Raw genomic sequence first — 53,108 nt, forward strand, 5'->3', positions numbered from 1 at the left:
ATTTTATGTATGTACTAATTTAAATTTTATTGAATTTAAAGGAAATGTCAATGAAATTTGTAATTATGCATTTTATTGCTGTCATCTTTCATGTGTTTATTATTATGGGGATTCAAGTCCTATTGTTTATGCGAAATCATTTGATCCTTTTACATATGTTATCACAACAAATGAATATAACGATGATACATTTGGTGAATATTTCAGTATTTTAAATGATCCAACAGAAATAGGATGTCCTCCATGGCCTACACAAACATTTACATTATCAAATACATTTAGTGAATCAAATTCATTTTCACAATCAAATTCATTCTCTAATACATTTACAATGTCAAATATTTTCACACAATCAAATTCATTTACATTCTCAAATACATTTACTGATTCAAATTCATTTACATTATCAAATACATTCTCGAATTCGAATACATATTCACAATCAAATTCATTCTCTAACTCAAATACATTTTCTAGTTCGAATACATTTACTCGTTCAAATTCATTTTCACAATCAAATACATTTTTTAATCATATAAATATTACAAAAACATTTTCATTAACATTTTCTATATTATTATCGCAAACTGTTACAATATTTTCATCAATTACGAATTCATTTTTATATTCATTCAAAGGTACAGATATTATTTACATTCCAACATTAATTATTTATTATGATTATGAAGTTATTACATATTCAATTTACATTCGTTATTATTCCAATTTTTATACCATTTTATATTCGTCAGAATCAAATTCGAATAAAAATAATATAACAATTATCACATCTATTTGTATTGCAGTTGTAATAATTATAATTATTTTGATACTTATAATTGTTATCATTAAAATAAAGAACAAAAATAAAAATTTTTCATATGAAACTACGAAAAGTTCTGATGAGCAAAATGGAAAAGATAGTACATATTCCGCAGTAATGAACATTGCGGATATTGAAGAAGATCCATTTGCAACTGATTTTCAAGAAGATAACAAATTTGCCATCTGATTCATGAATAAAAATGAAATGGCAATAATTTTTTAAATACAAATTTTTAATGTGCTTTGATATTTTTGTGTTATTTGTGTATCTCTTTTTCTTAAAGAGAAATGTCTTGAACTGAAATATTAATATTAAATTTTTTATTTGTTATTTATTGGGGCACCTCATTAAAAAACGTTATTTCATGAATGAAATCAGAATCGAACCAACATCAATATATTTTCCAAAAACATATGTATCAACCACAACATCATATACAGTGAAAATTATTAATGACACAAAACAAATCCTTCATTTTGAATGGCGAAAATTTCCAAACGAAAATGAAGAAAATAAAATTATTGAAGAAACAGATGTTTTGAGTGCAAATCAAAGAGATTCATATTCACATCTTCTTTTATTCAATTCAGAAATATTTTTTTTCGAAACAACGAATTTTGAAGTTTGGCCAAAACGAATCCTTGAAATCACCATTAATTTTCGACCGAATATTGCAGGACCACATAAAGATATTTCTTATTTATATGTTAAAGAAACGGGAGGAAGGATTATTTTACCGTTAATTGGTTATGGTTTACCACCAGAAGCGATTCTTAATCTTCAATCTATTAATATTGGACATGTTTTCCTTGATAGTATTTTAGAATATACAGTTAAACTTGAAAATGTTGGGAAAATTGATGTTGATTTTAACATTGAAACACAAACATTGAACAATGGATTAATTTTTGAATTCACGCCATCGCGTGGTATCATTGCGCCAGGTAATTCAAATGATATTCGAATCAAATTTATTGCTAATGCAGTAGTTCAATTTAATGAAATATTTCGAATATTTATCAAAGGAGTTATCGATAATGAACCGAAAATTACATTTTTTGGGAAAGTTATTGGACCAACATTTAATATTCAACCGAAAGAAATTATTTTTGGAACATTTAGTTATGGCTTTTTATATACATTTGAAGTTGAAGTTGAGAACAAATCTGAAATATCATTTGATTATTTATTTCATTTGAAACAAAACGAAACGTTTTCACAACGCGAATTTAAAATTAACAATAGTAAAGGATTTATTAACAAATATTCCAAACAAATTGTTACAATTGAATTTATTCCAAATATGATTCAAAGATATAATTTAATGTTAAGTTTTGATATTTTTAAATATGGGAAAAATTTGACTGAAATTCCAATTATGGCGAATTGTATTTGTCCGAATATTACAATTAGAAATTCCACTATTGATTTAGGGAATATTTTTATAAATTATCCGTATGAAACAACATTTCAACTTGTTAATGATACAGAATTTCCAGCTAAATATGAAATTATTTCACCAAATGAAATCACAACACAAAGTCAAATTATCAATGAAACACCGAATGGTATTATAAAAGCAAATTCTATATCAAACATTAAAATTCGAATTATTAATTTAAAACTTGGAACATTTCTGATATCACAACACATTAAAATCATTGGAAATGAAAAAGAATTTCTTCCATTTTTCATTAAAGGGATCTGTATTGGACCAGAAATCATAATTTCACAAAATGAAATTAATTTTGGAACAGTTAAAGTATTAACGAAACAAATAATTGAAATTACTATTACAAATAATTCTAAAATATCAGCAAATTTTACAGCGGAAATCCAACAAACGAAACATAATTGTTTTTCATTACCTATTAATAATGGAACAATTAAAGAAAATGAAACAATAACATTTCAAATCGAAGCATTTCTAAATGATTCATCAAAATTTAAAGGAAATTTATTATTACAATTTCAATATTTACGATTAATAACGATACCAATTATTGCAATTGGAATTGGATCACCAATAATATCATCGATTGATTTAACAGAAATTGATTTTGGTTATATTTTAAATGAAACATTAGTAACCAAAAAAGTCACATTTAATAACAAAGGAAATAAAAAACAAATTTTAAGATGGATACAATCCAAACCTAAAATTGATGATGGCGTTAATACGAATTTAATATTTAATGTTATCCCTGAACAACAAGTTATAATGCCACAAAGTTCAGTCGAATTTACATTTTCCATTAAATGTAATTTACCAACAAATTTCTCAATTAAATCTCAATGTTATACAACAAATCATAATAAAAGAATTACATTATTCGAACCATTATTTAAAGGTAAAATCATTAAACCGAATTTTATATTCTCAGAGCAACAAATAGAATTTAAACATTTACATAACATTGAGTTAGAAGAAGAAAATTCTTCAAATTCAATATCTCCAACGAAATCATTATTAAAACAAATCGAAAAAACAATTTCTATTACAAATAAAACACCGATTTCAATGTCAATTAAAATCGATTGTAATTTACCATTTATAATATCACAAACGAATCTTTCATTTGAATCTAATGAAAAGAAATCTTTAACAATCAAATTTGATCCATCATTTAAAACAGATTTTATCTCAGAAACAATAAATCAAAAATTATTAATTTCATTTCCGAATCATAGTCAAAAATATTTTCTCAATTTAAAAGGAATTATAATATTTCCGAATTTATTATTTAATCCTTCAGGTGACATAAACTTTGGTAATATGTTAATCAACACAGAACAAACAAAAGGAATTGAAATCAAAAACATTAGTGAATTAAAAGCTGATTTTTATTGGGAATTATTACCATCACATAAAAATTATGACATAACCAAAATATTTAATATTTATCCAATTAGAACGACATTAGAACCTAATCAAAATGAAGTTATACATTTTAGTTTCTTTGCATTAAGTGATTTAAATGGTAAAAGTGCGGAATTTAATGCTACAGCAATATGTCATGTTAAAGGCGGACCTGAATATGTTATACATTTAAATGGAGGATCTGCTTCTATTAAATATAAAATAGATCCATTACATATCGAATTTGGCTCAAGGAATTTCATTGATAATTTAAACCAAAAAGTTACAATACAAAATTTAAGTGATATATCAATTTCATTTAAAATTAAAATACCGAAAAATAACAAATTCCAAAAATTAACTATAGAACCTATGGAAGGTATAATACAAATACAAGAAACATTTATATTAAATGTTAATGTTTTATGTGGTTTACCTAATAAATTTAATGGTTCATTCATTATACAAATTGGTCATTATGATGACGTACGAATAGATATTAATGTAAATTGTTTTATACCACAATTATATATTAATCTTCCACGATCAACAAATGATCCATTATTAAAAATATATAATGAAAATAATGAAAATAATAATAATATTAATGAAGAAATATTAAATTCAATTGAAAACAAATTAGTAACAAAATTTATTAATGATAAAAGTCTCGGATTTAAAAAACGAATTTTAGGTAAAACTATTAATGAATTACCATATATTATAACAAATAGATATGAAATTAATATGGGAAAAATTATTTTTGGACAAAATGAATCGAAAACTTTTATTATGAAATCAAAATCAAATTTTCCAATTTCATTTGAAATTAATACAAATAATTTAATTGGTACTGGTTTTATTATCGAGCCAACATCATTTGAAAATGTACCATTTGATACTGAATTACAAATCACAATAATGTTTGATACATTAAAACATAATAAAGAAATTATAGGTGAAGTCGAATTAGAAATTCCAATTATATTTAATAATGATTTATATACAATTATTAACTTAAAATCTGTTTTAGAAATGCCAATTTTACATTTTTCGAATTTACATTTCGATTTTGGTAATGTAATTATTGGACAATCGAAATTAATTACATTACAAATCAAAAATTTAAATCCAATAAATTGTGAATTCTCATTTTCTGATGCACAATATACTAATTTAATACAACGAAATATTAACACAACAAAATCACAACAAATTTTTATTGCAAATCCTTCTACAGGAATATTATTACCATTTTCTACTGAAGTAATTGAAATAATTTTTGCACCAAAAACAGAAAAATTATATTCAATGCAATTTCCTATAAATATAAAATATAATAATCAACCAATATATTTAACATTACAAGGTACAGGTATACAATTACGTATAACTTTCGAACCAAATGAAATTATTATTCCTCCAATAAATGCTTATTCTGAATCATATACAACTAATTTCAAAATTATTAATCCAACAAATTATCCAATTGAAGTTATGGCATTACAATATGATATGCAACGTTTAATCGATTATATTGAATCCAAAAAATTAATTAATAACAAAAATGAAAATGAAAATGAAAAATTAATTACAAATAATAATTTAATTTCGAATGTTTCTATTTGTATTATAATTAATGGTCCACCTATAAGTGGTAAAAGTACAATTGCAAAAATTATTTCGGAATATTTAAATATTCCAATTATTAACTTAAAAGAAATATTTAAAGATTTAATTGATAAAAATGAAATTAATTCAGATGAATATATAAAAATATTTTCAGATTTAATTAATCAAAAAGATTATGTTAATGGTTTTATAATTGATGGATTATCGAATATATTACAAGAACAAAATACTACACAACAATTTATTACTCATTGTCAAAAACAAAAAAAATATTGAAATCGAATTACAAAAAAAATCCATTTTATATAATACAACATCAAAACTTAACATCTTTAGAAATCATTTTTAAATTATATAATAAATTCTCTTGATGGACATTATATATTTCAAATCACGTTAAATATTAATGAAGATGTATTAATAGAACGTGAAGAAAAAACAAAAAATCGTTAATAAGAAAACAAAAAAAGAATTGAACAACATCAAGAAAAAAGAAAATCTTTTTAATATGACTGAATCACAATATGAAAACCTTAATGAAGAAGAAAAGAATATTGTTGATGAGAAACGACAAAATGTACGAAATAAATTACTTCAACAAGCATTTGAACATGATAATAATATTAACAAGAAATCGAGTCGTTCAACTCAACGTCATAATCAAAAATCGAATAAAAATATTAATAATAATAAAAAGAAATTAGACAAAACTAATAATAACAAAAAGAAAAATCAATCGCAATATTATAATAATATTTTATTATTTAATTATACATTAGGAACAATTACAAATATAATTCAAGAAGAAAATGAACATTTCAAAGTTATTGATCCGAATGAAATTATTACTCAAAAAGAAGAAAATGAATTAAATGAATTTATAAAACAAAATAAAAATACAATTTTAATTGACGTATCAACATTAACATTAGAACAAATCAAAAATATTATTATAAATTATATCCCAAAACAATCACAAATTAAAGAGAAATCATTTGATGATTTTATTTCCACATCGAAAATATTTGTTAATGAAAAACCTAAAAAAATTAATACATTAATTACAATGCCAATATTTCACAATTATTAGTGATGAAATATTCGAATTCCCTCAACAAAATAATAAATCATTAAGACCTGATTCACATACAGTTGGTAGAAGATCATCAGAAGTCAACAAGAAGAAATAGTCTTATTAAAGAATTAAATATTAATGATTATGAAATAAATCGAAGAACTCCGCGTTGGAAAATTGATTCTAATTCATCGAAACAATTACAAATTAAATTCTTTGGTCAAAACATTGGAAGTTATAAAGATACAATTTTATTTTCGATAATTAATGCAAAATCGGAAATATTTAAATTAAATGTTTTTGCTAAATGTTCATATCCTGAAATAGATCGAAATATACAAAACATATTTCCAAATAAAATACGTAAATTTGATCCTAAATCGAAATTTACTTATGTAATTAAAACAAATGAATTTTATTTCGGCTCATTATTAATATGTAAAGAAAAACCAAAAAATTTACAATATAAAACTTCAATATATTTAACAAATGTTTCGACATTTCCAATTGATATTACATCGACATTTTTAATACCTAAAACTTCATTTCTCATTGAAACTCCACAATTAACAATAAATCCAAATGAAAAAGGTGAAATTATATTTGGTATTAATCCTTTAAACGCTGAAATATATAAAAATCAAATGATAATATTGATAAAAGATAATCCGGAGCCATTAATATTTAATGTTTTGGCGGAAGGTTGTGTTCCAATTATTGAAACTTCGATAAATGAATTCGATTTCGGTAAACTTTTAATAAAACAATTTCGAGTATTAAAACTCGAATTATATAATAATGGAAAAATTATCAGCGTATTGGCATTTAAAGAACACTCAAAGTTTAGCCGATTATTTTAATATTAATGCAATCGAAGGTATCATTGAACCAAATGAAAGTTTTATTGTCGAAATTAAATATTGTTCAATGAAAACTATTACTATCAAAAAAAATATTCAACTCGAAGTTTTCGATATAACAAAATCAAAAGTTTTTTTCTACAAAAAGTTTTCCGATTTTTGCGGAATCTTTTGATGTTTCATTTGATTTCCAATTCCCGCGTGGAAATGATCATTTACAATTTGGACAATTAAAAGTTAATCAAGAAAAAACAATACAATGTAACTTATTAAACAAAGGAAAATATCCATCGAACTTTAAAATCGAAATAAAACCTAAAAGTAAAAGATCATTCTTTAAAATTAATCCAATCGAAGGAATTATTAATGGTGGTAAATCAACACAAATTTTGTTTAATATTTGTCCAAATAAATTAATGAAATACAAATTACAAAAAGCTATAACATTATATATATTCGATGAATTAACTAAAACTAAAATTGGCGAACTTTCAATTCCTTTTTCAGTCGAAACATTTTATAGTTCGTTCATTTTAAACCCTGCTGAACAATTAGACTTTGGTCCTTTAGCTGTAAACTCAACAAAAAATAAACAAATCACATTAAAAAATAATGGAATATTCCCATTTAACTATGAAATTACAGTACCGAAAGAAGATGATGAATTAAGTGTGACAAATAATAGTATTAAAGGTAAAAAATCTCAACAAAATAAACAAATGACAAAACTTAAAACAAGGAAATTCACCGACAAAACCGTCGCAGTTGGGAACTTTATTTTGGCACCTTGTTCAGGTACTGTTGAACGGAATCAAACAGTAACTATTGACTTCGAATTTAGTTCCTTTACTCCTGGGAAATATAATTCTTGTATCTATTTTTCTTTCACTGATTGTAACCCAAAATTAATTCAACAAAATGGTATTCCATTTCAATTAACTGCGGAATCTTTCATCCCTGGAATTAAAAATAATGACTTCGAAAATATTTTTAAAGGTACACATTTATGTTTACGTTATGATTTACAAAAGTCTGATCATACTGCATTCCTTGAAGACGAATTTACTCTTCACTTTCAACCTTTGACTTTACAACATCAAAAATCTATTGATATTTATTTGATTAATCCTTTCCCTATAAATTGTATTGTCGACATTAACATGAATGCTAAACCTAAATATTTAAAAGGTCTTCAACAATTAGAACTTAGTTCGAAAACAATAGAAATTCCTGCAAATTCATCAAAAAGTGTGAAATTAACTTTCACTCCAATATTTTGTGATAAGTTTATTGTTTCTTTTGAAGCTATAGTTAGAGGTGGTACTAATCCTTCTACTAAAAACTTAAAGTTCCTAATAGAAGGCACTGGTACATTACCTCAATTAACTTGTATTTCATTAGACTCAAAGCAATTGAAGACTTCACCGGTGATTTTTAATATGGGGAGAACGTTAATTGGGTTCACAAAAGAGAAAACGATAGCATTGAAAAATAACGGTTTGATTCCAACTGTTGTTGAAATTACTGAAAAAAGTGCTCCTGATTTCCAACTAGAAGAAATTTCTTCACCTGAAAAAGAAATTACAATTGATCCAGGTCGTATTTTAAACCTTTCTGTTATATTTTCACCAACAAAACCTAGGAAAGGACAATATGATTTAATGATATCAGTTGCAGAAAATCCTAAAGCAAACTTAAGTTTTTCGTTTATTGGCGAAGGATTTAGTGAGGACTTTATTCTTGAAGGCTTATCAGAAGATGAAGGTTCATTAGATTTTAAAGATAATGTAATTGGACGTCAACAACAACAAACATTCATAATGAAGAACGTCAGTCAAAATACGATTCGTTTTTCATGGCAAAGCCAACACGAGTTTACATTTTCTCCACAAGTTGGACATATTCATCCACAAGAATCAAAAGAGATCAAAGTGAATTTCATCACGGATAAACCAGTCAAATACAATGGCCTTAAGATTCCATGTCAATGGGCGCCAATTGAGTATGAATATCCGAATTCTCCTGATTGGGATGATTCGATGAAGATTGTCAAATTTGTCACCAAGACTTCAATGCTTCAACAGATGCTTCCTCCACAAGAAGACAATATGATACATACTACAAAACCTTCGAACAAAAGACTTCAACGCGGCGCAAGTAAAGTTGTCAAAAACAGCACAACGCATTTGAACGTTTCTCCAATTCCAACATCACAAACCAATGGAAATGAAACCATTAAAATCGTTGATGTTAAACCAGAGCCACCATATCATCTCATTGATGGTCTTAAACCACGAGAATTAATTCTTAAAGTTAATGCCATTTCCGATTTAATTCGATATTCAATTGACACCACCGAAATATCATTTGCGCCAACTATGATGTACCAGACGCGATTTGTCGAGGTTAAAATCACCAACACGTCAATGATACGATTTGATTATTCATGGGTCATCAAAGACTTCATTAGTTTACGAACGAATTATTCACAACAAATTAATGAAATCCCATTTTCAGTATTACCGACAACAGGTTATATTAACCCACAACAAACTTGTGTATTCAAAATTAGTTTTTCGCCATTAGAAGTCGACGACTTTAAAGCGAAAGTTATCATGCAAATTCCATTTCTACAAGTTATGGACCCGCCAACGATTAATGTCATTGCATTCTCACGAAGACCTTTGTGTCATTTCAATCTGCAGATGTCCGATTACTTAAAGAGAAGACATCCCGATTATAACTATCAATTACCAGAGAATATTAAAGTTATCGAAATGTTTTCAGGTGCAATTGGTATAAAAACTTTTAAAAAATTCGAAATTATTAATCCGACTGCTTCCCCTTATCAAATCGTTTGGATAATGAAATCAAACCCAAAAAATAGTCCAATCGAATGCCTGACGCCAAACGTGCTCATGTCAAGCGGAAAAAGATATAAAATGTCGTTCTCATATTTGCCGACGTCAGTGAAAACAGTGGAAGTGCTATGGGAGTTCAGAGTCGTCGAGTATAACATATCAATACCGGTTTTGACTGTGGGAAGAATTATGCCAAATAAATAAATAGAAATTGTGTTTTGTTAAATTTATGTTTTACGTGTAAAATTTTTCAAAAGTACAGTTTCGTTGTAGCATCTTTTGTGTTTAATTTGAAGATGTAATTGGAGCAGAATCAATAATCGTTTGGGGATTTCGATATAAAATAATGTTTCCATTATTTGTTATTAGATCCATATGGTATGAACTTATTGATTATCACATCCTCCAATAAGACATAGAGAATTTAAATCGGATAATCACTTTTATAGAAATTATATCAAAAGATAGTAAAATATTATTGAAACAATTGTTACAGTTTATACTAACCGGTAAAAAATTTAGAACATGCGCCTGATGATTTGTGGATTTTAACGAATTAACAAGGTGTAGACGAGACTTCCATTTATATTTAAGTACCGATTTTAAGGATGTTCACCAGAAGAAATTAATTTTAGAAACAATTTTTTAATATAAAAATATTGATATATTCGATTTAATATTTTTTATATATAATAGCCATAATACGAGCTTTATATTTCATGGAATAAAAAAACAAAAACATATTATCCTAAAAAGATATTTTTATTTTATAAGCCTATAGTGTCTTTAGTGATATGAAATAATGTAAAGTATATAATTTGTTTGTACGTTACTTCAAATGGAAGAGCTTCTGGATGAATACGTTCAGAAATGCAAAGAAGCAAATATTGAACCAAGAAAAGAATTTTTAAATGAAATTGAAAAATGTATTACCCGTGGGCGTTCAACATTAGATGTCGTAATTGATGGAGGGATTATGTATGATAAACTTACAGACAATGATTTTATGATAATTCTTGATACGCTAAAGAAAGTTTGTGTTAACATTATTCGAGTTCCACGAAATAATCTTACAGATGCGATTCTTCCAGGAGTTTCTCAACTCTTGCTTCAATCCGATTCCATTAAGCAAATTGATTTTTCAGCCAATTTAATTACGTCTAATGGAATTAAATCTCTTCAAGATGCGTTGGTTCAAAGTCGGTCATTAATCCAAATCTCATTTGCGCAAAATGACATAGGTGATGAAGGGTGTATGGATATTATTTCTTCTCTACGTGTCAACCGTAATATAACATATCTTGATTTATCAGATACAGGAATATCACAAAATTCATTAACATATTTAGGGGCTTTAATCGGCGAAATTCATCGACTAAAGTGTATACATGTCGATAATCCTCATAATCGTATTGATGGAGATAGTGCTGCCAAACGATTATTTTTGTCATTGTGTACAAATGATTCATTAACAGAACTAAGTATCGCGCGAGCGAAACTTAGCGATGATTCTGCGTTATTAATTTCTAATTTTTTACAAGTTAATTCAATCTTGACAAATCTTCGACTTCGCGGAAATAGAATTTCAAGTGTTGGTGCAGAACAATTAGCAAATTCATTAAAATTCAATAATTCTTTAGAAGTTTTAGATATTTCTAATAATAAAATTGGTGATAAAGGAGCAAAAGCATTTGCTGAAATGTTAAAAACAAATAAAACTTTACGAAAAATTGATGTTTCAAGTAACGGAATTAACGGAGTCGGAATTATCGAATTTGCAAATAATTTACCATCAAATTCTTCTGTAACTGATTTATGTTTATGGGGTAATAAATTCGTGGACCAAATTGTAATGAAGAAATGGGACGAATTGTTGAAATCACCAAGAGGAGGCACATTGTGCGTCGATTTCGAAATACATTATACAGATGATGTTGCTTACGTAGCAAAAACTCCAAACGATGTCTCACCAAAAGTATGGCATTCTGTGTTTTAAGTAAATAAAAATTTAAAATAATTTTTATGTAAAAATTAAAATTATTTAAGATAACATTTAAATGTAGCTGAAAATGAGTTAATAATTATTGATTATAATCACTATTTATTTTGAGCTTTTGAAAATTTGAATTTTGATACTATATTTTTATTTGAAAAATACCAATAAATATATTTATAATTTCTTTAAACTTTTTCGTAATTCATGTTAATACCAATATTGTTGTTAGTGGAGAAAAGATAGCATTACATCCAAAACATTAAACTTTCCGAAGATTTCATGAATATAAAATGTGTAAATATAATGTTTATTATCAAATAACTAATAATACAATCATTTAAATCTGTTGTTGAAATGCTTTGGACTGAGATTTCTAATAAATTCACATGAAAATAAAAGTTAACTCACTGTGAGTTAAGCGAAATAACAGGGATTGATGTTATTTGGATGTTCTTTAAATTTTAGATAAAAATTTCAAATGTGAAAATTCTTTTGTTGAACAGCATTAATAATCTATTAGATGAAAAGTTATTTCAAAATATGTAAACAAGAATTTTCTACATGTTGAATAATGCGTTGTATAAACTTTTATGAAAAAAATTTAATTTTCACTTTTTATTTATTGAATGAGATCGATTAATTCTTTTAGTGCAGCTTTCAGTTGTTCATTAATTTGTCTTCCCATTAAATTATCTATCAAATCAGGCCTTAGTCTTAACACGTTCAGTGCCTCATTTGAGAACACGCAGCAATTTCCGGCGGCATAAATCAGTCTATAGATTGCGTCGTTATCCAACTTCATTTCCAGTGCAGAAATTACCATATTCATCAAATCCTTTGCGTCATTTTGTGCGTTACTTAAAAACTCCGAATAATTTAACATAGCCATTGCATAAGCGATTTGAGTTCTTTTTGTAAATTGCTCCAAATATATCAAATATTTATTAATCACATTTTTGATATTAATTAAATTCAACGCTTCTTGTGAATAACTTTTGAACATATTTGCGATGATTCTCATTAACATCAAAACGCAATTTTCTGTTAAATCGGGTAAAGAAGAGAAATAATTAATTAAATCGACAAGTTCAATTGGAAATATTATATCTTTACATCCATCGATTGTAATTCGTGCTCTTAATATATCCAAAATCGGCCATGAATCATTTGGTGGCCATGACTTAACAACGTTATATATAACTTTAAACATTTCAGTCGTAACTACGTTTTGTTCCAACAAATTAAATTCTTCTTCTTTAACGATATATTGGCTATGATTATTTAATGATTTTAATTTACGAATAATTGGCGCAATCGAAATTTCACTATAAATGTTTAAAATAGTCATTGGAAATATCGAATTCTTTTCATTCGTTGTCGTCGTTGTTTCGATAACAGTCGATTTACGTTGATCTTCAATGAATTGTACAATTTGATTTAAATAAGTTCGATCTAAATCATGACGCGCCATAAATTCATATGCTGCAGTATAAGGATTTGTATCATAATTTAAATATAATGGGAAAACACGGCCATCTTCCATTTGTACATCGAAACAATAGTCCCATTGTTTACCATTCTCATCAAAGACTTTGTTACGTGATGTACCTTCTTGTTTAACAGCGGTGCCTATTTTAAGCCATCGCTGATAGCCTGTGCTCCATGTATATATGACCATTTTATCCCCATCACGTGCTAATATCGCTTGTCCTGGAACACATGATTCAGTTGTTAAACTATTAACATCTGGTAAATCTAAAATATTAATACGTTCAAATTCGGGATTAGAAAATGTTAATCCTTCAAGTTGTGTAATATATGTTTCTTCTGTTGATAAGTTACAACGACGTTCTTGTGACGTTGTAAATGTACGAACAAAACCATCAGCACATGCAATAATTATGTCGTTATTAGATAATACAGTGGCAGACCAAACGGAGTCTGGTAATGGAATTGCTTCAACAACTTTCTTAAGATCACCTGATACAATATATGCACAACGATCTTCACTAGTCGTTAAATATGTCTCATCATCAATAAGTGTAAGTGAATATAAAAATTTGTCCGTAACTGTGATGGTATAATCCATGGTTAAATTGGTTCCATCTAATTGCCATTCTTTAATTGTGCCATCATTTGCTGCTGTCACTAGTATGTTACGTGATGGAATATAAAGACATGCACGTGGGACATCAGAATGGACATTATTTAGACGATTAATCAGGCGGCCGTTAAGATCCCAAACACGTATCGTTCTATCGGCGCCTAATGTGATGTAACCGTTAGGAATTGATGTTGCACTCCAAATCGCATATTGTTCATGTGTTAACGTAATACATGTATATGGAGAGGACCAAACATGACATGTAGAATCCCAACTACATGAAATAATTAGGTGATTTGGTGTTGTGGAAACAAAACATACTTGTGCATCATGTGAAAGTGTGCAAATTGGTTGAATTAATGATGTTGTTGGTGTAACAAGAGTTTTAAGATCCCATACTTTAACTTTATTATCATGTCCACCTGTGATTAATGCACCATCTGAAAACCATTGACATGGTTCAATTTGTGCTATGGATGAAATCCAACCATTGTGAGCACGAAATGAATTTAAACATTCAAAATCATTTCCTGTGTCCGATTTTTGGAAGATATGAAGATAATTGCTTCGATCTCCACATGCCCAATATTCTTTCCCATCATATGTTACTTTCGTTACTGCTCTAAGTTCAGAGTCAGCTACAGGTGTAATTGAAGATAGAATATACGCAAATTTTTCCATTTTTAATTATGCCTATTTTCAGGGCACCCCAAACAGCATTTCAAAAATAAATCATGTTTACATAAATTCAGTCCCATGTAGTTGGATAAGAAAAATATGGAGCTGCATTAATCTCTATTGGTGGATTATGTAGATATTCTTCTTGAATGATCTCACATATATTTTTTTCATCTATTAAAGGACTCCTTCTTGTTGTCGAATCCATTGAAATTCGTTCACGAGAACTCGAACGCTCCATATGACTTCTCTCTCGTGAGCTTGGTTGTTCAAATGTTCTTTCTCTTTGGTTATAATTATACTGGCTATCTGAATATCGGTTATTTAATGGCCTTGAAGGATAATTTTGACTTGTGTGTCCTGAGTATCTTTCGTTACTTCTTCGATCATCATATGAATCATAACGAGAATGTCCATGAAAATGATCTTGACTCTCTGCTCTTTCAACAAGCCTTTGATTATCTTGTTTAAAATCATATCTTGAATCATAGTAATAATCTCTCTGTGAGTTTGAACGCATGTTCTAATTATACACTTTTTATGTAAAAAGCGGTTAATTGAATATTTTGGGGAAATGTATTCCCAAAACATGCAAGTTGCTTGTGTCGCAATTATTGGACCTGATGGAAACCCTCTCTTAATTGAAAAGAAATGTGAGGAAAAGCAAGAACATGAAATTGATTCATTATTGTTTTGTTCTCTTGATTTTTTTGATCAACCAACTCAAAGAAAGATACCAAAGCTTTCAGATAGATACCTTGGAAATATTCAAACTTCTGAAAGATTTCAAATTTGGGGATACAAAGCAGGATTAGGATATAAAATCATTGTTCTTACTTTTCATGTTGTCAATCTTCAAGATAACTTCATGAAGTCAGTTTGTGAAAAAATCAAGGATGTGCTCTTTGATGCAATTCTTGACCCTTTCTACACACCATTTTCAATGATTGAATCACCTTCTGCTTTATCTCGGATCAATGAAATTGCTGCAACTGTCCAAGCTCCTCAACAATAATTGACAATAAAGTATGTTAAAAATAAATTTACTTTTGAATTTTCATCAAGTTATTGTATTCTCCAATAAAAATTAAAAAGTTTTTGATTTCCCGAAAGAAGTTCCCTTCTTATTATTAACTTTTTTATTTTCATAAAACTATTTCAAGATATTTTCGAAAAACAAAACGCAAAAAATCCAATTTAAAAATGCATAAATTTTACAAAAATTGAATACATTCAAAATTTAATGTCTTTAAAATGAAGCAAAACCCAAAATTAGAGAAAGAATGGGAAGAATCTTCATTTATCCATAGAATAATAGAAATCAAAAACTTAGATTGGGAGCATGAACCAAGTTCAGTTCATTTATATGTTCAAGATCGTCTTGAAAATTTAGAATCAGACCAAATTGATTCTCTTATCAAATACCTTGAAAGCAATGGCCTTCGTGTAGAAGTAGGTGAATATAAGTCAGCAGATTTTCTTATTTTAGTAGGAACTGATGGTCTCAATCTTAAAATATCCACTTTGTTCCAAGACAAAAAGACTCCTCCCATTCTTCCTCTTACGACACGTCGTCAAGGATTTATTTCTGACATCCAATTTTCAGCATATCGAGATGTTATTCCACAAGTAATTCGAGGCAATTGTTATGTTTTACCACGTTGTCGTTTACTTATTGAATATCACAGTCTTAAGGGTGTTGAAACTTACCATGTTCTTAATGATTTAGCACTTTATCGTGATTCGTTATCCGGATCTTTAACAATTAAATGCTCATCATGCGGCTTTTGTTTTTCAGAAATCATTGGAGATGGTGTTATCATTGCTACTGCTACTGGTTCTACAGCATATAACAAAAGTGCCGGTGGCGCATTAGTTCATCCTCTCCTTCCCGTTTTTATGCTGACTCCAGTTTGTGCGCAATCGCTTTCTGCGCGTCCAATATTATTCCCGCGACATGCCGAATTAACGATATCGCTCGCATCAAAAAAGGCGGGACATCAAACAAGCCAACGTGCGTGGGTAACATTTGATGGACTTGGGCATAGGCCATTTCAAATTGGAGAGAAACTTGTTGTGTCGATTTCTCCATATCCATATAATACAATAATGATGGAAAAGTCAGTTGGAAGCTGGGCTACAAAATTGGCCGCATTAATGGGATGGAATGAGAGAAAACATCAAAAGCCTCTTCCAAAAATTGAGAAAAAATGAATTTTTTTTTATATGAAGAATAGAAAAAAAATTATCTTGGTATAATATCAGCTACAAAATCATATCGAAATAGTTAGATACTTTAATGAATTAATGTTATTAAAAATGTATATTTTTCCTTTTCAACTAAAAAGCGGAGGATCTCAGGATAATTCTTAAAGATACGTTTATATTTTTTGAAGCATAAAAAAATTATTTTCAAATTTAATTTAATGGGGGAGCAGAGTCTATTGGTTTGGTTAATTTCGAAAGATCTTGATAAAATTTTGATGATAATTGGCAGAGACTCACAGGAGAAAAAAACAAAAAGTAATCGTTTTTGCTTTGGATGGGGCTCTTTATTTATTTATTTATATGATCCTTCGAGGTTATTATGTTTTCTTCTATTCGTTAGCAACTCTTCCTTCCGCAGGAACGAGATTACTATGTTTTCTTCGACTTCTTTTCCTTCTTCGTTTTCTGGGACTTTTCGGTTGGCTTATTTCTTGATGTACCTCTTCTGATTTCTCTTCTTCTTCCACGTCTGTTTGGTTATTCGGGATTTCTCCTTGAAAGCTTTCTTCTTCGATACTGTCTTCAATTTCTGTTGATGTTAATGATTCTTCGCCTTCACTTTCATCGGTCTGGACGCCTCTACCTTCATTCACGTTACGATTCCTTGGTTGTGGGTTGATAGCATTCCAGAAAAATTTTCATAGAATGAATTAATGTACATTCACTGCATCTTTTACATGTTTCTGAAGTAATGATTTCATTATTATTACATAATTTTAAGATATCCGAATAAGTTTCGAATGGTATTGCTCCAAGAGATGAAATAACAATGATATAGTATTTAACTTTAATTTGATAAGTGTCAGTAATATCTTGAATCAAAGTTTCATATTTCTTATTTTTAATGTAACGACTATAATTTAATGAGTTGGAAATCTCTTCGTCTGGTAATGTGTTAATGTTCGAGATTTCACCATAAGGTATAGTTATTTCGATTATATTAAGATTACCTTTTTTGTCATCCAAATACCATATGTCTGGTTTAAGTCTTTTAGATCTATCAGGTAAATGAAAGTCATTAATTTTAACTTCTTGTGATCTATGGAAAATAAATTTAGATTTATTTGATTTTTTCGATAGATGCAATAATAATTTCACCAACATCATTGTGTCTTCGAGTATATTTGGAGTATTGAGGAACACAATGATTTAGAATATGTTTCAGTGATTCAATCTCGTTTTGGTTTCTACAATTTGGGCAAATTTTTGGACGTATTTGGATTCTTTTTACTTAAAATTTCCTTAGTAGGTAAGTTATTACATCTTGCATTGATACAAAAACGTTGAATACTATCTGAAGTTTTTCTTGTATAGGTACCGAAAAAAGAGTTAGAGTATTTAGAGTTTTCAAGAGTAAAAAAGAGTGACCATGAAGTTTAAATTCTTGAAGTTTATTAAGATGACGTTTTTGAAGTAACGTAATTAACGATCTGTTAAAATTATTGATCGAGTTACATTCAATAATTTCATCATTATCAAGATTCTTCATGGAAAGAGAGTTATTATTAAAGTTGATACCTATATTTAATTTACGTGATGCATCGATTGCTCGAATGAATAAATTATTAGTTTTATTCTCTGATTCTTGTGCTATTTGGTTTTCATATTCAGTGATATTGTTAAATCTTTGAGGAACTTCTGAGATAATTATTCTTCTAAAATTAATTTCATCTTCTGCCATTTGTTGTATGAAGTGTTTAACTGTTTCATTTTTCGAGTAAAAATAAAGATAAATAAGTTTTAATTTGTAAATAGAGATATCTTTCTTTAAGAGAAGGAATTCCAAGTCCTCCATCTTTCCAATTACAATAAAAGAAATGTTTAGGTGTACTATTGCTTTTGATATGATTATTAATTAAGTTTCGAATTATTTGATCTAAGTGTTTAAGTTTTTGTAAGACTAATTTGTCCATTTATCATAATAAAATCTAATTGTGGAATTATAAATCGTTTAAGAGCATCTAATTTTTGATTTAATCTTAGTTTTGATTCACCAATTAATTCGATTTTCCTTATAACTTCATTAATAGTTCGATCTGCGAATTTCATACGTTGTCTTTTAGTAACTGAAATTGCTGAACCTAGATATTGAATATTAGCTAAAACATCATTATTTTGGATTGGGACATTATTTATAATCAAAGGTTCTTGTAAAGGAATTCTACGATTACCATCTAAAATGTATGAAAATGATTGGCATTTTTGTGGTGCTAATTGAATTTTAGCATAATTACAATATTTTGTTGTAGTATTAATTAATTCTTCCATTTTTTCTCGTTCATCTGAAATTAACATTACATCATCTGCATATACTTGGATTCCCATGTTAATATTATCATTTAATTCTTGAATATAGATATCTGTTCCTTTTCGTTCTTCATTAATCTTTCTAATTAGAGGTTCGAGACAAAGATTAAATAAAAGGGGTGATAGAGGGCATCCTTGTCTAACTCCTCTTCTTATTCTAATATCATTTGATTTGATTCCATTGATAACAATGTTTGTGGAAATATTTTGATACATAGAATGAATAATTTCGATTATATTATTGTTAAAGCCTAATTGTTTCATATTATTAAAGATAAATTTATGTGGAATTGAACCGAATGCATTAGCAAAGTCTAGAGTTGTAATAATAATATTCCTATTTTTCCTATAAGCATCAGATATTAATTCATTGGCTGTGACTGTATGTTCAGTGCAACCATTACAACCTTTAATGAATCCTTTTTGTTGTGGTGAGAAAATATGTTTTGATTTGTTTACTATTTGAATACTATCTGCTAATAATGTAGTAAAAATTCTGTAAATTGTATCTGAAATACTTATTGGTCTCCAATTCTTTGGTATTGATGGGTCATCTTTTTTTGAATATTAAAATAGTTTTGGATTGTTTCCATTGTTCTGGTATTTTTTGAAATTTAATAATGTTTTTAATAATTAGAGATAATAAAATTGCTGTATTTTTTGGATTACTTTTCCAAACAGAATTAGGAATTCCATCTGGACCACATGCAGATAAATTGTCTTTAATTTTAATTGTATTAATGATATTCTTTTCATCTGTAATATAATCAATAATAAATTTGTTGTCTTCATTAGATAAAAGTTTAGGTAGATACCATGTATCATCTTCTATAATATGTTCTTTATTAGCCCATTCATTATTAAAATGTTTTTCAAGTTGTTCGATTGGTATATTACATGAAGGTGTTGTATTGGCTAAAAGTTTCCATCGGATACATCTTTTAGGATCTTCATCATAAAATTTACGTAGTTTTTCACTTCCTTTTATATCATTTGGGTTTAATTTATCAATATAATTTCTAAGTATTGTTCTAATCCATTTAAATCTTTCTTCACGATGTTCTTCGTCTTCATTAATTAAATTATCTATATCTTCAACTGATCGAATATTAAATATGTTTTTTTAAATCATCTTCACTAAATTTACTTAATGATTTGATTAAACCTTCTTTAATATTAGCAATAGCATTTAATGCGTTTTGGTTATTGTTTAAATCTTCTTGATGTGCATTAATAATATCTATAATTTTATAAATGTAATCAATAATTTTATCGATTTCAATAATTTTATTTTGATATAAGTATAGTTTTTTCTTTTCTTATGATTTGTTTCTCATCGAATTTAATATTTATTTGATTGAGATTGGGGGAATGTATTTGTTAATAGCTTTTTGAATTCTATGTGTTGTTTTAATTAAAAATCCATCCATAATGTTCCATGTACTTTTATCTTTGCCTAATAAGAATTTAGCTTCTTTGATAATAATATTTTTTAAATAATTCATTGATTTTCGGCTGAATAGATTTTCGCTGTGCTTTGTTTAATCTTTTGAAACTAACGTTTTGATTTCGATATTTATTTCTCCATTTGTTACATTTGTCATTATAAAATTGAAGTTGGTTATTGTTTAACATTTTAACTGTGTTTTTTGGCATTATGATTTAGTTGTTTTTCTTCTTCAATTACTGATGAATTAGATTCTTCCCTGTTTTGAGTTTCGATGTTTAATGGATGCAATTCTTCGACTTCTTGAGTTTCTGATTCTTGTTGACTAGTTTCTGTTATGTCTTTAGTCTCTTCTTGATTTATAGTTATATGCTCATTATCTGAAGAAGATTCACTTTGTTGTTTTTCAATAGAGCTATCTTCTGAATCTTTATAATTTTGGCTATTTGCGATTTCAATTTCTTTTAGTAGTGAACCATTGATTATTTGAATTTCTTGGATATTATTTGGTCTAGAACCTCTTATTGTTTGTCTTGAATTGATATGAGTTTGGGAATTATGAAGTCTCATAGCTTGGACTGAACTAACTATTGTTCCACATATTGTACATTTAAAACAATCTCTAGGTCTTAATAATTCATAAATTGTAGGTAATGTAGTATTTTCTTTAACATAACTCATAATTAACCCCCAAAAAGGGCCTGCATCTTTCCGCCATTTGAGGTAGATTTTATGTTGCTTTTTATAGTGATCATATGCAGATCCTGTTTTGGTTGTAACATAATTACAGTTATTTATTAAACAAATATTTATTTGTCCTAATTTGTTATAAGTATTATTTGTATGATCATATTCATACCACTCAGTATCTTTTTCTAATAAATATCCAATGATTTCTGATGATAGACAATTGTGTTTTTGATATTGTTCTTGATGAGTATTGAATAAATGTGAATCAATTTGTTGGTGATGGTTGGTTCCATAATTGCAGTTATGATATTTACAACAATAAATATAAGGTTGTGGGAACCAGTTCCTCAGAATCATAAGCTGAATTAAATTAAGTTCCATTATATCAAAATCTGAATAGTTGTCAAAAACTGATTGGTTGAGCGTATCAATGTATTCTTTAAGTTGTTTGGTATCTGTGATTGTTTTGAGCTTGTTAATAACTTTATTTGAAATATCTTCTTGTTCATTGACTTTATCGACTGTCTGAATGTTAACATTAAATTGAATCGGGTTTTCATCGTCGTCGTCTTCTGGATTTCTAAGAAATTTATCTGTAGATTCTGAAAATTGATCGTTTTGTGGCTGAATCTCGCTGCTATCCGTCTCCTCAAAAGAAAATTCAGAGGAATCATCGGAATCTTCAGAATTTATAAGATCAGGGTCAGAAATTTCCGGTTTTCTAAGAAAAAGTCCTTTGAATAGTCTCACATTTGGAAGGTTTTTTGAGATGGTCAAAAGCGGTTTTATCAGCGGCGTAGATGATGTCTTCTTCCAAAGCTTCGGGGCTAAGTTTTGGAGATATCGAAGCTCCTAAGGGTGTAGAATGTGCGGGAGAAGGAGTAGAGTCAACTGGGGTAGGTAAAGTCAAAAGATCTTCTGAATCATTAGATGATAATCGATCTCGTGGATTTAAAATTCGTATCCCTCCTGGCTGAGGACTTCTGTTTCCTTCCTGCGAGCACGTAGCTGCATTTTCAGGGGAAAAAAACAAAAAATGATCCATTTTGCTTTGGATGGGGCTCGAACCCACGACCTCAGGATTATGAGACCTGCGCTCTGCCGATTGAGCTACCAAAGCAGACATTAATGAAAAAATGATATAGTTAATGAATAATGAATAATATACATCATAATTAACGTTCTAAAAAAGAAAATAATTTTGACCAAAACAGGTAGAAACAAAGAAAAAGACGAAATAACAGATGAGCAAAGAGTTGAAATTGAAGAAACATTTAAACAATTGGATTTTGATAAAGATGGAGTAATTTCTATTGAAGATATTAGAATTGCGTTAAGATCTCTTGGCTTTGAACCAACCAAAAAAGAAATTTTGCATATGATACAAGATTTAGGTGAAGAAGATTTAGAAGCAATAAATTTTCAGACTTTTCTGAAAATGCTTACAAAAAAGAATGAAAACGATCCCGAGGAAGAAATTCAACATGCATTTCATCTTTTTTGTGGAGATAATGCTAATGGGATTTGTTTTGAAGATCTAAAAAGAATAAGTAACGAATTAGGAGAACAATTAACCGACGAAGAACTTAAAGACATTTTAATGGAAGCTGATAAAAACAATGATGGCTTAATTTCTTACGATGAATTTGTGGCTGCAATGCACAAAACATCAATGTTCTAAATATTTCTTTTTTTACTAAATAAAATATTTTCATGTTTTATCTCATATCACAAAAATACTTCTAATGTATCAGTGTTTTGAGTACATATAAATAAAATACATTTTAATAAAAATTATTTGTTTAAATGTGAGAAATGTTTATTTTGACAATATTTTTCATAACAACTAATTTTCTAGTTTATGAAGGATTTCATTGGTTATAATGTATTTCCAAAGGAAGAAACCAAGAATTATAATCAAGATAATTATGTATAAAATCGTATCTTGTTTTTTCATCCTATGTAGTTTACTTTCCAGTTCGTTTCTTTTTGATATGCATTCTTCGAGTGAAAGAATTTTTTCTGATTTTTCTGATTTATTTGTGTCAGCTGCTTCCTTCTGGCTTTTCTTTCCTTCTTTTGGGATTTCCTTATATTTGGCAGAAGACTTTAGCTTTGTATCTGATTTTTTTGGTGGCATTTATGAAATAAAAATCGTTTAAATACCCTCATAAAAGGGGTGCCCGCGTATTTTTAACGGACATTAACGGTTACACATATCTATTTTCATCATGAAATCCCTTATTTGAAAAAATAAACCCATATTTTTTTTTTACTTAATTACCATCAATACTAATAAGCTAATAAAAAGCACCTAACAAAATTTTATTCTCAGGTTAACAATTTTTCCTTGTTAAAATTTTATCTTTAAAATACAAATTAATATTATAGTAGATTAATAAAGTAACTTAAGAATTGTGATGCATTATGTTTATTGAAGTTGGTATTTGACAAGGTTAGCATAAAAACCATTTCTTGCCATTAGTTCTTGATGTGTTCCTTCTTCAATTACTTGTCCATCTTTAAAGAGTAAAATTTTGTCTGCATTCATAACTGTTGCTAATCTATGAGCTACCAAAATCACTGTTCTATCCTTTCTAAACTTTTCAAGAGAATCATGTATTAATCTTTCACTTTCAGTATCAAGTGCAGATGTAGCTTCATCCAACAATAATATTGGCGAATTAGCTAAAATTGCTCTTGATATACAAATTCTTTGTTTTTGTCCACCACTTAAACTCGTTTGGTGAACAATTGATTGATAACCATCTGGTAATTGTGTTATGAAATCATGTGCATTACCAATTTGAGCTGCTTTAATAACCTCGTCCATATTTGCATATTCTTTTGAATATTGGATGTTATCTAAAATTGAAGTTGAAAAAAGTACAGGTGTTTGAGGAACAGCTGAAATATAAGATCGAAGATTAACAGCTGATATTTTAGATATATCTTGATCATCAATCAATATTTGTCCACTTTCAATTTCGTAAAATCGTTGAAGTAATTGAAGTGTTGTCGATTTACCACATCCACTTTCACCAAATGCAACTGTTTGCCCTGGATTAATTACAAAACTAAGATTTTGAACAGCATATTTTTCTGAGTTTTGATATTTGAAATAAACATTTCGAAATTCAATTTTTCCTTTAACATTTTTAAGTTCTCCACCTTCTTTACGATCAACTTCAGGTTTCATCTCAATAAGTTCAATGATTTTTTGAGCTGATACTGCTGATTTGTTCATATCATTAGAAATTGATATTGCTTGTGTTAAACCATCAACAGCCATAATCATTGAAAAGAAAACAATAAAAACATCACCGCTATGGTACCCATAATATGGCTTGTGAATTGCTAAATCTCCACCATAATAACAAATAGCTGCAACCATTAAATTTGAAAGTATGTATATAATTCCATCTTTTGTTCCTTGAGTAAGACTTGTTTTCAAACATACATTATCAACAGTATCTAATTGCTTTTTATAATTTGCTGCTTCGTAAAGCTCATTATCGAATGATTTTATGTTCTAAATGATGTAATTGCTTCTTCTGCTTTATTATTTGCTGCTGATAAACATTCATTATACTTAAACCAAATGTTTTCAATTATTTTATCACCTATAATATAAATTATAAGACATAACAAAATAACTATTCCACCAGGAAGAGCAAGCCTCCAACATTTTATAAAAGCAACAATTATTCCTGCAATGGATTCACCAGTTTTTTGAACAGAATTAAGTAATTTTTGATAATAAGTTTCCTGCATCATTGTAATTTCTTGAGATAATCTTCCAATGAGAACACCTGTAGGAGTTCGATCAAAGAAATCAATTCCTTGTTCAACCAAATTACAATAAATTCTTTCTCTTAAATCTCTCGGAAATGTTGAGTTGCACCAAATTCTAATTGCATATGAAATAACTGATGCTAAAAACATTCCAATAACATAATATATCATATTTAAAACTACAGGAATGAAATCATCAAAAAAATTTTCACTAGAAAAAACATTAACCATATCTCCGAGTAAAATTGTCATAATAACTGGTAATGCTCCAACAATAAAATGAAGAATAATTGTCAATACAACTGCCCATTTGTTTTTAACATAGCTCATAATTTTGAAGTATTCTCCTCCTTTTCTACTGTTCTGATTTCCTTCCAATGGTTTTTCCATATAATAGTGATGTGTAAATTCCAAAAATTTTCACACAATTTCTCACACAATTTTTCATGAAGAAAGTTATAAGCTTATATTTTCAATACTTAATAGAGTTTTTGATTGAAATTTGACGACCAATCAAAAATTTACATTGAAATATTCAATAGTCGTTCCACAGAAATGTTGGGCCTTGTTCAGATCACATCACATTTTAATGGACTTTGAAGATTCTCAACATCAAAGGCCCACAGAAGAGTCAAACATAGATGCAAATCAACAAGGCGGACCAAGTGATTTTGATGTGAAACAACTTTTTGGGACAAGAGTTAGATTATATAAAATGTTATTTAAATATCCCAGCATTACTTGGAATAATTCCTTCACTTGTTGTTGGTGCGATCCCTATTATAACATTTTTATTTGTTGGAAGGATAATTAAAGTTATTAGTGATTTTGAATCATCTCAAATTTATGATTATAATGAAATCAAAAACAATGCGCTTTATTTAACAATCATTGCAATAATTACAGGGATTTGTAAATTTCTTGATGAATTTTTATGGCCGAAAGTTGGTTCAGAATTTACGAATAATTTGAAATCAAATGTATTTGAAAAAATTATGAAGAGTGATATTTCGTTCTTTGATCAAAGTTCTATTGGTGATATGTTAACATTGCTTGGTCAAGAAACCGAATTTGTTCAAGCTACATTTGGACAAACAAAAGGAAAAGAACTTCAATATATAGGGCAATTTTTGTTGGGAATTATTCTTTCATACTTTTATTGTTGGAAAATTGCATTAATTGCAACATGTACATTACCATATTTTATAATTTTAAAAGTCTAATCATTGTTTTTGGTATGTTAATGGGTCAGCATTATAATCTTCTTTATATGTCCACTGGAATATCAAATACTATTGCAGATGAGACATTATCATCAATTCGAACAGTTCGTGGATTTAATCATGAAGAATCAGAATGCAAAAGATTCATGGATGCAACAAAAATGGCTGTTAAAGAAGATCAAAAATCAGGATTTTTCCTGTTTTGTTTGAATACTTTGATTGATTTAAGTGTTTGGGTCGTTGTTATTGGTAATATGTATTATGGTGCTCAATTAGTTGACAAAGGAGAAATTATATCAAGTGATTTAATATCACTTTTCGGTTTCATATTTTTTGGTTTTATGGGAATTATAATGTTTCAAATGCTTTTCCAAGAAGAAGACCGTGCATTAATTTCAGGAATGCTTCTTTTTGCTATTTTAGATCAAGAACCATCTATTCCGTTTGATGGAGGTGATATAATTGAAAACTTTAAAGGACACATTGAATTCAAGGATGTTTCATTTAAATATCCATCTCGTGATGTTTATGTATTAAAAAATGTTTCATTTGAAATTAAACCTGGAGAAATGGGAGCTCTTGTAGGTCATTCAGGATCAGGAAAATCGACTTGTATTCAACTCTTAGAAAGATTTTATGATGCTACAGATGGTAAAATTTTACTTGATGGAAAAGATATTAAAACACTTGATCCACATTGGCTTCATCAAAAAATTAGTCTTGTATCACAAGAGCCAATACTATTTCAATTATCTGTTGAAGATAATATTAAATATGGCAAAAGAGATGCAACAAAAGAAATGGTTATAAAAGCAGCTAAAAAATCAAATGCTTTAAACTTTATTGAAAAATTAGAAGGTAAATTTAATTATTTTGTTGGAGAAAAAGGTGATTCTGTTAGTGGTGGTCAAAGACAAAGAATTGCAATTGCACGCGCGTTGATTAGAGATCCTGTTATTTTATTAACTGATGAAGCAACATCTGCTCTTGATGCAGAAAGCGAAAAAAAGGTTCAATTAGCTCTAAATAAAGTCATGAAAAATCGAACATCTGTTGTTGTCGCTCATCGATTAAGCACAATTCAGAATGCAAATATTATTTATGTATTTGATTCAGGAGAAATCAGAGAAAAAGGTACACATTCTTCTTTGATCAAGAAAAAAGGATATTACTATGAACTAGTTAAAATGCAAATGAAAGAAGAACATCGGAAAATGAACAAATAAATTTATGTGCTCTCTTGGAATCAATAAACAACAGAATTACATAAATAATTTATTTTAATATATGTTCAATTCACACTTTTTGAATGCTCAGAAATCCATGCCTTCCTCATGGCTGATAACATTTTCCACACTTCTTCGTGACTCACCGATGAAAATGTGGGTAAATGTGATTCTTCTTTATCAATATATTTCGTAGCTTCATCTTTTAAATTTGTTTTTTAGTATTTAAATTATCATTAAGATAATTATTAATTTCACTTTTAAGGGATTTGTCTGTGAAATCTATAAAATTAATTCTGTTTTCACATTTTTGCTTAATTCGATGAAATACATCATCTGCTAATTTAGGATTATTTTTAACTTTTGATTTTTGTTGTTCAACTTCTTTTTCAATGAAAGCGTCAATAATTTTTTTCAAAATTTTCCTTTGTGAATGAGTATCTTCTTTTGATGCAGCTAAGGTCAATCGAATGAAATCCTTTAAAGCAGTGATTTCTTGATATTTTGCAATGATTTGAACTCTTAAACTTTCATTATTTTCTTCGATTTTACTGCTTATTAATAGGATGCATTCATTATGAATTGTTTTTGCTTTATTTGAAACAATTTGATAAATTTTATTAAAACTTTGAACATTATCATTGTTATAAATATCTTTTTCTATTTCCTGAATATCATTGTTAATTTTGTCTTGAAGTAAATTAATAATATTTTCAATTGCAATGCTTTTTACTTTATATAATGTACTTCTGATATTATCATAATATTTATTTATAACTTCGGAGAAAATTTCATTTTCAAATTGATTTAAAACAGAACTATAATTAGTGCCTTGTTCTTGTATTTGCTGCCAAAGCTTTGGCTTACACGTTTCTATAATAAGTTTACTTACTTCTCCTATAGTGTATTCATATATTTGTGAAATTGATTTATTCATAATATTAGTTTCAAGATTTCTTATTTCTGATTTTATGATTTCTTTAGCTTTAGATTTTAAATTATTTCGAATGTTTTTCTCTTTAACTATTCGAGCAGAATTTTTTATATTTTCTGATAATTTTTGAAATTGTTTTGTTTTAAAATCATTGATTTGGGGTTTTATATCTGAGTAAATTGAACTACTTAGGTTAACATTATCAACAATTCTGGAACATAATTTTTCTAATTTCTTATATTCATCAAAATTAAGGATTTCAGATATTTTAATTTGTTTGCTTTTACCAAGTTTTTCCATAATCTTAGGTTCACACTTATTGATAACAGTAATAATTTTTCCTTTGTAATATTGAAGTTGCCTAAATTTTATTTTATCTATAATTTCTGTAAATTCCTCACATTTGGCTGTTATCACACTCTCAATTTTTTCTCTAATTTGTTCGTAAGCTTCTGTGGTTTGGAATTCAGTTGAAAATTTCATCTCAAGTTCTTGAATTAATTGGTTACAAATTTTGTCAGGTTCGATCGTTATTGCTTCAATGCATTCATCTAGTTGAAGTTTCGCCAGTGTTTCCTGTTTAATTTCTTCAAGTGAATCAATTTTCTTTTGTATTGAATCATCAGAAAATGATAAGTTGTCATCTCTTGCTTCATATCTCCTTATTCCAGTTAGAAGATTATAGTTGTTTGTATTGTCTTCGTCTGGATAATTTGTTGAACTCATGATAAATGAATTAAACACTTAAAGCGGCATATTTTAATGGTCAGAAATTTTGAATATACGGTTTTACCGAATTGTTCTGATAAATATTTATTAATACTCCCTGATTCAAAAGTGACAATCTGCATTCAAAATTATTTTGAATGGTCATTCTGAACGATAGTATTCAAAATTTATAAAAAAAAATGAAAATATTTTGTGAAAATCAATATATATTTATGATGAGTCGATTGTACTTATATATGTATTAGTAATTATTAATCAAAATGGTTATATTTTATTTTTCATTATAATGTTATATCGATGAAATTAATTTACAGCTAAAAACGTAATTAATTCCAATAATTGCAACGACCAAACATTTATTAAAATGCTTTCAGGAAAAAGTGGTTCACATGTGATTACATATCTAGTGCCTTCGCTGATGAGAATCAAGATCGAATACTCCTCAAAAAGTGATATCGAACGATGATTTATGATGTTTATTAGATATAATTCTTGAATAGCTTGACTTTTTCGCATGCCTGAACTTTTTTCGCTTGATGCAAAAATATGCATGTCTTATATGATAAAATCAAATACAATTATCATCTCCCATACAAGGCGGAACAAATTTATATGACTTTTTGAAGTCGAATAAAATTTCATTAAAATTAATTATCTGATTTACATCCTTTCACTAGAACCATTGATTATTTCTAAACTTTACATTTCCCCAATAATTGAATGTTTTACATTTCTATCGTTTTGAGTTGAACTTTAACAAAGAAGAAATCCAGTTTATTTCAATATTTTCTATGAGGTTTTCAATATCAAAATTTGAATTAAACCTCTTAGGAAAACGTTTGCTGATTTAAGGTAATTTCTAATGAAAGTACCAAGAAACCTTGTCATTTCATTTGCAGTTATCTTACTTGCAGTTTTTGTATATTTGATAATTACTATGAAGAGGACATTTGTGCGTTATAATGGAAGACTTCCATATGTTTGGAATTATGATTTAAATCAAACACTTTCAAAGTATTTACAGACATACCCAACACGTGGCGTTCTTCTTCTTACTGGCCCATATCAATGTGGAAAATCCAGAGCAATGAATATTGCAGCTGATTTTATGATCAAAAACAAGCAATTTGTCATTAATGTTGATGCCACAACAGCTCGTACCCCATACGATGTTGTTGAGTTATTTAAATCTGCTATATACAATGGTTTAACCTCAGCTTATTCTTTTGTATCATATTCAAGAATTCGATCTGCATCTGAACTATTTCCACCAAATAGTCAACTTGAAATAGAGGCCCTTGATCCAGCACTTAGTACCATCTATGCTGCTTTAGCCAAAGATCTTGATAATTCTCTCATCAATCCATATTCAATTGTTAGCTTCTTTGATACTCTAGAGTTACTCTATGGCAAACTCAACGCTGTTATCTTCATTCACGGCCTTGAAACACTCAAATCCATTGCTCCAATTTTATATCAAACGGCACTCTCTCGGATTGGGCGCCGTCTTCTCTACAACGATAATGTCCCCATTGTCTGCGAAGTTCGAGACTCTTCATTTCGCCTTACTCAGCCAACTCTTCCTTCATATGTCATATTGTATGAGATGCGCGAACTTCGCGATCCAACTCACGATTGGATTGTTTCAACACGCGCATTCAGCTCCATCGAAATGCGCAAAGTTCTCGAGCGCTTTGGTGGTCATGGCGGAACAATCGAACGCGTTTTTGAAGATCTCAAAGTTGGCATCGGCATTGATGAATCTGTTGAGGCACAACAGAGCGCAGTCAAGACGCACCTGCGGAAGATGCTTACAGGCGATGTTCCGAGTGTTCTTGCGAAACTTTGTTACATGAATGGAACAATGAGAGTCCAAGAAAAAGGCGATTTGATGCCAATTGTGAATTTGCTAAAGTCCGGACACTTGTACTTGTCTGATAATGGAACATTGAAAGTTGCACACAAAGGTGTTCGAGAAGCACTTTGTGGGAAACGTGTATAAATAAAGCATGTGCTATGTAAATGAAAAGTGCGCGTTTTGAATACAGAAACCGATTTTTGCTATTGAAAAAATGCTATCGCTCATTTTAATATATTGGCGAAAAATGAAATTATAAATCAAAAAAAAAAAATGTGTTTTGCTCATTTTTAATAATTATTTTTCAGTTTCAATAAGACTATGAGTCAGTACCAGAAATATTAAAAATAAATATGAAATCTTTTTGAAAATTAAATACCCAAAAAAGTAAATGAAGCAAGAAGATTATAGGTTAACACAAATTTATTGAGGAGAATATTAACAACTGAAATTATCCGATGAGACCATCAAGCCAAGAATCAAGGTCTTGGTTTGTTTTGGCTTTACCTTGACTTTCTGTCATGTGTGATGCTTCAGTTGTTGGAGATTCTTTTTCTAGATTTTTGCTAATGATTAAATCAACTTTATTTTCTGAAGATGAAAGAAACTGGCCATTTAATTGCTTTTCGATTGGTATCTGTTCCAATAACCCTGAAATTTTGTCAATTTGCTCTTTTGTTAGTTTGTGAAAGTTGTTGTGTTTCATGATAAGTGTTGGGGTGCCCCAAACCATTTTCGAACGATTCCAATGATAAATCTATAAGAAGGTTCCACTGGATGCATTCACTTGATAATCTGCCATGAAATACATTTTCGATCAAACCCATTTGTACTATTGGATTGTCTTTAAACCATTTACATAAATATGTCTTTTACCTCTTATCACATCGTTCTAAAATTTTTCCCAACCTGAAAACTTAATAGCACATTTGCGTACGTCTGAAAAGACAAACTTTTAGCTTTATAAAACTATCATCGACTTCTAAAAGTTAGCATGCTTTTTTGGAATCGAGTTTCAGATTCTCCTTTATAAAGGAGTCCAAATTTGGACTATTTCAATTGAAAAAACATTTCTGACAGTCTGAAATCATAATGTTTTGACAAAACGATTTTCCTCAGAATTAGCTAATTGAAAAAGTTACACATAACCTTATCGGAGAGAACGCCCAGAAAATACGTATTTCGGTTGATTTAATGTTGTATCGATAGTTATTTTTCTATCTATTCTTATATAAAGAAGTGGGAACAGGAAATGGTCAATAATTCTCCTGAACAATAGTTTTTTTTTTATCTAAAACTAAAAGTATGACTATAAGGCTATAAAAATATTTCCGAAAAAAAGTGTTTTTTCTTGATTAGATCTAATTGATACTTAAAAATATATTCATTTTTCTAATCTTTTTGAAATCTCAAGTCACATTAAACAGCAAAAACAAAAATAGCAGTAAATGTACACTAACATATGTTTCAAGAACATTTTTGTGCTATTGCGTTACTACTCTAAGAACAGTTTTGTGTTTAAACATGAGATAAAATTTATTGAGTCATATACGACACTTTTGCTATCGGCTCACAAAAGTCGGCCCAACCACAGGCCCACTTTTAAGATGCCTCCAAAAGCAAGGAAAGAAGCAGAAATCGATCCAATCGAAATGTTCAAGCTCAAGAAAACGATCAACTTCCTTCGTGATGCACGCGGTGATGGAACTTCAATGGTTACAATCCTTATCCCACCTCATGACCAAGTCTATAGAATGCGTCAAAAATTAACCGATGAACTTGGCACAGCCTCCAACATCAAGAACCGTGTAAATCGTCAATCCGTTGAAGCTGCCATTACTTCATCCATTCAAAAACTTGGACAGTATCAAACCACACCTCCAAATGGCCTTTGTTTATTCTGTGGTACCATAATTGATGACGAAGGCAAAGAGAAGAAGCTCATGATGGATTTCGAGCCAGTTCGTCCATTACATCAATCACTTTACATTTGTGACCGTCGTTTCCATGTTGAACCATTATACGAACTTTTAGAGACCAACGAAAAGTTCGGCTTTATCATTATGGATGGTCAAGGATGCCTTTATGGTATGGTTGCAGGAGATTCCCGTACCATCTTACATAGATTCAGTGTTGATCTTCCCAAGAAACACTCCAAAGGTGGTCAGTCATCTATCCGTTTCGCACGTCTCCGAGTCGAAGCACGTCATAACTATGTGCGTAAAGTAGCCGAAACCGCCACGACGGTTTTCATCGACCCCCAAACGGCCGAACCTATCGTCACCGGTTTGATCCTATCGGGCGCTGCAGATTTTAAGAACCAGCTTAGTCAATCCGATATCTTAGATCCTCGTTTACGTAACATCATTTTGGGTATTTATGATATTTGTTATGGTGGTGAAGATGGCTTTAATCAAACCATTAAAATGGCCGCTGACTTAATGAAAGATGTCCGTTTAGTTCGTGAACAAGAATTACTTAATAAGTTATTCGAAAGTATTTCTACAGGTGGAGCATGTGCATTTGGTGTACGTGAAACAATGTTAGCATTCGAAGCAGGCGCAATTGAAACAATCATTCTTTGGGATGAATTAAAGGAATATCGTTGCACATTACATGACGCTGAAGGTAATGAAATCATTCAGTATTTCTCCGAATATCAGCTCGAGAAGAACGAGCACTTGAAAGATGAAGCTCATCAGCAACTTGTCGACAAAGTGTTACTTACGGATTGGATGGCCGAAAACCATAAGTCGAAGGGCGTGAAGTTGGAATTCGTAACCAACAAATCTTCAGAAGGCGCACAGTTCGTGAAGGGACTCGGCGGCATAGGCGCGTTGCTAAGGTACCAAATGGGATTCGAAGAATATAAGGATAACGACGACTTCGATAACGGCTTTGACTCCGATTTCGATGATTTTGAAACTATAGTATAGTATTAGATTAAAGGCAGCAAAAATTACTTATGTTTTTAGAACAAAGTTTTTGATAGGTATCGTTTTCTTTGTGGAAATTAACGAATTTGCATTTAACAAAAACGTAAAATACCAAAGAATTGGTGATTTGGTGCAATATGGATATCAAAATAACAAAATTTATTAAATATTTCTCTAATTGATGCAAATCACCAATTTTTTCAATAAAATTTTAATGCATTAGATGTATTAAATTGTTTTGTCATTTGGAAAAATTGATATTTTACAAATAACATAAAAAATTCAATATTTCTTCATTTTCTTTAATTTTGATGAAAATTATTTAAATTTATAATGAGGAATTTATGTAAAAATTATTTTGTTAATATGATTTATAATAATGAATATTTTCCACGATATATTTGTTTAAATTATTTTAAGATGAATCACTTTATTTCTTAAAGCACTATGAAACAAAAAGAGAATTTGCTAACAGTTATTTATTATTTTCGGCTTGTTCAACTGCACTTAGAGTTTCTACAACTTTATCGGCGGGGGGACGTTTATCGTCGGTTATTTCTGTCATAACCAAAATCAATTGCGAAATTTCGTTTGGAACTACTCCGAATGATTCATGCAATGTCCGTTGGCACCTCAGCTTTTCAATGGCTTCTTTTTCCTCTTCTTTAGACTTAAATTTTCCAAAAAGTTGGAACAATATCACTCCAAGTGCATAAACGTCTGCTTTTTTATCGATTTTATGCAATTCTGGTGGAGCGTACACACAATTATGTTGTCTAAATACATTTTTGTGCTTCTTGAAGCCCGTAATTTTGGGTTGGCCGTCAACGCCGATAAGAATGCTCGACGGTTTTAAGTTATTGTGCACAATTCCAGTGCTGTGGAGGTATGCAAGGCCCTCAGCAACACGGCAAGCAAGCGAAAGCTTTTCAGAGAAGCTGATTCCAACCTTTCTGCAATGTTCAAGTATGTTTTCTTTTTGACATAATTCCATTTGGATATAAAATATGAAATCTATGTTGGGTGTAGGCTTTTTGTTTTTGGTACCAAACTCAATGGTGTTATGATTGTTAGCAATACTGAATTCGATCCATGATGTGTAATATCGAATGATGTTCGGATGAACAAGGTTTATGATCAGTTGCGCCTCGCTCATTAAAGACTCAGGATCAAGAGACTGAACTGGGCGACGGTATTGCTTGATAGCATAAAGACATTGATCAATTTTATGAAGAGCTGAAACAACTTTCACTGATGGTTTTACACTAAGTGTTTCCACTTCAGTAAACTCTGTACAATAACGTGATATGTAGCTGGAATTTGAATTGGGCTTAATATGATCAAGTGAATTCATATATTTTGCATGTAAAATTTGTTGTATAATTTCCTTCATTAGCGCATCTCTTCCATTTGGATCTATTGCCGCACAAAATTTTTGAAGTTGGTTTATAGCTTCTGAAATATGTTTTGAATTATTCGGAAGGGGAGGAATTACGGACACTGAATTTTTTTGTTTCTCTGATTTGTCTTCTTCTTCAGCACGCTTCGCAGCATGAGAATGCATTACAAATTAGAAACTAATTTGAATACGAAGGATACATTGCAATGTGTCCGAACAAATATAATGGGGTGCCCCAGATTTTGATGATAAGAAAACAAAATTTTTGTAAATAACAAATTCGTTTTTATTAGTGTTTTACATAATGTGCATATCTATTTTTATTCTTATAATGATATTGCCAATGAAACCAATGAGTACCAGATTCAATTTTTTAAACACCTCAAATGATTCTAACACTTAATACTTCGTTTTTATTAGTGTTTTACATGGTATGCAAATCTATTTTTATTCTGATAATGATATTGTCAATGAAACTAATGAGCAATGATTCAATTTCTTCCACACCTCTAATGATTCTAACACTTATTACTTCGTTTTTAAAGCAGTCTTGTCAACGATTAACATCATTATCATCTTACAAAAATTTGGAAACTTTTTTAACACAAAACAAAAAACAAATTTAATTAAAATATTATTTATGAAGCATAGCCAAAACGCATTTCCCATTGTTATTTCCTTCCTTTTCTCAATGTTGTTGTTTACTATGTAATTTCTTTATCAGTTGCTCAGTATTTTTGAGCAGCAAATTGAGTGACACTTTTGTCTTTAATGTGTGGAATCTTTTCACAAACTCGTCGCCGTTCAAAGGGTTAATTTCGACGAAATTCGGCGCAAGTGAAAATAACAATGACACAACAAAACATTGGAAGAATTGGAAAGAAGAAGAAAATGACAAAATCGAAACCCACAATCGACGAATATCGCTATCTCTAAAACAAGTTGTGAACCATTTCGAGATATCGTTTCGTAAAAAGTCCAAAGAAAACGCGTGTTTTTGATTAAGCAATTGTAACAAATCGGGAAAGTTTTCGGCTAATATATATCCAATGGCTATTAGAAGTGGTTTCATCATAGGCTGTGAAGATCGAACTAAGTCGTTCAGGTTATTATGTTCATAGAACTTAGTGAAGCACCAGAAAATTTCAGATTCGACATCAATGATTGGCACAACTTCGCCGTTATGCTTGGTAACATGATCACAGTCGGCATCTTTGATGAATGAGTCCAAAAATGGTGAAAGAAAAGTGATGAGACCTTCAGTATAATATGCATTGTCCCAATTGTAGATGGATAAGGTCAAAAGGATATTAAACGCAATCTTTTGGACACACATCGGATGGTTAAAATGTGAAAAAAGATTTTGGTTCTTGACAAGATCATCTTCGAGAAGTTCGACAAGAGAACGAAGGTTCTCAGTCTTTTGTTGGGATTTGGGATAATTCCGCCACTGTCGAATTGTCGTTGTTTCCCATTGTTCTTTCACCGCTTGATATTTCTTCTTATTATCTTCATCTTGTTTCCTTCTTTCTTCATATGTCTTTTCTGCATCTGAAAGATGTGCGCATTTGTCGTCTGATACATTAGAGCATTCTGAATCTTGACTTCCTCTATTTAATAATAATTTCCATAAATCGCCTGCGACCTCTAAATCTATGTCCTTATTGTAAAATATCGCTGGGAATTGCTCTTTGTCAATGATTCTACCATCTTGATCGAATAATGCTCGATATTCTTCTGCGCTCATTTTAGTTATGTTCTCATCAGTTGTAAATTCGAGTCCGTCACATTTGATTTTCTGAAGAGAAACACGACTTGGAGCTTTGCTGGCATGCGGCGATGACTGCGGTAAAGAAGTAGAATTGAATGGCGTCACTTTTGTGTTTTGGGTTGAGTCCAATGGTTCCAACAAGTACACGCAGGGGTTGCAATCAGAGTTTTTAAGGCGTACTTTCCCTGAAATATACTTGAGGAAATGATATATATCATTGTCGCGGGTGAAATATAAAACACAATGTGATCTTGATCCAGAAAGTGTTACTATTAAACGATCTTTGCTGTCCATTTCAATCATTGTAAAATCACTGAGTTGATGAACATAATCAGGAATCTGAGCAATACGTTTTTGAGCTTTGGGACGTGAAGGATCGGGTGAATACTCGGGATAAAAACTAAGTGAAACATTCCCATTGTTGTGTTGCATTTTAAGAAGACCTTTTTTGGTTACGCCTTCGTCTGTAATAAGACAGAGATTGATGTTAGTGTCTTGAGCGATCATTTTTTTGTATCAACCTGACCGATTTATAGAAACATAAACCATTCAATAATTTCATGGTTTCGGTTGAGAACGATAGAAAACAGAAACATGAAAAAAAAATGATTTTTTCATCAAAATCAGTTCTAGTTTCGAGTTTTATTTGTTTAGGCTTTGGTGAAACTTTGCAAAAATAATTCATTTATAGCTATGACCAAAAGATATATTATTGAGAAAAAAAATCTATAACAAGATTTTTATTTCAGTATCTTTTTTTGGAGCAACTCTAGAATCTCCTCCAGTTCATGGCTTTTATTCTGATTGGTTGGTTCAACTTTAATATGATTATCGGAATAAGGTACAAGAAATTCTCTTCTGAAAAATGCCAAACATTTCCCTGCTTTGGTGTTAGAAACATATTTTTGGTTTATAGGTGAAATGTAAGTGCCGAGACATAATTCAGGATAATTATCATAAAATTTTTCAAACCCCCCTTCCAAAACAGCACAACCGGCAAACCTGTTCTTTTCTTTCGTAGAGTCAGCAATCTTTTTCATGAGAGAACACATGATTTTGCATCGTACCATTGTATGATCAGAATAAAAAACATAGAATGTTGACTTGTTTGAGTTCCTTTTGAATAAGCTTGTGAGTCCATTACGAGTTTTGATATGAGTTGACCCAATTATTCGTCCATATCTATATTCGTAATCATAGCGAGAATCAATGATTGAAATCAGATCATAATCATGAGAAGATACTCCCTTTATTACGTCAGCCAGTTCATTGACTTTTATCACTTGAATTGGTTCAGCCTTTGGATATAGATTTGTAGATTTACAATGGCGAAGAGTTCTCCTCTTATGTGAGTTGGGACAGCTGCTTCCAGAGGCTTTGTAAATTAATGAATGGCAGCGAGAATGAAGATTTTTTTGCATTTGCAAAAAAAATTGAAATTTTAAAACGTCTCTGATTTATAAACGATTGAAAAAATGAAGCTTTTTCTGAACTCGCTAGCGATTATTTTTGTGGTTAAATGGGCAAATCTCCTGTTTAGAATAGCAATATAGAAATGATATCGACATGAAACAAACTCGTTATAAAAAAAGATCACATATTTAGCTATAAAGATGATTTTTATGAAAAATCTTTTTCAAAATTGTTCTTCATCTGAAGATTTAATTAATTTTTTATTTCCACAAATATAAGTTACTGTTATTTTTGTATATTAATTAGCAGGAAATATTGAAGAGAAGATAAAATTCTTGTTTGCAACCCGAAGCAAACAAAAGCGTTTTATTCAATAAATCATTCAGAAATTTGAATGCGTAAAAAAGATTCTGAAAAGTGAAACAACTTTTTGAAACAAAAGTGTGTTGGATAGCGGTTTTTATCAATTACAAAAACTTTGTTTTGGACTGCACAATCTTTATTTAAGTGGAGACATTTATTGTTTTTCATTGATGAGAATAGGGATTCTTTCATTTTAATTTTTTAATAAAAATTACATTTGGTTGGTTCAAAAAAAGGAAATTCTGGAATTCATACCCAAGAAAAAACGGTTATTATCAAACTTGATTCAAAAAGTGACAAGATGAAAATTGTTGGTAAATTTAAAAAAAATGCACCTCCTTTAAAATCTAAAAATATTTGAAGCTTGTGAATATTTTCCTTCATGTGCTATGGTACGATGATTTAAAAAAAATTGTGTGATGATGTAAATTTACAAATTTGGTATAATATCCCAAGAACATTTCATTTCTAAGTTTGTAATTTGTTTGTACTTCATGATTTATTTAACATTTTTATAAATCAACTAAATAACTAATGGTGTTAATTGCAGAGCAATTTTCGAACAGACATTATCAAAAATTGAACGAACGTGGCCCTCCAAATGCTTCCCACCCTTGATGCAAAGCCTTCTTTGTATTCATACGAGGGTTGCAACATCATTTTGAAGACACCTTTGTTTCTCGATCACTATCGGGAACAGCCTCATGTCTTCAACATTTTTTAAAATTGGTTGAAACTTTTTTCATTTTTCTGATAATTTTTTAATGTCAATTGACTGAAAAGGATTTTTGTGTTTGGTTTTTTCTGAGTTCAGTCTTTTTGTTAGGATAATTTTCAAATTTTAAACTAATTATCTATGATTGATGGTAAAGCTTTACCCCAAATAAGTGCTTTCGGTACCGATGTAAAAAACGTAATTTTAATGCTCCGTCACAAGTCAAAACTAAAAATATTTTAAAGTGGCTGGAGCCAGACTTTTTACTTAGATACAAATGAGTTTATAAAATATTTTATAATGAATTCATTAAAAACTGAGCTCATGCAAAAAAAAAAAAATGTGTGAGAAAATATTAGCGGTTATTATCATCTACAGATAAATCAGGTTCAAACTCAAAAAATAAAGAAAATATTCGTTCAAAAAATTGATACAAATTTTCTATGTTTTCTTTTATATAAATAATAAAGTTGAAAATTTAAATTTTAAATCTCATTTAATTTTCTATTTGTTCAAGGAATAAACAATTTATTTTTATGTTACATTTTCCAGCTGCAAATCTTAGTGTTTAAATACCCTGTATCAAATAAGAAGAAATCATTCATTTATTATAACAAATAATACAACATTGTAATAAGATAATTAAAAAGTTTTTTATACATGGAATTGTTGAAATTCTTGTTGCATCAATTACATAATGTTGTTCAATCAAATATTGAGTAAAATATAAATTACATGTTTCAATTGAAGTAATAATAAGTCAATCACAAATTTTCATTCCTTCTTTTTGTAAACATGATAAAATTTCACAGTTATGAAATAAAATTTATTTAATACCTAATTCTTCTTATGAATTTTTCCTATTTTATTGACATAAAGATAATAATAAATATCATTTCGATGAAATTTAATTGCTGTTTCATATGTTCAATAAAAGGTTGTATTATTTTGTTCACATAAATGAATGATTTCTTCACTTCCACCTTCAATTGCATATTTAATTGTGTTATGGATATTAGCACCATTGATAAGTCAATATTTAAAACATTTAACTGAAGAAAAAAATGCTGCATAATCAATTAATCTAAAATTTTCTTTATTAATAAATGAACATTTTTCATAAAGAGATGTTTCAATTGTTTGATTAAGATCAAAATTACTTTGTGATGATAATTCTTGAAGTTTTTTATATTTCATCATTTCGAATTATTTTTGATAGTTCATTTGGATTAATCCCTTCTTTAATTAATTTCTTATTAAGATTCCATTTATGTTTTTTAAGTTTTCGAATTTTTTGAGAAATGATTTATAAATTTTATTCTCTTTTAATTCTTCATCATTAAAAACGTTTAAATAATGTATTTTCAAACAAAGAATCTTTCTTTTTGGTATTACCCCTATTATTTTTGCAAAAATCATTTTAAGCAAGATAATTTTATTACTCATAATATTTTTTTCTATGTTTTACGTGACTAAATTATTTCTCGTAGTGAAAAAAAAATTCACAAAGCTCTTTTGTTAATTTTCTTTTTCACAGAATCATTTGAAATATTTGATTCAGGTATACTTACAATAACTACATCGTACGAATATGATGGACGAAACAAATATAAATATGATGCATCATATGTCAAAATCAGTGGTATTGAAGTTATTGGATCTAATGCGTTTTATTTGTGGAGCTCATTGGTTTCAGCTGAAATTGGCGATAGTGTTACTCTGATTGGACAATATGTATTTGCTTCTTGTTATAGTTTGGAAAGAGTAACAATTGGTAATAATGTAAAAGTGATTGGAAATTACATTATTATACAATAATCATTGGTATGAATGTAAATACTATTGGAATTGGTGTATTTCAATCGTGCAAATCATTAATAACTATTGCAATTCCAAATTTAGTTACTTTCATTCCATATTCAATGTTATATAATTGTAGAAATTTGAAATCAATAACAATTGATAATATGGCATTTCAATACTGTTTAGTACTAACAAATTTTATAATTCCATCATCAGTTACAAGCATTGGAAGTTCTCATTTCCTGGATGTGAAAGTCTTCAATGCATAACAATTGCTTGATGTCTTCCGTTGCAAACTCAAGCGTTTACACAATCAAATACATTTACTAAATCAAATACATATACTAAATCGGCTATGCTGAACCATACCCCGAAAAAATACGTTATTTACGATAGAGGACGATAGACATTTTATGGTAAAAATGATCGTTCGAAAAAATTTCAAAGAAATGATTTTTGGCAGACGTTGTAAAATTTCGTATTCAATACAACCGTTTACATTAATTTTACAACCACGTATCAAATACATTTTCTAAATCAGATACATTTAATTTATCGAATACATTTGCGAAACCGAATTCCTGTACCAAATCAAATACATTTACTAGTTCATTACAATACGTATTGTTAACAATTACACATTCAATATATTATACATATTTAATATCGAAGACAATTGCTTGTAGAACAATTTTATCGAATTCATTTACATTGACTGCTTTGAGTTCTTCCTTTTCTAATATTGAAAATATATTTGTTATATTCTTTTAATCAAATATTCGTGTTTAATAATACAAAATTTTGATATTCATATATTGGATTATTCTACATTATCACCAAATCTCCAAAAAATCCAATGAATAACCATCCTGCCCCTGCATATGGTGAGATATTATGAAGGCTTTAACGTTTTTATTATTTTCATCAAATCCCATTTATAACATTACGAAAGATAATTAATTGAAGTTTTTTTATAATTTTGCAGTTGGTCATTACTTTATTTTTGATTTGAATTAATCATGTTAATATCTTACAATCATACAAATGCCTTTATATAGCAAAACTTTTCTTATTTTTATTCAGAAAAGTTGTACCTAATAGATAATCATGTTCAATCAATAAATAACAACTCTTAAAACTTATGCTTTTGGGTTAAAACTTGCTTTATCAAATGATTATAGATCTAATTCATAAAACTTCAAAAAAAGAAAGCAGAAAAAGCCTATTAATGATATTGTAAATGATTTAATAATTATTTTGAGTATGATAAACAGAATATTTGCAAAAAATAAATATTTTTATGCTTAATTAGAATAGAATTTGAATAAAAACATTTGCATAAAATTTGATCAATGTTACTTAAAAGATTTGTTATTTATTTTGTTAAAATTGATTGGACTGTTTTTGAAACACCTTTTTTATTTTTGTTGGTGTTAAACAATTATTTTTAGCAAAACGATTAAAACCGTTTAGACGTTTGCTATCAAATTAACCGCTATGGTTGAGGTGTTTAGTTCAAAAATTGTGAAGAAATCCACTAAACGTCGTGTTGGCAAAAGAACCCTTTCAGAGGTTAGCATTCAAATTTTGACAATAAGTTTTTCAATAACAAGGCCAAAAGCATTGTCAATTGAATCGAAACCGCTACTTTTTAAAAAATCATTTTTTTCTTATGCAAGACTACAGCGGTGGTACATTCGGATGCTTCAAGGACATTAAGATTTGCCTTTATGGTTGCTTCTGCGCAGCATGCCTTAATGGTGAAAACCATTCAAAAATTAGAAGTGAAGATTGCACAATTTGTCATTGCATTGAACCAATTGCTCCTTACTGGATCAGAAAGGGTGTTTTAAGCAAGAAGGGAAAGGATACAAACGATAACTGCGCAGATTGTCTCATTACTTGCTTCTGCGCACCATGCGTTATCTGTCAAGACGCAAGAGAATTAAATGGTGAATAAACTAATTACCTTAAGGTATTTTTTTCTATTAAAGTATGGTTTCTTTTCCAGTGTTTATCCGATATTAATGATTTTTCATCATCCATTTTACGCTAAGTGGCCGTTTACTTGTGAATTCATGTTTACGCAATGTTGCATAAAACCGATTTGAAAGAAACTTTTCTGTGGAAAACTTCGAAATTTTCAGAAAAAAACAACTGTTTGTGTACATACGTAAAATTTCAGTAGAAATCGATCATGTCTCACAATTTTGTGATTAACCTTTTTTTTTTGATAATGATTTATTCGGCTTGCTTTCAATTGTTCCTGAACAAGATATCGTTTTCTTTCTTGTTGTGACTCTGTTCTCCAGGACTTATATCAATATGTTTTATTATAAGTAATCACCAACAGTTATTCACTTTTAGTCGATATAGCATTTCAATATGTATCTTATGAATAAATATATATAATATGTTATCGAATAATACCATGTTTCATTTACCATGATCAACAGAGCATAGTGCTTGTAAAACACTTAGCTGATATGTTCTTATAATACAAATTGATTTGAAATTTATTAACTTTCATTTCGTATATATTACTTATAAAGAAATTTTCACGGCTTCATCTCTACTATTTTGGCCTATTTTCTTTTTACTCAATTAATATATTTATTGTTTAATTTCAATTGTTTGCAATCTTAGATAATATTCGTTTTCCAAGGGGATCTTACAGATGTGATCATCAAAATGTTTTATATATATATAGATTTTTTTCTTATGGTTTTTCTTTGTGAATATTTTTTGGCTTTAAACCTTTAAAAGCACGATAGAAACGATGGTTAACAAAATTGTGTGAACTACGATCGAAATTATATGAAAAAGTCATATTCACCAAGCATGAAAATTCTAATTCTAATTTTATGTTTCGTAATATAACATTAAAAATTTTTATTAATATATAACCAATTCTGTAACTATTATTCGACTATAAAGTTTATGAAATTAATATATCATTTATGCTTCATCATCATCTTTAGGTTCTGCATTCTTTTCCCATGTAAATCCATTCCATTCTCTATGATATGGTATTGGACAGAACCAAATCGGGCAATATTTCGCAGGTCCCATTACTTCGACAATGTTTCGACAACATCCAAGATCATAATAATTATGCTTATCTTTCAGTTTCTTCACCTTAAACTGTTGGAGTGTTGTTGTGTTACGACATAGGTAACGAACATGTCGACGAAAGATAACTATTGCAAATCCACTAAAACCTAATGCTGGAGCAGCGCATATAATAAGGCCAATAACACTGGCGCGCGTTTGCCAGTTATGCATTTTGACCATAACTGCTATGAAATCCGCAAAAAACATGATGAAATATAATAACATCCATATGACCATTGTGAAAAAATATCGATAGTTCTTAAGTCCAACCCAGTTGGAAATCCATTTGCAGATGTGGTCGGCTTTCAGAACAAGACGACGAGCTTGGACGCTAAAACTTCCTCTTTCTGGTCGACCATTGTAAGCTGCAAAATCAAATTGCTTCTGATTTGTAACTACTCCATCCCATTGTTGTTCTAATGTGTATTCTTGACGTTTATCAACCGCCCAATAAAATGGTAAATATCCTGGTGATGAACATACAGCTTCATAATAAGCAAATATCCAAACAACATATACAAATGAGGTAACAGTAATCATGGCTATCATTGCCCCACCTGTATAAAAATCGATTATTCCCCATAAAGCAAAGGCAAATGAAACCGATATAAATATTGTAACTATACAAGGATATAATGGATTGCACTCCCATTGGTTGCAGAAATATCGTTTTATTGCGGGGAAATATACCATATTGCATTTTCCACAACAACAAGAACAAACATGATTCCATTTGCTGAATTCAGGAACAAATTGCTCTTCATCTTCGATCATATATGTTTTGCCCTGGAACTCACGAGGATCCATATGTTGGAGGTCGTTTTCATCCCCCATGCACAGTCTGATGTTAAAAACGTTAAAGAACTTTTTGATTATAACGATCATATAGAATTCAAAAAATGGCGTGTAAATAATTATTCTGTTTTTTTTCAGAAAATTACTGTAGAAAAATGGTCTGCAAACGATTAAAAAATTTGGTAATTTTAATTTTTATTAATAGTGTTAATCTTACTTATTATTATATAATGAAGCTGTATTTAAAAAGATTTTATAAAAAGGATGGTTTTGTAATCAAAAATTTTAAAATTGGGAGATCAAAGATTTCACTTAAATTTAACAAAGTGGACATCACTTACTGGTATTCATTATGAGATCAATGTATAATGTTATAATTAATTTCAATTTTTTAATTTTGACTAATTATGCAAAATAAAGAACATAATACAAAAACTACTTGCAAATATTATCTTTATTTAAATGATTATATTTGTTCAATAAATTTTTCTTCCTTAAAATCTTCTGCGAAAGGATCTTCCTCCACATTTGTAATAGAAATTCCTGTTGCAAATGTGTTTATAGTTTCTTTTTCGATTACATTTTCATTTTCATTCTCTTTATCTTCTGAAGTTTTACTTCGAACTCTAATTAATAACACTATAAGTAACGTTATTATGATAATAACTACAACAACAACACAAATGACAATAATAATAATTGTTGTTGTATTATTATCATTAGTTTGGTTTTCATTCATATTTATATAAGTAAAGAAATTCGAGTAATAATTATAATATGTCGTATAGACAATAACTGTGTAATTGTAATAAATGAACATCGTTTCAATATAAGAAAATACCGAATTATTTATATACAATGAAAATGATTTTGTTTGTGCTTCATAAATAGTGAATGAATGCGTAATCGATAATGTAATTGTTAATGTATAAGAAAAAGATAATGTTAAATCATTTGGATGTGACTTTGTTAATATTTCTGATTGGTAAAATTTGTTTGACTTAGTGAATGTTTCTGATTGATGAAATGTGTGCGAATATGTTAATGTTTCTGATTTAGAAAATGTGTTTGACTTAGTGAATGAATGCGTGAGAATTGGCTTGCAAACCCCTTCAGTATATTCTTTAGCAACAAATAAATTTCCAAATGTTTCATTTTCGTATGTCGAATATGTGATAACTTTCACTGTTACATTATAAAATGCATTCAAACCAATTTCTGGAGATAAATTTCCATAATAATAAATGCATTGAAGTTGATAACAATTTCCAAATGCTGAACCTCCAATTTCTCTTATTCCGTATCCAAGTGTTAATGTCGTTAAATTAGAACATAATGCAAATGCATAATTTCCAATCGATGTAACTGAGTTTGGAATTGTAATGTTTTTGATTGATGAACACAATGAAAATGCTCCACCACCAATTGCTGTAACATTTTCTCCAAAAATAATCGTTTCTAAATTAAAACATGACATAAACACATAACTTTCAATATTTGATACCGAGTTACCAAAATTAACATAAACAACAGATGACCAGTCTGTAAATAAATTACTTGGAATTTCATATATGTCTTCGCTAACAAAAATATATTTCGTTACATTTTTATAATTATTAATAAATTCAAATTCACTTGAAGTAATAATTGAAAGTGTTAAATTATTAAAATCAAATATTTGGAAAGAATTCGTAAAAAATAACGCAAAAATAAAAATAAAAACATTTCGAATTTTGTTGTTTTCATTTATTTTCAATGGATATTTGGTCGAATGGGTTTTCTGAACAACTGTTTTCAATTTTTTCTGAATGGGTTTGATACAAACCGCTAGAAACAATATTGAAAAAACCGTGGTTGAATGAAGTAAAGCATTGAATTCGAGTTCTGCTGTTTCGTAGGATTTCATCAAAGAAAAACAGAAAAATTTCAGGTGTATTAAGGATGTATTCGGGTAATATTCGCAAGTAGTATGAATAGGTGTGTTACCATCAACAAATGTGGTTGTTTCGAAGACTTTCTTTTGAGTAATTGTAAAATCTGATGCTGAAAAATTTGGTTTGGTATCAAAAGCATGGTGTAATATTGATGTATATTTGCCGTTGATCACGTAATTTTGAAATAAAGTACTTTGGAGGTTTGTCAAATTATTACTAAATATATTGGATTTTTTGAACAAAATTTCAAAAACTGTTTCATCTGCAATGTGGGTCTGAGCTAATTTTTCAACGTTTGAGTTCTTGTGGATATATAATATTTCTTTGTGGGTAAAAAATGGTGTACTAAGCATTATCCCGGTTCTAAATTGCTTAATTACTTTCGAAATGAGCAACAGTTGAAGGATTTTCATGCTTCAAGAATAAATATATTGGAAGGCCTTCGCTAAATACACATCGGCCAACACAAAAGTTAAAAATTTCACGGTTAAACAATAAAAAGTTTGTTGCCTTAACAAAGTTTTTCAATTCGACTATAAAATCTTTCATCTTTAATACGTAATGATAACAAGAAACCAATCAAGGCATTATGATTTAAAGACACTTTTAAATAATACAATGAATATTCTTTTAATGTTCGTAAATATTTTTTTTTGGGTTGTGTTCAAGTTTGTTTCTCCGGATTTTGCTAATGTTTTTTTGAAGGAAAATCTTATGAAATAAAATTTGAATTTCTTCAAAGTTCGAAACACTTCTGTCAGTCCTTATGTTGATGAACTTGATTGGTAACAAAGTTAAAATGAAAAGACAATATAACATTATAATGGAATGAATGCATAAGTTTTTAATATAATGATTAGAGTTAATAAATATTTTGTAGACCAAAAATAAATGAAAGCTTATTTATATTCATGAATATGATCGATTAAAATAAATAAGATTTTGATCATTTAATGAAAATTCAAAAATTGAATGTAATATTTTGCAATGTTCGAACTTCATGAATCGATGATAAACATGAAATTTTTAAAGTGTAAATTACTGTTTGAGAAAAGGAAAATGTAAAATCAGTTCTTAGAGATTTCTAAAATGTGTGTGATATAATAGATGTTCACCATAAAAACTTTTGAATATAGACAAACGAGAAAGCCTTTAATTGAAGAACACTCTGCAAATCAATTCATTATCAAGCGCATTTTGGGATAGAGTGTTTTGAAGAAATAAACGGCCAATATGGAGCACCCCATTACACAAGCCATATTCAAAGAATTTTTCAATAAAAATCACGTTATCCAAAAATTACTTTATAGCGGCATTTAATGAACACAAAAGCAGAAAACCCAATTTCAAAACGAGTAATTACTATTACAAATTATTTAAATCATAAATATGAAAATAAAATCATTTTCGTTCACAACAAAATAAATAAAAAATTTTTGATTTATTGTCAAATGCGCATTAACAATAATAATATTCTCAATAATCGAACGCGTTATCCTGTTGACAAGTAAAGTTAACGAAAGCACTTTGCGTTGTATTATCGATCAGCGACTCATCCTCGAGCGACACCATTGCCTCTTCTCTTGTGTACTCTGGCTCGAAGTTTGACGTATCTGTTTCGGACTTAATCTGCGGTATCCACTCGGGCTTATACTGCTTATTGTAGACCTTATCGAAGTCCAAATCGCCGAAGAACGGGTGACGCTTAATTTCGTTTACGTCGTCGATTGCTCCGATTCTTTTATTCGGGTCTTTACATAACAACTTCTCGATCAAATCTTTCGCGTTCTCGGAAACAAACTGTGGGTAATTAACAGGGTTATATAAGATCGATCGGTATAACCTGTTCGTGTTCTCGTCGAAGAAAGGTGGCAAACCAGTGATCATTTCATACAACAATACCCCGAAACACCACCAGTCGACTGTCTTAGTGTACGGCTGTTGTTGGAGCATTTCCGGCGCTAAATATTCGGCTGTGCCACAAAAAGTTGTTGTGGTCGCGTCTTTGGAGTTCATGTTAGTCTTAACTAACCCAAAGTCTGTGATTTTGATGTGACCTTTGGCATCGACCAGAACATTCTCAGGTTTTAAGTCGCGGTATAAGATCCCTAAGGAATGGAGATGCCCTAACCCTAAGAGGATCTCGGCTGCGTATAGTTTGGCACGTGATTCATTAAATTTGCCTTCTTCTTTGAGACGATTAAATAATTCACCTCCAGGTACATAGTCGAGAATCATGAAGATCTTGGTCTCTGTTTGGAAGGTGTAATGGGCACAGACTAAAAATGGATGTTTGGCTTTCAATAAGACTTCTTTCTCTTTAAGGGTTTGCTGGACTTGCTCATACTCGGCTAAAAGACGCTTGCTCATGGATTTCATGGCATATAATTGGTTGTCGAACTTGCATCGGACTAATTGGACTTTTCCTGATGTGCCTCGACCAATTACACGGATAAAATCAAAGTCATCAATGGAAACTTTCTTTTGTTGAGGTGCAGGTGATGTTTTTGCTTGTGGCTTTGAGCCTGATTTCATTGCATTGATCCATTCTTCAGCTTCTGATTTGGAATTCGCAGCTAATAAAAAGGAACGAATACCTGGGAAATCAACTTTGAAGGTGAAATGCTTCTTGTCAGGATGAATTGAACCCACTTGAGCTTGTTGAATATCAAAAGAACCTTTCTCTTTGCCATCTTGTTTGGTGTAATAATAAAGACGATTGTCCTTGATGACAAAGTAGTTCTTCTTCCAGCTTTTTATTATTCCGCTTTGCTTGGAGAGGTACCCTTTTTTGACAACTTGCTCGCTCATATGAAAATAACCGTTATTTGTGTTAAAATTAGATACAAATTTGTCACAAATAATTATATCGTTATTTCGGAGAAATTGTTCACAAAAAGGACATGATAAAAACTCTAAAACTGCACATTTCATTCACATTTTTTAAAAAGATATTAATAAAATTTATCCTCTTGGTGATATTAAGATTGCGTAGAATATAAAATAATGTAATAGATTTCAAGATAAAAGTTAATATGACAACGTTTAAGTTTACCTAAGTAGATTTTGATCATAAATGTTGATCACTACAGTTTACATACCTTTGAAGCTTATGAGTTATTACTTATTTAAAATTAAATAAAGTATAATAAAAAATAAAATAATAATCTGCTGATAGAAAGGACGATTAATTTCGATTCAAGTCGCGTTATTGACTTTTTAAGATATTTACACGATAGCTTTGGTCATAAATATACCCTGAAATCATATTTTTAAGACAAGCCTGATATGTAAATTTACAATTTTTTTTAAAAAAATTAATATATTTATTCTTATCATAATATTTGATGCAAAACAAAATGTTTACTTCAAAATTTTTTACTTTATGTAATCTTATATGGAATTTAGTTATAATATATCAAACCCTGAAGCAAATCAAATAAGTTTACATCATGAATGTTTTTCTGTAATTTCAAATTTATTCGAAAGAAATTATAATTAGGAAAGAATTTTCACGAACCAACTTACTATGACATTTCAATATAATATTCTATAAAATGTTTTTCATAAAAAAGAAATTCCCCGAAACAAATCGTACATTAAAATTTTAGACCCATAGGATTGCAAAAAAATGTCTTTAAACATAATAAAGACTTAAAATACAAATTGCTTTTTATGAGAAGTAAATTTTTATTCTCAATGAAGAGAACATGTTCACAAAATTTTTGCCATTGACGAAAACGTTCAACATTTTTATTTTTTCTGAACTTTGGCAATATTGACAACAGCGACCAATAAAATCAACCGCCAGTTTTGATAATATTAACCGATGTGTCCCACGTTGATTTTCACTATCGATAGTGCTTTACACAACACAAAATTGAATTAAATCCCCGGAATGTGATAACTTTTTGATAGAAGCATTCCAGAATCTTAAATCCCCAAAAAAGAAGCTATGAGCGACGAATTAAAGGTCAGAATTCAATGGCTACCCGGCGCAATTTTACCAGTAGTAACAAGGTATTCTGCTACGGCTGCCGACTTATCAAATCTTTTACAATTTTCATGTTTTAACAACGAAAAGGTATATTTGTTTCACAATGGAGAAGTATTAACACCTTCAATGACATTGCAAAGTCAAGGTGTTCATAAAGATGATGTTATTGAATGTAAAATTGTCAGTCAAGTTGATAAGTTTGGTCCTATCCTCCCACCAGAACGACAATCAATTGCACGCGAAATGGCGCGTGTTTTGGATATGAGGACAGACATGACTGAACCAACAAAAGATTTCAAAAAGTCAGATTCAAATTCTTCTTATTCAGACTCAGATTCATATAAATATTTGATGGATGATGACAATGACTTAACTACAGCCAATGACATATCATCAGAACCACTTCCTATTATTTGGCAAAATGATGAACAAGAAAACATTCAGTATCGAAACAAGACAAGCATTAAAAGTGAAGCACAAGCAAGTCCAGAAACGAGTAAGGGAATAGAAAAAAACATATTATGAGTGAAACATGTTTTATAATAAATAAATTTTGCTTTTCTCTTTTTAAATTAAAAAAACGTATTTCAATTGAAAAAAAACCGTTTATATATTGAAAATTTATCGTACGAAAAAAAATTAAAAACAACAAAAATCTTTAATTACCAAAAATCTTTAGATTGACAAAAAACAACGCTTTATTAAAACTATAAAAGTTTAATCTATAATTACAAAATTCTTGCAATAATTCAATTTATGAGATTACATGGGATACATATCGTATTCTTCTGGTGGAGGAGCTAATAAAGAAAATAAATGTGTTATTAGCTCTTCATCAACTTCACTTTCGGCCACTATATTGGGTCCATCATTTTTTTCAAATTCTTCGATGAAAAGATTTCCTAAGTTTATTGAGTTCATTTTTCCCCAAAGATCAATTAAAGCTTTAATAATTTCAGTTTTTACATCCATTTGATCACTTTCAAGAAGATCGAGTATGATTTTGATAGATTTACACAAAAGTGGCACTAATTGTACACCTGAATTAATAATTATTACAAAGATTTCACTGGCTAAAATTTTGGTTGAAAATGACATATTTTTATTCTCAAGAATAGCATCGAAAATATGAGCATCGTTAAATATGTATATGAAATCAAGGCTTTGCCTGCAAAAATCACGTATGAATGAAAGTATTTCACTTTGCAATTGAGGTGATTCTTCGTTACTGAGTATTTTAGTAAGTAAAGAAGGTTGACCAAAGTTGATCCACAGTTGTTTTGCGGCTTTAGTGTCAATTCGAAGAAGAACAATATGAAAAATGGATATTGAAATAATCCTAGTGGTTTCATCATTTATGGAAAATTGGGCTTGAAGCCAAAGAATAAGCTTGACAAGGTATTTTTGATTGTTTGCATCAATTATGAAATTGGTTGGAGAAGGATATAAATTGAAAACATAATAAAAAAGAAGGAGAAAATAATTGCTTTGAGCTCTTA

At 29.3% G+C, this 53,108-nt stretch overlaps 16 protein-coding genes across 16 annotated transcripts; 9 read left to right on the top strand and 7 right to left on the bottom strand.

Moving 5' to 3' along the window:
• Nucleotides 1-8,692: 8,692 nt before the first annotated feature.
• Nucleotides 8,693-10,318, top strand: GO595_009490 (uncharacterized protein; the record flags this gene model as incomplete). Its single annotated transcript, XM_067923182.1, has 1 exon — nt 8,693-10,318. The coding sequence occupies one exon, from the start codon at nt 8,693-8,695 to the stop codon at nt 10,316-10,318; it is 1,626 nt and encodes a 541-aa protein (XP_067770492.1).
• A 634-nt stretch (nt 10,319-10,952) lies between these two features.
• GO595_009491 (Leucine-rich repeat-containing protein 34) lies at nt 10,953-12,110 on the top strand (the record flags this gene model as incomplete). The annotated part of the gene is made up of 1 exon (XM_067923183.1): nt 10,953-12,110. One exon carries the CDS (start codon nt 10,953-10,955, stop codon nt 12,108-12,110), a length of 1,158 nt encoding a protein of 385 aa, XP_067770493.1.
• Nucleotides 12,111-12,729: 619 nt separating this feature from the next.
• Nucleotides 12,730-14,895, bottom strand: GO595_009492 (phospholipase A-2-activating protein; the record flags this gene model as incomplete). Its single annotated transcript, XM_067923184.1, has 1 exon — nt 12,730-14,895. One exon carries the CDS (start codon nt 14,893-14,895, stop codon nt 12,730-12,732), a length of 2,166 nt encoding a protein of 721 aa, XP_067770494.1.
• Nucleotides 14,896-15,466: 571 nt separating this feature from the next.
• On the top strand, nt 15,467-15,907 carry GO595_009493 (trafficking protein particle complex subunit 2-like protein; the record flags this gene model as incomplete). The annotated part of the gene is made up of 1 exon (XM_067923185.1): nt 15,467-15,907. One exon carries the CDS (start codon nt 15,467-15,469, stop codon nt 15,905-15,907), a length of 441 nt encoding a protein of 146 aa, XP_067770495.1.
• Nucleotides 15,908-16,146: 239 nt separating this feature from the next.
• On the top strand, nt 16,147-17,106 carry GO595_009494 (ATP-NAD kinase family protein; the record flags this gene model as incomplete). The annotated part of the gene is made up of 1 exon (XM_067923186.1): nt 16,147-17,106. One exon carries the CDS (start codon nt 16,147-16,149, stop codon nt 17,104-17,106), a length of 960 nt encoding a protein of 319 aa, XP_067770496.1.
• Nucleotides 17,107-22,325: 5,219 nt separating this feature from the next.
• Nucleotides 22,326-22,649, bottom strand: GO595_009495 (uncharacterized protein; the record flags this gene model as incomplete). The annotated part of the gene is made up of 1 exon (XM_067923187.1): nt 22,326-22,649. The coding sequence occupies one exon, from the start codon at nt 22,647-22,649 to the stop codon at nt 22,326-22,328; it is 324 nt and encodes a 107-aa protein (XP_067770497.1).
• A 1,386-nt stretch (nt 22,650-24,035) lies between these two features.
• Nucleotides 24,036-24,998, bottom strand: GO595_009496 (ABC transporter family protein; the record flags this gene model as incomplete). The annotated part of the gene is made up of 1 exon (XM_067923188.1): nt 24,036-24,998. The coding sequence occupies one exon, from the start codon at nt 24,996-24,998 to the stop codon at nt 24,036-24,038; it is 963 nt and encodes a 320-aa protein (XP_067770498.1).
• Nucleotides 24,999-26,636: 1,638 nt separating this feature from the next.
• On the top strand, nt 26,637-27,848 carry GO595_009497 (ABC transporter family protein; the record flags this gene model as incomplete). Its single annotated transcript, XM_067923189.1, has 1 exon — nt 26,637-27,848. The coding sequence occupies one exon, from the start codon at nt 26,637-26,639 to the stop codon at nt 27,846-27,848; it is 1,212 nt and encodes a 403-aa protein (XP_067770499.1).
• A 2,525-nt stretch (nt 27,849-30,373) lies between these two features.
• Nucleotides 30,374-31,513, top strand: GO595_009498 (uncharacterized protein; the record flags this gene model as incomplete). Its single annotated transcript, XM_067923191.1, has 1 exon — nt 30,374-31,513. One exon carries the CDS (start codon nt 30,374-30,376, stop codon nt 31,511-31,513), a length of 1,140 nt encoding a protein of 379 aa, XP_067770500.1.
• Nucleotides 31,514-32,976: 1,463 nt separating this feature from the next.
• Nucleotides 32,977-34,305, top strand: GO595_009499 (eukaryotic peptide chain release factor subunit 1-2; the record flags this gene model as incomplete). The annotated part of the gene is made up of 1 exon (XM_067923192.1): nt 32,977-34,305. The coding sequence occupies one exon, from the start codon at nt 32,977-32,979 to the stop codon at nt 34,303-34,305; it is 1,329 nt and encodes a 442-aa protein (XP_067770501.1).
• Nucleotides 34,306-34,780: 475 nt separating this feature from the next.
• Nucleotides 34,781-35,869, bottom strand: GO595_009500 (STE family protein kinase; the record flags this gene model as incomplete). The annotated part of the gene is made up of 1 exon (XM_067923193.1): nt 34,781-35,869. The coding sequence occupies one exon, from the start codon at nt 35,867-35,869 to the stop codon at nt 34,781-34,783; it is 1,089 nt and encodes a 362-aa protein (XP_067770502.1).
• Nucleotides 35,870-36,392: 523 nt separating this feature from the next.
• Nucleotides 36,393-37,982, bottom strand: GO595_009501 (RabGAP/TBC domain-containing protein; the record flags this gene model as incomplete). Its single annotated transcript, XM_067923194.1, has 1 exon — nt 36,393-37,982. One exon carries the CDS (start codon nt 37,980-37,982, stop codon nt 36,393-36,395), a length of 1,590 nt encoding a protein of 529 aa, XP_067770503.1.
• Nucleotides 37,983-43,441: 5,459 nt separating this feature from the next.
• Nucleotides 43,442-43,729, top strand: GO595_009502 (putative Cys-rich domain containing protein; the record flags this gene model as incomplete). The annotated part of the gene is made up of 1 exon (XM_067923195.1): nt 43,442-43,729. The coding sequence occupies one exon, from the start codon at nt 43,442-43,444 to the stop codon at nt 43,727-43,729; it is 288 nt and encodes a 95-aa protein (XP_067770504.1).
• A 998-nt stretch (nt 43,730-44,727) lies between these two features.
• GO595_009503 (DHHC zinc finger domain containing protein) lies at nt 44,728-45,717 on the bottom strand (the record flags this gene model as incomplete). Its single annotated transcript, XM_067923196.1, has 1 exon — nt 44,728-45,717. The coding sequence occupies one exon, from the start codon at nt 45,715-45,717 to the stop codon at nt 44,728-44,730; it is 990 nt and encodes a 329-aa protein (XP_067770505.1).
• Nucleotides 45,718-49,088: 3,371 nt separating this feature from the next.
• On the bottom strand, nt 49,089-50,423 carry GO595_009504 (AGC family protein kinase; the record flags this gene model as incomplete). The annotated part of the gene is made up of 1 exon (XM_067923197.1): nt 49,089-50,423. The coding sequence occupies one exon, from the start codon at nt 50,421-50,423 to the stop codon at nt 49,089-49,091; it is 1,335 nt and encodes a 444-aa protein (XP_067770506.1).
• A 1,144-nt stretch (nt 50,424-51,567) lies between these two features.
• On the top strand, nt 51,568-52,134 carry GO595_009505 (uncharacterized protein; the record flags this gene model as incomplete). Its single annotated transcript, XM_067923198.1, has 1 exon — nt 51,568-52,134. The coding sequence occupies one exon, from the start codon at nt 51,568-51,570 to the stop codon at nt 52,132-52,134; it is 567 nt and encodes a 188-aa protein (XP_067770507.1).
• Between the last annotated feature and the right edge of the window lie 974 nt (nt 52,135-53,108).

Source organism: Histomonas meleagridis, assembly GCF_020186115.1.
Source record: "Histomonas meleagridis strain 2922-C6/04-10x chromosome Unknown contig_9, whole genome shotgun sequence".
NCBI lineage: Eukaryota > Parabasalia > Tritrichomonadida > Dientamoebidae > Histomonas > Histomonas meleagridis.